The 72089-nt window shown below is 38.7% G+C and overlaps 2 protein-coding genes across 2 annotated transcripts; both read right to left on the reverse strand.

Annotated features, from left to right (window-relative positions):
• Positions 1–5051: 5051 nt before the first annotated feature.
• LOC124265384 lies at positions 5052–5690 on the reverse strand. Its single transcript, XM_046700155.1, has one exon. The coding sequence runs from the start codon at positions 5688–5690 to the stop codon at positions 5052–5054; it is 639 nt and encodes a 212-aa protein (XP_046556111.1).
• A 12201-nt stretch (positions 5691–17891) lies between these two features.
• On the reverse strand, positions 17892–51090 carry LOC124265382 (rho family-interacting cell polarization regulator 2-like). Its single transcript, XM_046700154.1, is given in 23 exon segments — positions 17892–20329; positions 20879–20972; positions 21639–21722; positions 22725–22771; positions 23759–23908; positions 24537–24683; positions 25450–25608; positions 26936–27065; positions 27599–27744; positions 27747–27814; positions 28448–28578; positions 29505–29936; positions 30601–30709; positions 31226–31371; positions 32680–32849; positions 33182–33245; positions 35014–35107; positions 35307–35356; positions 36779–36832; positions 39487–39510; positions 41265–41337; positions 46755–47079; positions 50532–51090. Coding segments are annotated over 22 exon segments (2760 nt in total). The 5' UTR covers positions 47066–47079; positions 50532–51090; the 3' UTR covers positions 17892–20252.
• Between the last annotated feature and the right edge of the window lie 20999 nt (positions 51091–72089).

The raw sequence follows: 72089 nt of genomic DNA on the forward strand, positions 1-72089 counted from the left end.
GCGTAAAATATTCATTGGCAGTAAGACTTGGCGCGGGAGCATTTCTGCTCAGTTGTCAGACAGGTCCTACTGTCAAAGCATTCAAAGACGTTATGTTTTAGGTTTTCAGACATGTGCCCCCGCACCCGCCCCCAACCACGTATACAACTGCAACACAGCACCATGGCTTCTATCTGACCACACACAGCACAACTTGAGTTGCAGACCAACACCAAGAGAGAATGCCCAATCATCTATTTCTTATGACGTTTTGATTTGTATATGTTTAGCAGACGAATAGAAAGGAATAAAAGTCAAATACGCATCCAGTTCTACCCAGTAAACATGGTATAATTCGCAGAAATCAACTGGAAATCACTATTTTGTTTGTTACAATCAAAACATGTGTCACAATTTAGTCATTCTTGGTGTCGCCAAAGCTGTAGTGTTTAAACAAATGGATACAATTAGTATGTTTACCATCATAAGCGTTCTTAAAATCACTTCCAATAGGTTGTACGTACATGAATGTAAAACCTGTAAAACAACGAAGGAATTATCATAATAAACAAAACAAATGTGACACTACGAAATATGTTGCCAAAATAGCCGTAATCTACGTTGCAGAACGTAAAATGCAGTGTAAAATGCATATATATTGACAAACATTTGTTTTGAAAGCTCGCAAGTTTTTACTGGATATAGTATATTTACAAAAAGTGTCATCTTGGAAGACATCATACCATATATATAACCGTACACAAAGACGAACCCGGTCTATAAAAAGTGTTGTCTTAAGCATGAATGCTACGTTACCATTACTGTACGGAAACATGAATAACAGCTACCTATAAAAGTGATTAGAAGGAAAGCTTTGTGTTTTCATTGTGTAATAAAACCGAAAAGGAGTGCAATATGCTTCCAGTCAAGATCATGGTAGTAACGGTGAAAGTAATCTACGTTATGAAATCAACGTTACCACCTGATATGGAATATTACACACAAAAAAGAACCCAGGCAAATAATTTAATAACGTACAACAGTTACCACCGGTTGCTGTCACATGATCGCAGCACTTCAGTGACATTTCACGAAATTCAAATTTGGAAGGGAAACTTCATCTTTATTCGGAAAATTCCCTATGAAACAGGTAAGAATATTTGTTAATTTACTTCATTATAGGGATAAAGTTTCAAAATATTTCAAAAACAATTGTTCTGCTGTCGAGAATTTCTTCGGTAAAAGCATTTGGAACTGATCACTGTATTTGGGTGCTGTTAGCCATCATTTCAAAAGATTGATAGAAGTTGTATTTCGTGAAGCTTGTACCAATTTTATTAACATGACATAGATTTTTTAGACATATTGATATTAACACTACACGAATGATATTTCGATCTCTTAAGAAAACTGCAACATATAATTCACCTCAATTTTGTACTCGCTCCTCAAAGCATGGTAACGAAGATTGCAATGAATGAAGTAATACCTTCATAACTATCACATGTTCCGGTAGCTGTTATGAATATTTTATTTATTGCTAATCAAGTAGCAATAATGACTTTCATATATGGTAAGTTGTTATAAAGTTATATAACATAAAGTTATATTTTCAAGAGCTTTGACCTGATCAAGTTTGTTGTTATAATGCTAATAAACTCAATTGAGTGGAGAGGATGTTACATGTAATGTTGTTTTCTTAACGAAACACAAATTTGGGATTAAAGACTGAAATTTGTGAATGATATTTCCCTTCAATGTGTTATGCAGCCATCATAAAGAACAGCCACGTAGATTACAACGACCGTGTAGGGTGGTGTTGCATGAGATGTGATGGAATTTTTACAAGCTCCCCTTGAATGCTACAATTTCTGATTTTCGTTCGTGACACTTTCTTCAATAAATTAGCAACAACAAATGACAGAAATATTGTCTTTGTTTTTTTACGATTTGTGTCTTTCAGATTGGGCATTATTTGTGAGAATTGGTGTAAATCGCTGACTTGGTTGACAGATGTCATTGTATCTTAATTACGTAGATCGATGCTCATGCTGTCAATCACTGGGTAGATCGCCGCCATATATGTCTGAAGGGACGGCGGAGAAAGGTTTACTTAAACGGAATTGCCACTTATTCGATTTTACTTATCCAACATGAAATAATGATAAATAATGAAGGCTATTGCCGGGACTGGAGAAAATAAGTTTACTGGTTGCCACTTATCAGTGGTTTACTTATCGGGGTTGCCACTTATCAGTGGTTTACTTATCGGGGTTGCCACTTATCAGTGGTTTACTTATCGGGGTTGCCACTTATCAGTGGTTTACTTATCGGGGTTGCCACTTATCAGTGGTTTACTTATCGGGGTTGCCACTTATCAGTGGTTTACTTATCGGGGTTTCACTGTAGATGGAATACTGCTGATGTTGAACAACAAACAAACAAACATTAAGTCGCCTGTTTTGACATTCACATTCATTGTCCGACGCTAAACAAAACTATTTTTAACAAGATTTTCATCAACATGTGATTAGTCCATAATATCTGCCAACCGATCTGGATATTGATAACCCTGTATTATGGAAGATCAATGTAATCAGAAATTGTTTCACGTTGCCATGTTACTTTGTCAGAGAATATGCAAAATGCAGAAACAATCAGATTCAAGTTACAAGACAGATCAATCAAAACGACTTTAATATTTGAACTGTATCGTGAAAATCCTGATGTGATCACCAAGCAGTCAGAAACACGCAGTTTTAATGAACAAAAGCTCAACACACGCTCAAAACAACAGGAATCAGAAAATGTCCACAATATATTAACATGGCTTATATTCTTTCATTCCGAATATCCCGATTTCGCCGATGATAATCGTTCGACATACAGAAATAAAACGATATCGTCTAAATAGGAGATAACTCAAATAGACACTGCTGTAGACCTATATAACTCAGTTTAGATTATAGTGTTTTGAGTTTAAATAGGGGTAAAAAGAATTTTGACATCGTTATCTAATCCCAGTAATTGCTGTCTGAGATTATCCTGAGCAATATTGATCCTTCCTGACCTTGGTGCACGTGCACGCATCACTGTTGCTAGATTAGTGTTAAAGTAGTGCCAAAGACAAACAATCAAATTTGCAAGAATTGTTAACATTCTTTTTCTACCCTGATAAAAAAAGCTTCATATGACTCAAATGTTGCATGATCAGGGTTACAACATTAAGTATCAGCACATGAATAACCTATTGAGTGTTGTTGTTGACATAAAACATCAACAAAGAGAGAGAGAAATTGTTTATTTCGTCTCACCAAATACATTTACAAAGTTACAAATACAATATATGATAAGATAATATGTAAAAGCCACCATAATGTTTATGAGACACATTAAAACATTTAAAATCTATAACGGACCTACCATGAAAAATAAATAAATATTTACATACATCCTCCTCAAAGTAAGGATTTCAGAGCTACATTTAGATTGAAATTTATATATTGAGGATACATATTGTTTGGATAAAATAGGACATTTCTGGGACAAAATATTAGTCTAATGAAAATAGATGCTTGACTCTCCAAGTAAGATATTTATTTGAGTGATTTATACCTAAACTTTCGCCAGAGTGTAGACCAATACACCAAATGGTATATTTTGGTGGAGCATAAAAGTCTACCGACTCGTAAGTACCGACATAAGAAATAGATGATTGGGCATTCTCTCTTGGTGTTGGTCTGCAACTCAACTTGTGTTGTGTGTGGTCAGATAGAAGCGATGGTGCTGTGGTATGTGGTTTTGTGGCTTGACAATGGTGTTGCAGTTGTAGACGTGGTTGGGGGCGGGTGCGGCGGCACATGTCTGAAAACCTAAAGCATAACGTCTTTGAATGCTTTGACATTAGTACCTGTCTGACAACTGAGCAGAAATGCTCCCGCGCCAACGCTTACTGCCAATGAATATTTTATGCTCGTTTCATTTACTTCTGTTCGGAAACGTAAAATGCTTACTACTGGAAGTGTTGTCAGCTGCCAAGAGCTTTGTCTTGACTGCTTCATTCATTGCCTCCTCAAAGTAAGGATTTCAGAGCTACATTTAGATTGAAGTTTATATATTGAGGATACACATTGTTTGGATAAAATAAGACATTTCTGGGACAAAATATTAGACTAATGAAAATAGACGCTTGACACCCCAAGTAAGATATATATTTGAGAGATTTATACCTAAACTTTCGCCAGAGTGTAGACCAATACACCAAATGTTATTTTTTGGTGGCGCATAAAAGTCTACCGACACGTAAGTTAGAGACCCCCAAACTCTGTCGGTGAACTACTTATCCAGATCTGAATGTACGCATGACACATATAGAATGAATACTAGTAGTTGTTGTTTTTTTCAGTAGGAGGTCACAGGCCCATACATACATACATACATACAATACATACATACATACATACATACATACATACATACACACACACACACACACACACACACACACACACACACACACACACACACACGTACGTACGTACGTACGTGTGTATAAAAATATTAAAATACATACATACATACATACATACATACATACATACATACATACATACATACATACATACATACATACATACATACATACATACATACGTGTGTATTAAAATATTAAAATATATTAAAATTGAGCATAATGGAAGACCTTTCACTCCGCAACAACTAACAAGATGGCCTGTTGTGTCCTTGTTGGATTCTAGGTTCCTATTTCACATTTCAAGAGCTGGCTCATAGGGTTCAATAATCATGCTTTGTGACTTGAATGGCTTCAATCAAGAGCATTAATAGGAAACAATGATATGACTAGGATATAGCTGACTGTAAAATAGATAAATACAAATGGTTTATGCTCAAAAACGTATTTCAGTATTTAATTATATAATATATCTGGAAAAATATTGTTTCCTCCTAAACATTGTCAGTGAGTGAGTGAGTTCAGACCTGAAATCGGCCATTATTGAAAGATCCTGGTACTGATGCCTACCCTCATCTGATGCATTTCATTGTATTTCTAATTAATGTAGTAAGGTGAGATGAAACCTCTCCGTGGACCTATCTACTGTCATCGGTTTCTCCTTGATGTCAGAGTGGTAATGATGAAGAAGACCATCAGCAACATCAACCGCCACATCGTGGAAGTCTGAGATGTGGAGGGCTCCATGGATTTGTAAGATGTCCACTGTTCTCGGAATCAGAAAGTACTTAGACCTGTCTAAATAGTCAAGTATTTTATGTCGGCTGTAATAAGAAAATAGTTTGATATCACTGTCCTTCATTGATTTAGATAAACCATTTTGATCTGTCTTAGTGAAGAAGGCATTCATCAAAGTAAAGGATCCACCCTTCGGATATCTGTCTTTCAGGCGTTCAATGAGTGTAAGCCAGTCAGAATCCTTATTCGGGACCAGGACTTCATCCATATCTTGAAACAAGATGTATTTTGACGTGTAGCTGTTTCGGTAAAGACAATCATGCACCACAACGACCTGGCCGTAATAGTGTAGTCCATCAAGCACAGCTTCTGGCACTGTAGCCTGGATGAGCTCCAGCTGCCCACACTGGATGAAGTAGTCCAATACAGGCTTCGTGCTGGGAGAGATGGAGTGGTTATACAAGAAGGCTTTCCCAGCCCCGAGTACACTGTTTATTGACATGGACCTGTGTTCGCATGGGTGCAATGTGTGAAGCCCCCGCCGTGATATTACTGGAATATTGCTACAAGCAGCATGAAGCTAACTCACTCACTCACTTCTCAGTAAAGTACAGATTCTAGTACTTTGTCAGGCTGAATCCCATCTAGGATTCGAACCCACAATGTCAGAATGCACCTTATCACCAGCACACAAAGTCAGCAATCTAACCCACTCAGCCACCACGGCTTACACAAAATGGAAGTTAGGCAACTGGACCTCTAGATCACAGTATTTGTGTACCCCTCTTACAAGTGAAAATTTGTCACTGCTCCTACAGTTGAAAGGTATGACTACACAATGCCATTTAGAAAGTGGTCAGATGTAACATATATCATATTACGGGTTACACTTCTGTCAAGATAATGAGAGTTACTATACATCTGACCACTGTCTAAATGGCATTGTGTATTCATACCTTTCAACTGTAGGAACAGTGACAATGTACACTTGTAAGAGGGGTACACAAAGACTCTGATCTAGAGGTCATTGTCACAGTAAATTTTCAGACAGCCATCAAAGGTGTGTTTAATCTGTCACATGTCAGCAATAAAGGACTAAGCATTGTCATGGTTCAAGCACTGGCGCCCGTGTCATATACCACAGGTACCATCGGTGTTAAAGGGTAAACAAAGTGGGCCAACACACCAATATACTGAAAAGGTCTGCCAGTCATGACAAGGCAAGCCTGCATATAAAAAAATCACATACCAAAGGCAGATCCAGAGGGTGTGTGTGCAGGGGTTACAGTATTTGTAAATTAAAAATTGCAATTGCCCTTTGATAAATTGTCAAAAGTTATTCAACATCATAATTTGTGTTTTCTATACATGAAAGCTTTGATATATGGTGTGATACACACAAGCTTATATGTTAGCATCAGATAGTTCTTCTTGTTTTACAGTATATGATAGATGGCGTTTTCAATCTGGTGACTTTGAAATATCATAAACATGATGAAGTATGATTATTTAGGTGAAATTTCACTATAAATTCATCTATATTGATAAAGATTTAACTTTCACTATGAAATCATCTATATTGACAAAGTTTTAAATTTCACTATAAATTCATCTATATTGACAAAGTTTTAAATTTCACTATGAATTCATCTATATTGACAAAGTTTTAACTTTCACTATGAATTCATCTATATTGACAAAGTTTTAAATTTCACTATAAATTCATCTATATTGATAAAGTTTTAAATTTCACAATAAATATTTTCCTCTATACTGATAAAGTTTTAACTTTCACATTTGAATTCATCTATATTGACAAAGTTTTAAATTTCACTATAAATTCATCTATATTGACAAAGTTTAAATTTCACTATAAATATTTTCCTCCATACTGATAAAGTTTTAAATTTCACTAGAAGTTCATCTATGTTGATAAAGTTTTAAATTTCAAGTGAGTGAGTAGATTTGGTGGGTGGGTGAGCAAGTGAATGAATGAGTGAGTTGAGTGGGTGGTGCGTGCATGCACGCGCTTCGAGTGAGTGAGTGCTGTAAATATGCAGCTTTCTTCGTTGACTATTGAGATGTTGACTTTGATTCTTTAATGTTTATAGCTGGGGACCATTTCTCCTCAAGGTACCATCTCCAGTTTCCATGGAAGGAATGTGTATGACACGGTGTAGCTGTGTTATTGACACTCTATTGTCTGAACATTGACATCTGGCATAAATATCTGACCATACCCACACAATTATATTACATTATACACAATAGTATGGTGATCATATTCTCTGAGATGAAATAACAAGAGACCCCTATAACACAACTTTGTCAAATTTCATTTTTTTCACTTCCTGCACCAAGGGCAACCATGTGACGCAATACGCTTGCACCAGGAAAACATTAACTGCACGATGTTATCACAATGGTATCGCTGTGACTGACAGCAGACGATTTCCTGTCAGACTGAGAGAGGTTTCACTCTCTCACGGGAACTGAAAGTCTGGAGGATGTTTTTGACCTGATGGTTACTTTACTACTAAACTTTTCATTCATGAATTTCATTAATTTCCAATGTAGAAAAATCAGCTTGTCCACCATTACAATAACATATTACACCGTGACCTCAGACCTTCCATGAAATGTGAAATGATTGTATACACTGTGTGTATTACAGTGTGTGTGTTACTCTGTAATGGATGAAGGTGAAAGGAAGTGTAACCTGACGAAGTGAAATCGATCCCTGTACAATATAGACATACTATTAGCATAGCACTTGTAAGAGCCAAGATAACAGTCATCTGTGAGTGTGGACTTACATAAGTCTCTAAGGTAATAATTAATACTTTAAATAAAAAAGTTCTGAAGAAATATAAATAACAGACTGGTATATTATGCACTTATCTAGACTTGCCTCTTCAAAGGACAGAATTTGAATACACCCATGGGCTTAACATTGAGCATAGACTAACGCTTAGTCTCTGAATATATAGTATGACCAGAAATTATTGAGAATTTTAGGAATATGTTTTGATTGGGATTTCTAGTATACACAACCTTGTCCAGCTATCAAGTGCTTGGGTTCATTCAAGAGAGACAACTCCGTTAATCCTTTTTCATTATTTTTTGAAGAGTTATCCCCCGTTGTTTACTTGCTAGCAGACGACATTTTCAGTGATCCTCAGTATGGATGATTTAGAGAAGAGGAAGTTGATTTTAGAGTATTATAACAAGGACATCAGATCAGCTAAAGTGATTCCAAGTAGAACAGGCATCCCTTTGTCCACAACTTATCGTGTTTAAAAAATATTGCAAATGGATATGGCATTGAGCACCAGGGAGGCGCAGGTAGGCCCAGAAAATTGACTGTCGGTGACAGGAGGCGGCTTGGTATTCTTGTTTCTAAAAACAAACGAAGGAGTTTAGAAAACTTAAGGCTGGATATGATTGATAGAGGAACTGGGGTTGTCTGTAAGGAGACAATTAGAACTGAGCTGCATGCAATGGGTTGGCAGAAAAGTCGAGGAATTCCATCACCGATCATGAAACCTGAACAAAAGGAGCGAAGGTTGAACTGGTGCTTACAGCATAGAAATTTTAACTGGGACAATGTGATTTTCTCAGATGAAAGTTCTGTGTGGCTGTTTCCTAATACACTGAAATTCTGGACCAAACAAACTGAAAAACCTTTGTATCAGCGCCCAAAGTACAGTCGGAAATTTAACGTGTGGGGTGGCATATCCGTGTTAGGGGCAACGCCCCCTCTTTGTATTTGAAGGGAATATGAACAGTGAGCGGTACACAGATATTCTCGAGGGACATTTACTTCCATCTGCTCACGTGTTCTATGGAAATTTTTGGATTTTCCAGCAGGACAACGACCCAAAACATCGTTCAAAGCATTCACAGGCCTGGTTTCGGACCCAAAATATGACATTATTAGATTGGACAAGCTATATCCTTGACCTAAATCCAATAGAAAATGTTTGGGGACTTATGAAGGAAAGTGTCAATAAGAAAAATCGGACAAATACTGCTGAAATGAAAGAAGAGGTGGTCCGATATTGGGACAGCATGGACCACGACTTTCTAACTTCTTTGATCAGTAGTATGCCCCGCCGCATTGAAGCCTGCATTGCTGCCCATGGTGACTTGACAAAATACTAACTGTTCACCTGTCTTTGAATCTGGAGTTATGTTCTGCTAATATTCACATTTAATACGTGAGTAATGAGTGAAAAAATAACAAAATTACAATCTTTAAATTCTCAATAATTTCTGGTTGTACTGTATATAATTTTGACTGTGACAGTGAGTTGAGTTTTATGTCGCATTTAGCAAAATGCCAGCAATATGATTGCAGGGGACACCAGAAATGGGCTTCACACATTAATATTGTACCCATACGGGGAATCAATACAAGGTATTCAGTGTGACAAGCGAACTCTTTAACCACTAGGCTACAGCACCGCCCGTAATTGAAAACAGATACCTATAGCTAAGGCCGAAAGAACTGTCCGTTCCTATTACATGCTTTTGAAAAAAATAGGGTAGGTGGGTCGATTTTTATCTTTTTTTACTTTGATTGATTTAAACATATTTTATTCACAAATGTGAAAGGGATTGGGGACAAGTTATCCAACTTAAAATACCAGCACCAGGTGGGCACCTGAGAATGTCTTCAAGGATACCATATCATGTTGCTACAATGCCTTGTGAGGAAACATTCAAAGATTTCTACATCAAATCATTATTTATGTTATTTATTTGTAAGTTTTGTCAGTGAGAACCCATTATACCAATTCGATCCATTTTAGCCCTACGTACACTGAAAAACATGAAAATATCATACTTGATTTGGATGAAAATGATCAGTTGAAATGCACTCCAGTCATTGACTTAGTTAAAAAAAGATTTAAGGTCAGGGGGGGTAGGATAGGATCGGTCGAGTAACTGGAAACTAGCATAATTTATTTATTTATTTATTTGGGGGTGCTAAGAAATACAACTGCTTGGATGCAGGACATATATATGCATGTTTAGGAATTTCATAATTAGCTACTCCTTAAAATATAATTTGTGTACAAATATCATATAAAAGACTGGTCTTCCAGTATTTCTAACATCATTGGTATTGGAACTCTGTATATATTTACAACTAATAGCCTCTGAGCATGCACAAGATTAAGTCACTTCTGGCAGGACCTTTAGCCCACTGCATTAATCCTTTCTGTTTCTGGAACCCTTTTCTTCATATTATGTTTCTTGGTACATGTATTTTATTTTGGAAAGTCACAATAACATATCATGATTAACTTTCACTGAGAAAACATCCCAAACCTTGAGTTAAAATTTAACGTCAGCTCATCAGTATCTCAGCCACATAGTCACGAGACCAGATTTGTTGATAACTATCTGTCACAAAGGACAATAAAACATGGATTGAAGTCTATCTTCCACATGCACTAGGCTGTTGTGTTTGGGCGTTTGAATCAAACACGGTGCTGGTGTGTTTCAGCACCCTCGTTTTTCGCTGTTTTTGACAATGTTTCATTTCACTCAAACTCAACGAATATTGAATCAGTTGCTTCACTGCATGTTCCAACTAAGTTTAAAGTGCCCATTAAGCACACAAAACGTTGCATTTACCTTAGAGTATAAATTACCTCACCACGTTTAAGTTTATATATGACTATCAAATTTTAGGGTGTTCTCATACTTTTTGTTTGTAGTATATATAAACTCACGTGAACGTCATGTAAAAAATGCATTTTTGACGAGGAGATAAAGCCCCTTACTCTCTGAAATGAAAGACTTTTGATAGAAACATATTACCCAGTTCAATTTGAAAAGGAGCCTTCTTTGAGAGGCATTTATAAGTTGGATGAACAACTTTTTTATTATACAATGAGAGCGACGTTTCGGTGTAGAGGATAGAGAAGCATATATCAACATGAGGAGATGTTTGTACAGTCAACTGGGGATTAAGACTGTAATGGTACAGAGAAGCATATATCAACATGAGGCGATGTTTGTACAGTCCACTGGGGATTAAGACTGTAATGGTACAGAGAAGCATATATCAACATGAGGCGATGTTTGTACAGTCAACTGGGGATTAAGACTGTAATGGTACAGAGAAGCATATATCAACATGAGGCGATGTTTGTACAGTCAACTGGGGATTAAGACTGTAATGGTACAGAGAAGCCAATAACAATAACACATTACCTTGGTAGACGGAAGCGTGAAGCCTGCAGTGTATAAAGGGATAACCTTGTGCAACCAATTTGGTTATAGGGCGCAAGTCTGGGGCTTCAAGAAGAGTACTATCTTAGAAAGGGTTCATTTAAAATTTCGTCAATATATACTAGGCACATAAAGAAACTGTGCATACAAAAATGTAAAATCTAAATTTATCAAACCTGTGTAGACACATAAGGATTTAAACCTGCCCTTGCGATCGTTCAAAAAATTAAACGGCTATTGAAACGCATAGCATGCCAAGGCTCACGTCTGCACAACGTCATGAGGCCATTGGGGTGGTCCGTGGGGGAATGTCTCAACGACAAGTGGCTGCACATGTCCACTGCCACCGGAACACCATTTCTGCACTGGTGAGACGCTACCAGAACACAAATGACGTCATCGATCATCCACGTTCTGGACGTCCACGTGCAACAACGTCAAGACAGGACAGATGGATAAGGGTGACCCATCTGCGCCACAAGTTTCAGACTGCAGTGATGACTGCCCGAACCATCCCAGGACTTCGCCGTATCCACTCCAACACAGTTCGACAACGTTTACGTCATCACGGTATCAGACCACGACATCCCGCCATACGGCCTATCCTGACACAACGTCATCGACAAGCTCGCCCAATGGTGCCGACATCATGTCCGCAGACCCTTGTTTTGGTGGAGAAATGTTTTTACAGATGAGTCCAGGTTTAACATTTCCCATAGTGATGGACGTCAACGTGCCTATAGACGCGTTGGAGAACGTTATGCACAGGCCTGTGTCTTCGAGAGGAATCGCTTTGATGGTGGTTCCGTGATGATTTGGGGTGGAATAACAGCACGCCAAAGAACTCCTTTGGTGATTGTTCAGGGCAACTTAACTGGTGTGGTCTACAGGGATCAGATTCTTCGACCTGTGGCAATTCCTTTTCTGCAACATTCAACAGGACAATGCCCTAATACAGCAAGGGTTGCTATGGATTTCTTGCAACACCACAACGTTGACTTACTGCCTTGGCCTGCACCACAGGATCTCTCCCCGATAGAGCATGTTTTGGACGAGATGATCGACGTCACCCCGTCTTCCTCATCCGCCAGATAACGTCCTTGACCTTGCAACAGAACTTGAGAGAATCTGGCGTGACATCCCACAAGCCTTCCTTGCACGTTTGATAGGCTCTATGCGTCGTCGATGCACTGCTGTTCTCAATGCCGATGGTGGACATACCCGTTATTGAGCTTGTGACATGGTCGTTTGACCCCTGTCCCGCTTGTGGACTCGTGACGTCATTGTGATTGACTTTCAATTGAAATTCTCCCAACTTGTTATGGTCTCATGATCCCTCCATTAAAGTTTATATGTACCTTTGACATTGTTATCGTAACTTATCAACTGGGATAATATTTTGGCAATGCACAGTTTCTTTATGTGGCTAGTATATATTAAAAAGTTAAGCAATCAACCCCAGATTATATGATATATTAATTGGAAATATATCCACTAGATATACTTATAAAGGTTAGAATCATTTCATACTGGGTGCAAACTAATCTCATCAACTGGCACATTGTCTAGTATTTTTTATATAGGATCATGTTTACAATGAAAACGAATAACCCAAATACATATTTACCTCTTATCAATGTAATTAAAACAATTTTGGAATGTTCTGGCTTAAACTATGTATGGATATCTCAAACTTGCACAAGTAAGATTTGGCTTAAAAAATAATCTTAAGTCTATATATTATGTAACACGTTTTATCAACACAGGAACGAATGTAAATCAAAAATCTACTAAAGGCCACTATTATCATATGTGTACATTATCTCAATACCTTGAACGTTATTTGAAAGTTCCATTAAATGCACGCATTTGGCTTACCTACGTTAGAACTTGTAACCATAAACTCCCAATAGAAACAGGTAGATGGTATAATGTTATTAAAGAAGAAAGATTATGTACATTGTGTAAGAATACAAAAGGAGATGAACTTGACTTTGTTATATCGTCCATATTTAAGAAAAGTAATAAATTCATTCCCACTAAATTATTATTTAGATAAATTTATATGCCTAATCTCTTGCATGCACAAACACTACTGTTAAAAATAAGCAACTATGTGAAAACCGGTCTTCGTATGCTCCCATAAACAAACCTGTACATTTGTAATTTTCTCTGTGTCACAATTGTGATGTTCATGAGAATAAACCATTCATTCGAAACTAGAAGCACACAAAAAGGGATTATCAATGATGGGGATCTTTGATGAGTTGGTAGTATGCAGGAGGTATGTAACAGTCTTGGTCACGGTTGATTGACGGTCGGAGTCTTGTGATGTAGATGTCTTCTTGAAGTTTCCTGAGTTTAAAGTCTTTGGGGTTGGTCGTTAGAGTTTGGCTCCGTCCCACTGGATGCTGTGGCTGGGATTGTCTTGTCTAGATTGTCTATTCTCTAAGTAGAGAGTTACAGTTGTGTCTCACAAGACATTGTAGAAATATAAATCAATCATGAGAAGGTTGTTGAGTAAATTTAATTATTTTCCTGAGAAAATTTAAAGCGTTGTGTCTTGGTTACATAATCGTGGACAGATTCAACTATTTTCTGGTTTATACAGGGAGTAAGTTCTTTGTTTCCCTTGAGAATGGTATCCAGGTTATAACCGGTAGTGTAAAAATGCATATTAAGTCTTATCCGAGTATAGTTACGGCAAGTGAGGAAATAGTGTAGGGCGTTTTCACTCTGATGTCCACAAGAACAACAAGGGCTGTCTATTAAATGTCTGTTATACTTATCGGCGTTTAGGACGCTACATCCGAGCCTGAGGCGGCAGTGAACGATTTGGCAAAAACGAGTGCCATAATTAAGGTCAAAGTAAATCTTATTTTCAGTTTTTGTAATTAGGTTTTTAAATTCTGTGAGATTACATGACGCCTTGGAATTTGGTAGGGCATTCCATAAATTGTTCTTAAATTTTGATAGTTCCGACATAATAGTAGATGTATTTACTATCTGCAATCCGATTATCTTATAACAAACTAGTTTCCCCATAAGATTTTAGTTGGTGCCGTTGTCGCCGTAAGATTTGTAGCCGTTTTCGCCAAGTCGAGGTTGCGTTATGTCCAAATGGTGCCGTTTTCGCCAGGTGCCGTTTTGCTGTGGTTCCGTTTTAGCCTGAACCCGTTTTATCTGTATCACACGTCAGCCGGTATGAAACCCTGAACCGAAGGTGGTCATGAAGATTTCCCTTTTCAATGTGACCATGGGTATGGTACTGACCACCTTACGAACATGATCTGGGATATGGGATTCGAACCCATGATCAGACTTCAGGTTGTATATTGGACAGAACTCTAGAGGGAACTGGAGTGCAGTAGAGGATTCGGCTAACCAGTGTTCAACTCTGAACAAACAGCCCTAAAGATCTGGAAAATATCTATCAATACCAGTTGACCCTTCACATGCCCTGCAAATCCCCACATTGAAGTAGTTGCCAGTTTATGAAACAAATGTGGAGCTCATTGTAGGGTTTTCATCTGATATGCCGACTTGTTAGTGCACCCAAAACATTACTCCAAAATTCCAGCCTATATCGGCAAGCTTGGAAACGTGTAATTCCCTTGCCTCGTGAAGATGGTGAAAAACAGATGGAGCTGTGACATCAAATCTATGGCAGTGAATGGAGCCAGGGTATATAGCATAATACAAGGGAGATAACACACACTGGATCATCGAAGATGTTTGACAATATGACACAATCAGTTTTTCCATTTCAAAGATTGACAGTTTATTTACACGAGAGTACAAATGCATGCCCATATAAGGGTATGTGACTAGCAGACTGTTGGCTGAGGAGGCTCATGGTACACAGCTGTCTACACATCAGCTGTGAAATATACATGTGTAATATACATGCACCAGGAAATATACACAGTAACACATGGCCAGACAGGAAATATACATGTCATAACACATCACTAGCTGATATACATGTACAATGGAATCAATGTGCAACAATATATTTCTTTATATGTTGGTAGGTTAACAAACATGTTTCCTTCCCAGAAATTCAAACACTGATGATTAGAAAGTTTTGATATTGCCCATAACTAAACACATACTTTTCTTATAAAATCTCTGAACACTCTCCTTTCAACATTCAGAATCTTTCACTTTCTTGTCAAAAACTTCGGATATTGTTTTTTAAATAACTCAGCAATAACATTCAACATACTTCAGTCAGTGTTAAAAATGAAGTCCTTCAGGTTAGTTGTTTATATTTGTAAAAACAACAATCTAAACCTTACAATTTTAATATGGGCATTTTCACATATAATTATAAACACTGATTCAAACCTGGTTCTTCAGGTGGGTCAAACACCTTGACCACCAGGCTACCCACTCAACCCCTTACCTTGTAAGGCAAAGAAACAGTAATGGTTAAAACTGACAGCTCTTCATACATGTAAAACATGCTCTGACATGTCTAGCGTTTGTGGTATAAGGATTTATCTCACAGAGGGAACTGTTGTGTAGTAATGTACATGAAACACCGAAACAATAACTGTGCTCATTCAAAAAAAAATAAACTCAACATGTCAAACACAAACTATTCACAATTGTTCAGTCATGCAATATCGCAGTACCTCCCTGTGTATGGATCAGTGAGTTTAGTTTTACGCTGCCTTCAGCAATATTCCAGCAATATCACAGCAGGGGACACCAGAAATGGGCTTCACACATTGTACCCGTGTGGGGAATCGAATCCGGGTCTTCGGCGTGCCCAGCGAAGTGTGTATCAGTGGACATCACCACCAAAGGATGTGACAAGTGAACAGGTCATGAATCATCACCATGGCTACCACATTCTCTGAACACTGAGCATTCAAACCAGAATATTTGTAACACAAATTAAAATGACAAATTCCCAAAAGTAGAAACAGTGGTGCAATTATCATAATATGGATATTTCATACGCCCTACTGTTTCCCATGCTATCTACAGCCAAGAAGGAATACAATCTAACAAAAATCTGTTGTGTGTGGGTACACATTCATACTTATCAAAATTTCTAAAAAGTGTGGTGAAAAGTGACTATTTAGGCTGGCAGTCAAAGCCCTTAACTGGTGTCCCAGTCGACCTTGACACACTGTGGAATCTGTCTGAACGAAACATGTGACTTTAATGATTGGCCATGCTATGGTTGTGGAGGACAGGACGCATGATATAGGCTGCAGACGACATTCCGCTCTGACAGAAATATATATCATAATCCTTGTTCCCTGGCTGCATCGTGGTGTTGGACATAAGTGAAGTGGAATTATGGCGTCATCGACAATAAATAGGGTTTTATAAAGGTTATAGGCAAATGGCAATGCATACTGGACTAGACCAAACAAACAAAAAATGATTTGAATAATTGACTATTTCTGTTCACGTGACGATGCAGGAAGCTGCAGACTAGCAACAATTGACAGATTTTGTTTAAGCGTGACTGAAACAAACCTGCAAGTGAGCTTCATTTTAACAAGTCTGCATCTAGTAACTGGGTTAGCGTTCAAACCTCACAAGGGCACTTTTCTGTAGACCCCAAATTGAAAAAAGTGACAAATCTTTTACTGCAACTTTAGCAGCCATGTTTGCAATTCGAGCACAGGAAACAGACGAAAATATGAACATTCTGATGAAACATACATACTGCATAACGGTAACAGATTTTTGATGACATTTTCTGGTATCAGTGTCATAATCCTAGATACGGCAGTGATCTAACATGAGATATCACACTTTATACACTGATATCACACAGTGTATACTGTGATATCACAGCAGACACAGACATCAGACACTGATTAGTCACTTCAACATGGACAGACTAGAAGGGAATGTTGATAAACAGAAGGAATAAGCAGCATAACCCAGGAATGATGTAAACATATAGAGAATCTCACCCTCGTGTCTTCTGATATCAATTATATCAACACGAGTTGATAAAGTTACAAATATCCGAGGCTTGCCGAGGATATTTTTACTTTTATCAACGAGTGTTGATATATTTGATATCAGAAGACACGAGGGTGAGATTCTATTTATCATCCAAAATCACTCTTCATTAATTTTCAATGACAAATGTACATCTCTGAACATAGGTACTGCCATTAGACTTGCAGTGCAGCGATGTCATAGCATTGTGACGTCATCAAGTACATGACGTCATAGAATTGTCAGGGCATTGTACAAAATCTACTGTCAAAACGATATCTCCTAGGAGATATCGTTTGATCTCAAACAAGCGATATCTCCTGTGGAACACAGTTTTGGATGATAAAATCATATTCTGGCCGTAAACCATATAGTGTATATTTCAAACTGATAACTCAGTTAAGAGATAATCAGATCCTAGTTGACAGAATTTAAAGTATTTGACTGTAAGTGAAGTCTGACCAAAAATCGTCAAAAAGACTGTGGTTTGAAGAAGTCCTTTATGAAGCAGACTTTGGGACAATACAAAGACATTAATGTGTGTCTCTTTATGTGCATTACTGTAAATATGAAAGTAATATAGATGCTATGAAATAAGGAAGGAATAACCAATAGACAGCGTGGAATGGAGGGATTAACAGTTGTTATACAACAGCAGCCGTTACACCCTGGACGAGATGACAGTTGGCCAACTGCCTGCTGTCGACATACTTCAACTGTCCAGTCTTATCAAGGTCGCTGTAACAATTACATGTCAATCCCAGCATTTTGCATCATGTCAAGTCTAATGAAATAATATTTATTGATAACAACCAACTGACATGGAAATGTAACCAAATTTATAATTTTACAGTTCTATTTTGGAGATAACTAATCTTTTCATACTATACAAGATAAAGTTAAAAAGTACAAAGGTATATCAAATGTAATTGTAATTTTAGCCCACAAAGCTAACAAATACTTATAATTAATGGTGAAAGTGAAGTTCGTCAACTCAGCCTCGTTGCAAGATTGTTAGATAATAAACAAAAGAAAACATTCAAACAGTCCTTGTGGATGACTATCATGAAAAATTAAAACAAATCTGTGACTTGGACTAGACTTGGCCTGAGGGTATGAACAACTCAAGATTCGAGAAACCAGTGAGGAATCAGACTAGACCAGTCGTATCATAAATGGTTAACAGAGATGTGAATACCATATTTCCTACATTAACAGCCCAGGGTCTACTGACGCACATGCTGGAGTCATGGCCCTTATATCTTTGAGTCCAACTCAGCATATAAAGTCAGTGTGAGAATGGCTTTATGCTGCTTTTAGTAATATTCCAGCAATATCACAGCAGGGACACATGTGAAAAAAGTGACATATTTCCAAAGAATGATGGGCTTCACACACTGTACCCATGTGGGGAATCGAACAGTTGTCTTTTCAGGGCAAGTGCGCCTTTAACCACAAACCATTCAACTGCCACTTTGATGGTTTTCATATACAACGGAGAGAACTCTTTAGCTGCATAGATAACATACATCTTAACAGAGGAAATACGGTATTCCTTATCGTCTCCGTTATTAGCACTGTCAACAAATAAACTAACAACATATTGTCACATGGATCAAAATGCTTATATTGTACAATATGAAATACAAAATCTGTACAAGTGTATATACATGATTACATCTGGCTAAGCCATGTTAGTGCAAATACCATATTTACATTCCAACGATATATATAAACAATGATTAGCATTCACATTCTCTTTAGATCAACATACATTTTCTGACTAGCAACAATTTTGATTGACTTAAAACAAATCACTGGAAGAATTTGGGTATGGGTGCTTTCAGAAATTATGCGTGTCTGTAAACTGTATCATTAGACTAGTAACTGCTAGCACCAGTACTTGTGGGAAGCTGTTCTACTGTGAACTATGCAAACTGTATCCTCAAGTACTCACACACGTAATTTCTGAAATCATCACATCACATTAACATACTGATACTGCAGTGAAAACTCAATTAAAACTAATATTAGCAACAAAAATGTGGTTGCAATATAACCTGACCATTCTTATAATACATAGAGCATCACTTCCAGTCTTCATTACCATACTGTGTGATAACTCCTATATCAAACACTGATATCCTACATCAAAGTCATAACCTACATAATGAAGTGATATCAGTCAATACAATGCCCTGTAAGGATATCTGACAATCAATATGGTTCTAACTGCAATGACACGATCTATGATCACAGGTGGAAAACAGATGCACATATGGATCTTTTGGCAACGACTAGCAAAGTCTTCTCATAGAAATATGATGCAACTACACTGCGACAGAATTCTAGCATGCTATGATATCGTTACACATCAAACAGTGTCATTGCATCGGGGTCTCTTCCTCGTATCATGCCAGAAGCTTCCATTCTGTTGTGTTCTCAAGATCACAGTTCCAGGTTCTGGGGCAACACTGATTCCTGAACAGCCCCTGTGGTGTAGCTGTACTATATGTTAGTACAATCCCAACTAGGACTTTGTGGTGTATGATGTAGATGCTGATAGCGTTACACATTATCATGGCACAGCTGGACATACAGACAATGTCACACACAGACCAATGGAATACTTTCTTCCCAACACGCTGAATCCGTATTCACCATGGTCGGACACACTTGCATAATCTCATCTCCTTGGTAACAAAATGTACAAAGAATGAAAATGACTTCAAATCCTTGTCAGGATTGTCTCTTCGAAAGTTAACTCTCTTTGGGGTGAGAATTGGCAGGAGATTTCCCATCTTCGACATTGCACAGATGGTGACACCACACGGGTGACGGTTCACTTCTTCATCTGAAGTCCCTGGAAGCCGTGGGAAGACAGCTGGGCTTCCTCAAACGCTCGTCTTCCCTCATCACCTGGAACAAAAGTCAAGTATTCAGAATTATATACTTTGAAAGTAGCGTAAACAACCAAAAGACCATATTCAAATTGGCATTAGCCCAAATCAGTCATATAATGGTGTCCAGAGGGCTACCAGAATCTGCTGACTTTAAGGAGTGTCCCTATACATCCTCACTAATCAGGGCCCCGTTTCACAAAGCTCTCGTAGCGCTACGACCATCGTAAGTCAACATTACAGTATAGGAGGTAGGAATGCTACAAGGAAAGTTCCAAGATCTTAGGCTTACAAGAGCTTTGTGAAACGGGGCCCAGACTATTAAATCTATCTAGATGAATCCCCAAATATTACCGGAGAACTTGAAGTAGACAAACAAGTTATCCGCAGAGATCAATCAAGAGAAGACATGGACTTTCTTTACTTTGATAGAAGCAAAACCATTGGGAAATGGTATTTCTGATGCTTGAGAGGAACTTCTTTGAGTGGCATATAGAAGCTGATATGATGAAGAGGAACACTTTTTTATGGATAGACAACTTCTGTATTGCTTGAGAGGAAAACTTACCCATTGAGAAGAGTGCATCCTTGGCCTTTCTCCGAACTGTGGAGGCGGCATCCGCCTGGCACACAAACACCAGCTGGTCTATACTCTCCACCGCCTACAATGTACAGAGTACAGAGGTGTCAGCTGGATGGTGGTCATGAAATGTCAGTGAGTGTTTACATCATGTATAGTGATACTGCAGAATTACAAGCGAGTCCAGAGATTCCACACGTCCGGTAATTCTGCGCAGCTGCAATAGCGTACTATCGTATCGAAGGTAAAATCGTCTGCTTCCACATTTACACTTGAAATCGGGACATTTCTACAAGGGACTGGCTTTTTATCACTAAAAGTAAGTAAATAACAGTAATTGACAGATTTATGAAAATTCGTTTTCTTCAGACTTCTAAACCTATTTCTTCATTTTTCATAATTGGGATTTAATATGAAACACTCTTCCTTACATTGATGAAGTGATTTTTGAAAATAATCTGGCTCTAATATGCTTCCATACTGGATCTCCAGCTGGATGTCGTGGCGTGGAGTAATGCCACATAATGTTGTGCTGCTTGTATGCGACACTAAGCATCATTCAAATAAAATGACATGCTTTGCAAGTGAATCAGTGTTTGATCTGAGAAATATCCTAAGCCACCAGGTTGGCAAGTGCTGACCACCTGATCTATTCAGTGGCCCTGTAAGACAAGGGTGGAGACCGATTCTAATTAAGGATCCCACCACAACATGTTAGGTGTGCAGCATGATCTGGACATGTCCTTACCTCCAGAACTGATAGTGCATAGCAAGATCCTCCTCGGACATCAGGGATCTGATCCTCCAGACCCTCTACGAAAATCACCATTGCCTGAAACAACCAGACCCAAATGTCAAACATTCACACTTCTCAGACCATCTGCTGACAGTTTATGTGCTTTATATAGCTAACAGAAAAGCGTGGTGTGGGATACCAGAAATGGGCTTTACACATTGTACCCACGCGGGGAATCGAACCCAGGTCTAAGGTGTGATGAGTGGACGCTTTAACCACTAGGCTACCCCACCGCCCCGACAGTTGAGGAAAGGACATCACTTGGTTCCTGCTGACTATATCTACAGATGTGGATTGCATGTTAACTGCTAATGTTCTACAGAGAGTAACATTTTTGTGCTCCCATTTTTAAAACAAATCATTTCAGGTGTATATGTGAGGTAACTCATCATTAACTGAGTTATAGTTACTTTACAAATTCTAAACAGAAACAGTTTATCTGGAGCTGCTGTAATCATGATGCAGCAAGCCGGAGCAAGCTGTTCAGATCAGTAGGACATTGTGTTGGTATTTTACAGCAGCTTCATTTACTCTCTGCCATGGAAAGTCAAAACTGTTATAGTCCGTTTGACTTCATTTGAGACCGATGAATTGCTCACTAACAAAATCTAATAAGTGCAACAAAATCAAACCTTGCACAGTCACATGAAATCGACCACTTGCTGGTAGAACAGCCAGGTAATGAACAAGCGTGTGCAGTGAAATTTCAATTTCACTGCGTTCACCTGCGCACACCTGGCTGTTCTGCTAAGCTGAAAGTAGTCCCCTAAAAGAAATAGCAAAAGTGACAACAAAATAATGATCGTTTATTAAACAACTTTTTTATTAGGTGTCCAAAATTATGGACAAATCATCAGAGTTGGTTTGTCGATTTCATATGACTGTGCAAAGTTTGATTTTTGTTGCATGTATTAGATTTTGTGTTAGTGAGCAATTCATCGATCTGAAGTCAAACGGACTGTAAACAAAGGTTTAGCGGCGTATTTTACAACAATAAAGGCTGACGTCATCCTTCCTCATGATTATATAATAACTCACCTTATCTCGAACTTCTTTGTTTCGTCCAACAGCCTTCAGATAGGTTGCTGCAAGAAACAGGGACATGTACAACATTATATACAACTTAACTCATTGAGATCATGCATATGATATAATCACAATGTTGATAATAAACGAACATATCAGCAAAATGCAAGCACAGAAAGTGAAGACATTATGTCAATCTTATCCTAATTTTCTAATCCTAGTTTGTTTTTAGCTCTGCAATCATTTGTTACAAAACCATATTACAGTGGAAGCTGTCAAGACCAGCATAAAATCTCAGTCCCATCCATGGCTAGTACATTTATCATCATATAAAAGCTCTGCAATCAGGCAGCTGTCAATTTCGGATCTCGGAATGCAATGAGCCGCCCGAATATGTGTTTATACAGTAATCAGAGCTGTCTAATCCGTTACGTGGCGAGGAGTCGGACATATGTTTTGTCACCAATTAATCCTGCGTTGAAACTACATGCTTGCCAACAAAGATAATTTAATCTTAGTTCAATATGGGTATACTTGTACATGTAATTAGTGAGTTGAGAGAGAAATTGAGAGAACCACCTTATACAACTATGTATATGAGATTGTTAAAACTGGTTTAGTTCTAGTAGTAGGTAACCGTGTCAGCTCTACAATCTGTTCGCTGTCTAAAGCGGATTGTTTCTTCAGTCCAGTTGTGTGTCGGTTTACACAGCTTCTACTGTATATTATATTTGGAAATCAAAGTGTCAGCCTGACAATGAGCAGAGTGAGAGAATTTGGTTCAACGGTGCAGTATTTCAGTAGTATATTGATCCAGTGAAGCCTGTACACATGGAATCATCTGATAGCACTATGAATGTTGTACATAAGACACAAATAATGTGCTTTCACCAAGGGACATAACTCCTAACAATAAAACAAAAGATATTTGCTTTGGCATGGGCCTAACATGAGAAAAGATCCTGCTTATAGGCTCATGGGCATAAGCTTGCAAGGGTTTAAATACAGTAAAACCCTACAGTTGGGATTCAAAAAGACTGACTTACTCGCTGTCTGGTTGACCTCTCTATTATTTGCAATCAGTAGTGTTCCAACGACCTTCAGACAAGTTGGGGAAGGAATGTCCTCCTTCAAGGTCAACACAGCTTTGATGACCATGTCTGTGTTTCCTGAACACAACCGATCCATCAGGCTGACTGTGAACACAAAAAACATGGGTCATGATGCACGCTCGTCCCAGGAACAATACTCCGATTTCCCAGATTATGTGGGTTATCTGACTTGAATAAATGCTGACACCAATATCCAACCGTGGAAACCTCTTCCAATGTAACAATGATACAATGTTTTGAAAACATGTTGAGAAAATCTTGTTGTATGACAAAGTACTGTAATTAAGTCCCTGATCATCTTGTGAGTGAGTGTGTTGGGTTTTATGCTGTACTTATGCAATATCTTGGTGGGTGATACCAGAAATGGGCTTAACACCAGTGTATGAAATAAGCCAAAAACCCAGCCAGACATCAGGGCTGGTAACTTCAAAATGTTACCAGCCCAAAATGGATTTAACCAGACCAGACACCAAGAATTAACTCAGATGTATGGAACATCTAATATTTGCACCAGACCGTCGGGCTGGCTAGCTGTATATTTAGACCGTCCGTCAGAAATCTGGCCTTATTTCATACACTGCTTAACACATTGTACTCAAATGGGGAAACGAATCCAGGTCATCCATCAGTTACCTAGAGTATCTCATTATTTTTGTCATTCTTGTTTAATTTTCGACATCTTGTCAAAACACAAGATTAAGGGGATACTCACTCTCCTGAGCGATGGAGTCGATGACAGCCAGACCATCCTTCTTGAAGAAGCTAACAAACTGTTGCAGGGTGACAACCAAGGACGGACGCAGCTTGTCGGGGTCGTACGACGGCAGGTCCAGCACCTTCGCCATGATGTAGGCAAACACTGGAAACACAGATATCATTTATAACTACCCTTTCAACATCCATTTGAAGGAATAGCATCCAAAAAGAAAAACTATGTGAGATAAAGTGTGTGAGTACTGTTTATGCTGATTTTTTAAGACATACTACAGCATTATAATCGGCTTGACAAAAGAAACAGAATCAATCCCATGTCTTCAGCAGGACTAGCAAACGCTTCAACCTCTGACCTAACACCACCACCCTTAAGTAATCTTAACGGAAAAAGCTGCAGTGTGATAAAACTAAATAAGTCACAAGACATCATTCCTGGCTTCACAAAGTGTTACCATGAATGGAATCAATCAGGTCTTCAGCAGCCCCTTCCCACTGCCCTTCCCCACGTCCCCTAAATGGCAGAATTAGCAGTTGAGTGAAAGAAAATCTAGATTTCCATTACAAAAAGCGGAAGGTTGCATAATACCTCGGCAAACATGTTTTTCCTGCATTAATTCATTTTCAGAAGCTGAATATGTATGGCTTCGTTCACATAATGTTTCACCTTTACCAATACCCCCAGTACCGCACTCAGCAATATTCCAGCTATATGGCGGCAGTCTGTAAATAATTGCGTCTGGACCAGACAAGCCAGTGATCAACATCATGACCATCGATCTACGCAGTTGGAACATGATGACATGTGTCTGGGAGCCTGACAACCCAATACCATTAGTTCCCTCTTATGACAAGCATGGGTTGCTGAAGATCAATTCTAACCCGGATCTTCAATGGGTCAATGAGCAACATACCTCTTGCAGGGGAAACATCAAAGGTCTCCTTGATATTGAGGCCAAACCTCTGCTCCATGGTGTAGGACAGCTTCTCTGGGTGGACGTACAGCACGTTCTGGTCCACACATAGAACCCAGAACTCCTTTAATGCCTTGTCGTCAGTCAGTTCCGACATCACTGGAGAAATACAGTATGATATTAGCAGTTTGTTATTGTTTCTCTAATCATGCACTCGATTATTTCAACTATTTGAGGGAAGCCTGGAAATACTTCAGTCAGGGCCAGACAATCCAGTGATTGGCAGTATTTGAAACAATCTACACCAGAAGTCAGCCAAGTCACTAAACCTGACAAACATTAAGTCAGATTTCTCTTTAGAAATTCTGGTTGTTTGCATTTATTCCTGAAGCATGGACAGTTGATACTCCAAATTATGTATAATCTTTTGAATCTTAAGTCACTGTTGTTTATTTCTTGACTAGATGGAAAGGGTCCCGTTTCACAAAGAGATTGTAGTGCTAAGACTGTCGTAAGTCTATGTTAAACAATGGGAGTTACGATCACCTTAGTGCTACAACTGTCGTAAGTCTATATTAAAGTATGGGAGTTACGATCACCTTAGCGCTACAACTGTCGTAAGTCTATATTAAAGTATGGGAGTTACGATCACCTTAAGCTACAACTGTCGTAGAAGTCACGATCACATTAGTGCTACAACTGTCGTAAGTCTATGTTAAAGAATGGGAGTTACAATCATCTTAGCACTACGACAGTCGTAAGTCTATGTTAAAGTATGGGAGTTACGATCATCTTAGTGCCACGACCGTCGTAAGTCTATGTTAAAGTATGGGAGTTACAATCATCTTAGAGCTACAACAGTCGGAAGTCTATGTTAAAGTATGGGAGTTACAATCATCTTAGCACTACAACAGTCGGAAGTCTATGTTAAAGTATGGGAGTGACGACCATCTTAGCACTACGACAGTCGTAAGTCTATGTTAAAGTATGGGAGTTACGATCACCTTAGCACTACGACAGTCGTAAGTCTATGTTAAAGTATGGGAGATACGAACATCTTAGCACTACGACAGTCGTAAGTCTATATTAAAGTATGGGAGTTACGATCACCTTAGTGCTCACTTTGTGAAAAGGGGCCAAGGGCTTTAGTGAACTTGTTACTGACTGTAACATCAATGTAACATTAAACCAGTGATATGTTCAATCTATTTGCTATGTACAATATGTTATCTCAAGAACGAACCTTACTCCCTATCAGACAAAAGACAGACAAAATAGTTTATTTTTGTGTCACGTGAATGTACATATCGATTAAAATGACAGCGGTAAAAGAACATAGAAGATACAAACACCAGGCCAGATGGCCATTGAGACACACTAGACAATGTGCATAAAATATATAAAATATATAATTAAAACATAAAAGGAGAACCACACATATGAGATATCCTCAAATGATGCTTGTTTTACAGGCAATTCAACATACCAGAATGCAGATCCACATCAGGGCCTTGTTTGGCAATCTTCATCAAACTTTCAATGATGAAGGCTTGCTTCTGGAGTTTATCCAGTGCGTAGAACTCTCGACACCTCAGAGGACCAAAGTTGCCCAAACTCTGGAAAATTCCGATATTATTAACACCCATATAACACTAAAACCAGCACAAAGATGTAAGTACTGTCACTGGTAGCATCTCTATGCCCAGCTCTTGTCCAAGTCAATCAAAATACCATGTTGATCCATGCCACAGCTATATTCCAGCTATATCTGTTTGCAACAATCCACACAGTCAGGCAAACTTACAAGATCACTGAGTAATTGCCCCATACAGATACATTAAACAGGTCACAAAACTTGTTTTGGATTCTAGGATCCTCTGTGCCTAGACTCTCTGTACAGTGGACAATTGAAACCAGTTGTTGCTAGATTGAACTAGATTGAACTAGATTGAACTAGATTTCTGCATTTATTACATACTTTTACTAAGGATACTTAGAGAAAACATTCGTAAAGTAATTATTCCGAAACATTTCCAGATTTTGCATTTCATTAAACATTTAGAAACCAATCAGATTGATTAGCACTTATTCGACGTTCCCATTTCTCTAGAATAATTGTCAAATGACGGAAGCAGCCCCATTATCTCACCTCCAGAAGTCTATCACAGTATCCAAGATGAAAGAGGAGGGCCTGGTCAACTTGTTCGTTCCCTGTGGAAGGGGGGATGGGGCTCGAACCCAGACTAGAGCCCAGTTGAGTGTCCTCGCTGAGCCGCTTGGCGAGGGATTCGATTCGGAGTCTGCAGTCTTGGCAGTGGACTCTGGGCTGGCAAGAATTTGATCAATGCTGGATGTCCGGCTCACTCTGCAAGGAAAATGACTTGTTCTGTGGGGTGTTCATGATGCATGCAGGGGTCAATGACAAGCCAGAAGAAAAAACTGAAGGCTTCCTTTTTCCTGTTAAGTTTGCACAATAACTACTACTGAGTGAGGGAGTAAGTTGAGTTTTCACTGCACTGAGCAATATTCCAGCTATATGGCGGTGGTTTGTAAATAACTGAGTCTGGAGCAGACATTTATAGTGATCAATAGCATGAGCATCGATCTGTGCAATTGGGATACGATGACATGTATGTCAACCAAGTTTAGCGAGCCTGGCCACCCGATCCCTTTAGTTGCCTCTTATGACAAGCATGGCTTACTGATGAGATAAATTCTAACCCAGATCTTCATGGGTCATTTTGTTGTAGAAATTCAATTAAATGTGGGGACGTTCTAACTTATAAAATGGTATCTAAATCCTACTTAGATGTTGCCAGTAGATGTTGTCTTAAATCTAGTAACAGGATGGTGATCTTATTTCCTAAAACGTTTTTCTAATATATCACTAAAAACAAAACAATTTCATTAGTATTTGCATATGTCAAAATAATTCTCAGTGTGCAAATGTTGTGAAATTGCATCAGTATTATTTCAGGTGATGATTATTAATACTTACTCAGGACTAGGGTCAAGGTCATCTGTGGCATCGTCTGTCGTATCCTCTGTGTTGAGGAAGTCGAAAGCTTCAAGCGCGCTCTCTATGGAAACACTGATGCTGGAAGAACGAGAGCTGCGTGGCGACTGTTTCTGGAACATGATGCACAGTGTTTATGTCACAGTTTAATTCAGGTGATACTGTTATGATTAATTACCTACCAAGATATCTGCATCAGGACACATACCATTTTAAAAGCCAAAGTTATCTGACACTTGGAGTGAGTGACTGAGTTTAGTCTTACGCCGCACTCAGCAATATTCCAGCTATATGGCGGCGGTCTGTAAATAATCGAGTCTGTACCAGAAAACCAGTGATCAGCAGCATGAGCATCGATCTGCGCAATTGGGAACTGATGACATGTGTCAACCAAGCCAGCGAGTCTGACCACCTGGTCCCGTTAGTCCCCTCTTACGACAAGCATGGGTTACTGAAGGCTCATTCTAACCCGGACCTTCACAGGTTTTAACTTGGAACTGAACACACAATATTTACTCAAGGGTGGTTACATCATTTTGAAACCTCTGACCAGCCTGAAATAAGCACTTTCCATTTTGAAAGTAGAATTTTGGTTACCAATGGTACCATGACAACAGGAAGGTAGTGTGATTATTTACACCACTGCCTATAAAGCAATAAATGCAAGGTGAGAGAATATACTGCTCTATTCTCAGTCTTTTCCAATACTTGCAGCTATTATCTGTCAAGTTTTCCGATTAGTTTTGCAGAAGCAAGAAGGTAGCAAATGTAATGGGGTGAAAACGGAGTAAATGAGATGCAGACAGTTGAATGTAAGTCATCCAAACCCTTGAGCATGGACTTATCTGGGATTAAAGACTTAGTTCCCTTCCCAAGCACTGCGGGAAAAATCTGTGACAATATGAGAAAGTGCTTTTTCAAATTTCATTTTTTATAATTTTGAGGATTTAGAAGATTGCAGAGGTCAAATATTAGCAGGAGCAGGAGGCGACACCAACTGATCCTAAAACTCAAACTCAACAAAATGGCTTCAACTCACTCTGATGAACTGCTCCAGGAATACCACCACCTCTTCCAGCTTCTGCAGCTCATTATATTGTCCGAGGAAATCCTCTAACGAGGTCGTCAGCACATTTAGCCCCTCCTCAATACTAGTGGGTTCATCCCGATTGGTCATAACAGTCTGCGAAAGAACACCGGGCAGAAGCGTCTGAGGGAGAGGCTGCACTGGCAGGGCACTAGATAATACTGTCTGTGATAGTCGTGATCCCTGAGTGTGGCTGCTCACAAACACGGTGTTGTCCTTGCTGCGGAGAAGAGGCGACGCCTGGTACGAGTGGGACTCGAAAGCCCGGGTAGGCAGGGAGGTAGAGGAGCCAAACATGTAGTAGTCGTCCTTGGAGTGATGGACATGAAGAGGGCTGGAGTAGCGCCGTTCCGGACCGGTTGGCAGGTAGCCATAACTACCAGACTGAAGTGGAGGAAAGTAGTGAGTGAGTGAGTGAGTGAGTTAAACTTTAGCGTCACTTCGGCAATATTTCAGCCATATAGTGACGAGAAATGTTTTACATAAACAATAAAGTTAAGTTGCTAAATAATCAGTCATCGAAGAACTGTAAAATAACTAGAATATCACAGATGGAGTCTAAAACTAGCATGAACATGTAAAACTATTTTATTTACGAAGACAAGGAAATTAGTGTTATTTACATGTGAGTGACAGTGGCTGACAGTATGAATGATTGTCAGTCTTCAGGGTAACATGCCTCACAGTCAGTTAAGCCACACAGCATAATCACCACAACATCCCTAATTTGGCCCATTTCACTAAGTGATTGTAGGGCCAAGATGGTTGTTACTCCCATAGCTATGACTGCCGTAGCTCTACAATCGCTTTGTGGGCCCTGGGTCGTATCATTACTTCAATAACCACTGGCTACTGTGGACATTATTTTATTCTGACCCACCCCACTTCAGAATTCCTATGTAGGTCTCATTTGGGTTACACTTTCCCTCAATGGACTTCACATTGCTTCTCGTGATATTTTGTCTTCCAGGACAGCCCTTCTGTACCTTCATGGCTTTCTAACAGACATTTAAACATAATTTAAAAAAACAGATGATCCTTAACTTACCAGCTGGCCATTGAGTGCTAGAACCGACACAGGTCGCCTTCGGGGAGTTCCCTGGGGTCGACTTGGGGCCTCGAAGAACGTCACAGTTTCATCCATGCCATCAAGAGGGCTACAATAACAACAGAAGAATGAACAAACTGCAACAGTCTACAGCTGAGTCAAGACTAGTTAATTGGTCCACATATCCATTGTAGCTCAACAGCAAATGTAAGTCTATGATAATGTATGAGAGTTTTGATCAAAATCACTTTGTGGAAAGGACCCCAGAGAAAAGGTGTAAACCAGTCTCCGCTCCAACATAATGATCTCAGCACCAGGGTTATTGTTATAACTATAAATATATGTACTATAGACCTAGCTCTAATGTCACTTTGTGTTTAAAATGATACAAAGCACAATATGTACAGATGTTAAAACTTGATATTTGTTTGAAATTAATTGTGTTGTAGTGAGTGAGTTTTTTGCTGCTTTTAGCAATATTCCAGCAATATCACAGCGGGGGACACCAGAAATGGGCTTCACACATTGTACCCATGTTAGGAATCAACCCCGTGTCTTCAGTGTGACGAGCAAACGCTAACCCACCGCCCCTAATTATATTGTAGTGATTTACAAGAGCACATACTTCCATGTGATTACGATGCTGAGTTTGAGAGAGCCATTGAAGTTGATGCTGACTGTCATGAGTTGGGGGTTGGCAGAAAACAGATCCTTGATCTCACAGTTCTTCTGCCCCAGCAGGACACTTTTAAAGCTGCGCACCTCCACTGCCTGAATCAAGAAGAACTCATCAAACACAGACCTACTTCAGTAATGCAATACCAAACTTCTCTGGTAATGTAAGGCTAAAACAGTAATAACATATAATGCCCAAAAAATACATAGAGAGCAAAAAAATAAACATGAACAAATTTATATCTGACCTAAAAACGTCTAATTTGTTACTGCAATATACACTGGTAATAAAATCATCAAATTTTATGCAACTGCTGTGATTTTTTTTCTCCATTTTCACAGTTAAGCGCAACTTTTTTACAAAATAAAAACAGACGGTTTAAATCAATGCTATATTTCAAGGATCAAAATGTTTCATAATACCAGATTAAATTTTACCACACATCTTCAGAATAAGGTCATTATGTGAACAAGATTGAAAGAAAGCCTGCTACAAGTTTATTTAGATTTTACTGGAGATTGGTTTACTTGAGAGTTGTCTCCCTTGAAATGCCTCCTTTGTTTTGTTTATGACATTTTACATAGTTATGAATTAGTTGCAAATTAAAAGTAGTACAAAGACACTTTCACATTCTCACAAGTAAGTATTCCGTCGATACATTCTTATATGACAAGATTAGAGGACCTCTTCACAATCTTGAACAATTCTTAGATATTTTGCATATAAATGTACATATATTTGACGTAACTTCCAGAACAATAATCAGCTTAATAATTTGTGGCTTTCAGACAAAAATCATCTGCATGAAGCAATCGTGCGATTCCTATTTTGGCCATTTTTTTCCAAAATAGTTTCCTTAACAAAGGAAACATACAACTTTATGGATGACACATACTGTTTTGCGTTGAGCGATTTCTGTTTCGATGTAGATTCTTACATCGTTATCAATGCTATTCTTACATCGTTATCAACCTAAAAGTGACTTTTAGCTTGATAACGATGTAAGAATCTACATCGAAACGTCGCTCAACGCAAAAAAAACAGAAGTTGTCATCCATAAAGTTGTATGTTTCCTTTGTTGACTCACCAACTTCTAGAATGCCGATCAAACAATTAGTTTCCTTAGGAGTGAGTGAGTGAGTGAGTATGGTTTTACGCCACTTTTAGCAATATTCAAGCAATATCACGGCTGGGGACACCAGAAATGGGCTTCACATATTGTACCCATGTGGGATTTGAACCCGGGTCTTCGGGGTGACGAGCCAACGCTTTAACCACTAGGCTACCCCACCGCCCCAGTTTCCTTAAGAAAGGATTTTTTCAAAAACTGCCTTGCACCCCTCTAAAAGCTCTCATAGACTGTCCCTCAGTTGGGCCCTATCTCAATGTCCAGATGATCATACCTTTAGACTGAGGACTTCTCCTACCAAAGCTTTAAACATGAACTCAGGCTGATCCCACTTCTGTGTGTTGTTCTTCTCGATGCGGCCTTTTGTCTTCCATTTCTGTGGCCCATGGCGGATGGAAACCTCGAATACATCACCAGGACAGAGTCGAGCAAACCCTGCCATACCTGTAACACACAGCAGGGCCCTTAAAACAGTCAGTGAGTGTACGAGTTGGGGCTTCACACATTGTACCCATGTGGGGAATAGAACCCAGGCCTTCGGCATGATGAGCGAACACTTTAACCACAAGGCTACTCCACCACCCTTATTCATGAAGTAAAGAGAGATGGTGACACACCCATGTACATTGTTTGAATGTATGGAGACACAGTATGCGAGTCAGATATTAAGTAATTTGTACAAGCAGTGGTGAAAATCTAGTTAACATCCTGTGATCTAACAGGTCACCTTTATCAGTTAAGAAGTGATATTGTAATTAAAAATACGGAAATCTTACCCTTCAGTTTACAGTGGAACGTCCCGAGCATGTTTTCCAACTGGGCTTCTATTGCACATAATGTCTGTGAACGAAAGGAGTCAGGTTAGCTTCATTTCTACACTCAAATCAACTTTATACTGAATGATGGGTTGCTTAAAACAGGAAAATTACCAACATGTATATCCGAAAATGCACGGACAAGGATAGGTGCACATAACAAGAACATGGTCAACCAATTAATGAAACTATCTGTGTTGGTAGTATTTTCGTTGAAATGACCAACTGATGAGGGGAACCCCCTCACTGTGAATCTGTGTTAGTGCATGGCCAAATATAATTCACTTATTTTGTCAAGATGAAAGTTATAACTAAAGTCATCATAAAAGTTTTGTTGTTGAAAGTTTATGATGTATGAAAAAGTTTAAAAACAGCTAACTTTAAAATGGACATAACATAGATAAACTATATCTTTCATGTCCTTATTAATATGATGTTATCCCAACGAGAGCTTCCTGTGGAGGACGGGTTAAAAAAATATCTAGTGATAGATCCTCATGTCAGTCAATTCTAGCAAACCCATATATATAATGATTATAACCTTTTGAACACTCCTTATGGAGGACCTAGTATTTCACATTAGTGAGGGACTGATGTTATATGAGAGCTTCCTAATCTGTTACCTGTGAACACTCCTTATACCCGTATTTCACATTAGTGAGGGACTGATGTTATATGAGAGCTTCCTAGTCTGTTACCTGTGAACACTCCTTATACCCGTATTTCACATTAGTGAGGGACTGATGTTATATGAGAGCTTCCTAGTCTGTTACCTGTGAACACTCCTTATACCCGTATTTCACATTAGTGAGGGACTGATGTTATATGAGAGCTTCCTACAGTCTGTTACCTGTGAACACTCCTTATACCCGTATTTCACATTAGTGAGGGACTGATGTTATATGAGAGCTTCCTACAGTCTGTTACCTGTGAACACTCCTTATACCCGTATTTCACATTAGTGAGGGACTGATGTTATATGAGAGCTTCCTACAGTCTGTTACCTGTGAACACTCCTTATACCCGTATTTCACATTAGTGAGGGACTGATGTTATATGAGAGCTTCCTAGTCTGTTACCTGTGAACACTCCTTATACCCGTATTTCACATTAGTGAGGGACTGATGTTATATGAGAGCTTCCTAGTCTGTTACCTGTGAACTGATGTTATATGAGCTTCCTACAGTCTGTTCCTTATACCCGTATTTCACATTAGTGAGGGACTGATGTTATATGAGAGCTTCCTACAGTCTGTTACCTGTGAACACTCCTTATACCCGTATTTCACATTAGTGAGGGACTGATGTTATATGAGAGCTTCCTACAGTCTGTTACCTGTGAACACTCCTTATACCCGTATTTCACATTAGTGAGGGACTGATGTTATATGAGAGCTTCCTAGTCTGTTACCTGTGAACACTCCTTATACCCGAATTTCACATTAGTGAGGGACTGATGTTATATGAGAGCTTCCTACAGTCTGTTACCTGTGAACACTCCTTATACCCGTATTTCACATTAGTGAGGGACTGACGTTATATGAGAGCTTCCTAGTCTGTTACCTGTGAACACTCCTTATACCCGTATTTCACATTAGTGAGGGACTGACGTTATATGAGAGCTTCCTACAGTCTGTTACCTGTGAACACTCCTTATACCCGTATTTCACATTAGTGAGGGACTGATGTTATATGAGAGCTTCCTACAGTCTGTTACCTGTGAACACTCCTTATACCCGTATTTCACATTAGTGAGGGACTGATGTTATATGAGAGCTTCCTACAGTCTGTTACCTGTGAACACTCCTTATACCCGTATTTCACATTAGTGAGGGACTGCTTTCGGTTGCCAGGCGACGTTGTGTATGCTCTTGCCATTGTCCGCCCCTACAGATCAAACAAACATTCTCTTATTTATCTGAGATAATTATCAAAAATAATTAATTCAAACATTCAGTCAAAGGTGTTGATACATACTAGAGATTATGATGCATACTAGGTGATGTGATAGTAGATGTTCAAGGAACTCTGCCTCATGTTACCATAACACTGACAATTTACTGAAGATGGAGGTACACTTTTCCCTACCTTCTCGCAGTTGCTGATGAACCAGGTAGCACTCATGGAGCTCATCAATCTGAAAATATCAGGTCAGAAAAGTTACCATTATACCTATTTTGTGAGTGATTGAGTGAGTTCACTTTTACTCCACACTTAGCAATAATCCCGCTATATGGCGGCGGTCTGTAAATAATCGAGTCTGGACCAGACAATCCAGTGATCAACAGCATGAGCATCGATCTACGCAATTGGGATACGATGTCAGCGACCCAGACCACCCGATCCCATCCTATTTTGTCAGTTTGTAGTTGATGCACTTCAGTTTCCAAGCTACGTATTTTCAAACCCTTAATGACAAGACTCCAAGAATTGATTCACTTTTTTCTCCAGGGGATTTGATGCTTGATAACTACCCAATGGCTATTAATTGTATCAGTGTACATCAGTGTACATGTTGATCAAGTGACAGTAAGTATACACTGGAATACTGCAGTGAACTTAAACTAACCTCAAACTCGTTTTGTTTTATATCATAAATCACCTTTTTAACTGAAAAAGTAAGCTTTTTCGCTGAATGTGAAGAGAATTTATCACATTTCTATACACACATTTACAGAAAACAAGTTTTACACATTTGTTAATATTTACATGTGGGTGTGGATATTTAATTATTTATAAAATTCAGTACTCAAAACATAAGTTGGCATTGTTCTCACCACTAAAAAATTCATGACCAACGAGAATATTTTCAAGTTATGTAACAAACATGGAAACCATGCACAGATGGAATCAATTCTAGAAGAATGAGTCACATTCACGGCATACGTCCTGCCATGGACCCGTGCTTCCTCACCCAATAAATCTGTACATAACACTCACCTAGCCTACGTAAGCCACATTCTCACACATGTTCTGGCATTGTTTTAAAATCTACAGGGTGAAAATTTCCATCAATTTACCTTGGCATTTTTCCACTGTTTAAGGTTACAGACTCAATTGATTTTTGACAATACAGGTTCAAGTTTGTATTCCCATAAAATAAACTGTCATTTTTATTTCTGAGGATGTAAATATCAGAAGCCCTCTTCATTTAGGCTTCATCTAGATTTATCTTACACAAACTCATGCCATGTAACTTCAAGGTCAGATCAATATGAACTTCTGTTGACTCCAGGTTTATTGTTTATTGTCAGATGTAATTTTGGCTTTTTGTCATTTTTAGATTTCTCTTTAAAATCATGGTTGAACAACCAAAATGAAATGAATGAAATCTCTTCATGGTTATGTTGGGAACTGAACCTAGGCTTTCAGCATGAGTGAAAGCTTTACCCACTGTGCCACCCTAATGTCGTGGACACATAATGGTTGGCAACATAAAATATTCAATCAAGGAACATGATGGATAGAGAGCTTCTTGGAAAGACAAGAGTTATGTCCCTTCCCAGACTGATCAGGTATGGGTAACTTTGTGAATTACAGAAACATCAAAACAACCAACCTTTGACAAGTGAAATTCCAGTTTCTTCAAATATCTTTCAGCAGCTTTGATTTGCTGGAATTAAAAACATAAAATTATTCATAATTTTCCAGACGAATATAGACACAGTATGTAATTGATCAAAGTCAAGGTGGAGTTTGCTGGATCGTCTGTACACGATGTATACCTATGATACACAGACATAATAACACCACATGCTAGTGTCTCAACAACTGGCTTTAGATTAGTTAAAGGTTAACTTACCATCTGTCCTAACAGTGAGTGAGTGAGTATTGTTTTGCACCGCTTTTAGCAATATTCCAGCAATATCACAGCAGACAACAGAAATGGGCTTCACAAATTGTACCCATGAGGGGAATCGAACCCAGGCCTTCGGGGTGACGAGCGAATGCTTTAACCACTAGTCTACCCCAATGCCATCTCTCTTACAGATGCCAAAAGAAGAATGGGTGCTTTCTCTCTGAATGTTGCATTTGCTATATCTCGGTGATTTTGTGACTGAGATATTGATATCAACATCAACTTTCACAGTATGCAATCAAGCAATGCAGCTATACTACCTTCAAACCAACTGCTCTAGGGGGTCTACATGCTTCCATAAAAAACTAGCATGATCTCAAGCACTATGCGCAAGTCCTTTGAGAGCTACTTCTCTTTATTCACATCTTGGCACCGTTATGAATCTTTCTTTCTATTATTCAGTTTGAGACAAACAGAATAATTCTTCTTTTTTTTGACGATTGTTTTTTTTAACTGCCAGTGCATTGGCGGACAGGATTCTTCAGTATCACTCTATAATTAATCAGTTAAATCAATTATTAAATCTTCACCCAAACCTGAAAATCCCTACCAAACATCTATGCACATTATTTCCCCCAAATACTTACAGATAGAGACCAACAGTGTTCACCATTGCATTCAGCTCTATTTAAACTATATGATGGTGGCCTGTCAGTACTGACATCCGAACCCGACTATCCAGTGATTGACAAGTGATTATCAATCCACATCATCGGCGTGATGACACACAACGACATCGCTGAGCATGAGCAACCGATCAACTTATTAGCTGCATCATGTATCAGCGGAACTTTCAGAACAGTTGTTGACAAAGGCTCAGTCTGAACATTGCTTTGTTTGTTGTTTATGCCGCACTCAGCAATATTCCAGCTACATGGTGGCGGTCTATAATAATTGAGTCTGGACCAGACAATCCAGTGATCCAACAACATGATCAATTGGGATACACTTAAGAGCTTAACTTCCCTTTCTGAACATGTCACTTATACAATCAACAAATGTTACTCAAAGACAGGGTGGTACATGGTGAGGTACAGAGAGAGAACAGGGTGGTACATTAGTGGTACACAAGACATTTAACTGATACGTGTACTTTTTATACCCAAATATATAACCCAAACCATTACCCTGATCATTTCCTATTCTTATAGAAGATCAGATATTCAGGTTAGGAAGGATCCTGTTAGTAAGAAAGAGTTTCAACCAACATGACAACTCTGTTATAAGACTATACAATCTGGAGATGAGGTGTATAATGATTTTTATAACATGGTATACAGAGAAGTGTTATGATGCATTGTCTCAAGGTCGACAGAACAGGGAAGATAATGGCTGCACGCAGAGGAATCAATTGTTTAGCGTTGCCAACTTAAGAAAGTTTAAAATTTGTGCAACACACTCAAAAATAAACTGAAATCAAACTCGTGTTCACATAAGCTAAAAACATGTGCCTGGCAGAACAACATTAGTTTCCTCAAACGAGCACAAAAATCAAAGAATGTTACACAATGTTAAGATTGGAATCAATAGGCATGTTTGGTCAACACAGCACATCGTTGATAATCATTTTAAAGCAGCAAATATGACAATCTCATTAAAGTCAGATCATTTACTCTTACTTAATACCATTCCGCATGAAGATATTAGGCCAGCTCCACGGGCAATCACTTCAGGTGAACCCCAGTCTTTCACCAATCAACACAAAGAATGGATTAGCCAATCAAATGTTAGCTTTCTAAAACGAATCAGCTTTTTTCTTCACAACCTCATTTGTGAAATTTTGACTTTAACAGAACACATAAACCAAATATTCCTTCAATTGAACTCAAGCTTGGGTACAGATGTCTTGGTGCTCAGAACGACTGACTGACTGAGTTTTGGTTTTACGCCGCTTTTAGCAATATTCCAGCAACATCACGGCGGGGGACACCAGAAATGGGCTTCACACATTGTACCCATGTGGGGATTCGAAACCGGGTCTTTGGCGTGACGAGCCAACGCTTTAACCATTAGGCTACCCCGCCGCCCCTGCTCAGAACGAGCATTAAACACGAGCATGAAATATTCACAACTCAACTATAGAATGGTGCGACTATTATTATTACATGATTGGATATTAAATTTGTTTTTGAGATACAGAAATGAGATATGATGCTTTGATAGCATTGGTCGATTGTACCAAGAATTCTGAGGCCTTTGTGCTGATTTTCTGTGTAGAATGTTCATCCGACATGACCTTCAATGAAGGAGACTTCAGATCTTGACACAGAGTATCGTAAGAGTCACAGATTTGATTTGAATGAGATTGTTGGTACAAGGGAGCAGCGTCTGCTGCCGGGCTGTATTGTCTAAACATGCACTGACACTACAATCACTGAATCACTACAACATGCTTCAACCACAGTTACCTTGTCTGTTTCATGGAGCCTACCCTAAAATAGGAAGATACCACACCAGCTTTAATCTACAGGACCATAAATACACAAACACTATCAACCACAGGATCTCAACAATTTCACATTAAAGTCAGCATTATAAATGGTTAAAACACATTTTTTGTCATTTTTATACGATTATTTGGGGTTGAATGTCCTTAAAAACACTATTTCCTATTATTGCCTTTGATTCTTCAATGGTTTCCTGCATAGAAAAGTAATATTTCTTTGCTTAAGAATTATATTTAAGTTTGTTCATGTGCATTTAATTGGGGTGTTTTTTCAGGAGAAGTATATGTCTTAAATACGTTATTCTGTTCTACCCAAGTATTTTATAACTTCATAAATATTTTGTTTAATGCGTGACAGTTCCTATTTTACTGTATTATTTACTGACATAGGTACCATATTTCACAGATGATACTTCACTTTGTGTTGTTTTATATCGGTCTATTGCCACTTCTGACAACAGCTTGGCCTTAAACAAGACGTTGATATGCACCCGTAATCAATATATGTCCAAATATTGACCATAATACACGGCTGTGTGACAGAAAACAAAGCCATCACACTTTCAGGAAATACTTCAAGGAGGGGAAGAGCTTCTAAATTCCTAAAAATACCCCCAAATTGGGTTTTGTTTTTAGATCAAGCAAGCAAGGAGAGACGAAAAGCTTTACTGACATTTTTCAAATAGACAACCTGTTGGCCTTCCTATGCAAGTCCAGTAGCGCTATAATATCATGTTTGCTCCATGTCCAACTGAACTACATTCACAATCGACCTGTCAAACTCCTCACTGGCGTTTTGCTGCCTCTTTAAACACAAAAGCGAATTTTTTGACAAAACAGAGAGGTGTGAGATTTTACAGAAGGGCGTTGAAGAAAGATGTCTTCGCATGTCACCTGACAGATTAGCAACTCATCTCCAGCCAATCAGGAAATGGCTGGTTTGTTTATCTTAGTAGGAAGCTAAAAACATATATGAACTTTTGGCTAGAATAGGAAAACATATCTTCAAATAAAGTAAAAACATTTATCCTGAAGGTGTGAAGCATCTGTTAATGTCACACACTGCTGATGGATTTATTCAGGTTCTTGTTCGCCAGAAAACCTTCAGTTCATGAATGGACTTCACCATTTCCTCTTTGCTATGCATTCAGTTAAGCTGTTGCCACGGAACAGGATTGTGTTGATGAAACACTTAAAGCTGGATGAATGTCAAAAGAAATGCTCTGGGACTGAGAATATGCCTGAAAGAGACATGTGACTTGTACACACTGCACGTGATACAGTGAGATGCATTGGTGTCGTTGACTAAAAATGTTAACTATTAATATGAGGACAAGGAGGCATTCTGGGCCAGTTATTGATTTGGTAATAATAATTAGTTTACTGCATAACGGAACAGACAGATCCTGACTATTCCAAGCAAAAGTTGAGTAACATATCTGAACGAAAATGTCCTCTATTCTTACTCAAGTTTGGAAGTTCATAGCTTGCCATTTGCATAACACTGGTCACAGAAATGATGAACACAATGTCATGTGCCCTAAAATAGTCAGGCGGGTAATTGCCTTATTGACCACCATGTATAAACCTCTGTCTACATAGCATGTCATTTTTCATAAAGCAAGGGCAATATGTGGTTACTTTAGATTCATATTACTGCATGTTGTGTACACATATGTACATCAATATAGATGCATAAAGAAGTGCACAAGCTTCTGCATTGAAGGTCAGTTTTCTCACCTGTGCCGTGGATGTGTTGGAGTCCCCAGCCTGCAGCTGTATCACATCCTCCTGGGTAGCTCGGATGAACTCCCTGCAAACAAAGGGAATACAGTAAGGACCCCAAATAGTAACATCAACCTGCTTTCCTCACAACAAAAGTAAAAATTCACAGTCTTTCGAGTCTGTACAGGTTGTGTTAGTCTGTCGTACAGACCCTGAAGCAAATATATCCAAGAAAGCCGACGCAAGTCTAGAAAATGTGGCAAGTCTAGATTTCCTCAGCTTCAGCTTCTGAAATGAAGAAAGTCTCAGGGCTCCTTTTCATTATATTTTATTTTTGTTTTACTATGAACCTTTTTCAGTAAAATATGTTCATTCCAGAGACTAGTTGTTAGTCTAAGGTTGTGTGTTTGCGTGTGTATAGAGGGTGGTGGGAGTTAGGGGTTGGATGAGCCTGTGAGTATGGTTTTACGCCACTTTTAGAATATTCCATCTCACCTCAGAACACAACCAGATTTAGCTGTTTTTAAATCAAATCTAAAGACTTGTCTCTTCACTGAAGCATCTGAACTCTATGTGATATCAGTACCATCTTAGAGCCAAAGCACCTTAGAGTGGTTTATGGATATTGGTGCTGTACAAGTATTTAAATGCATGTATGTATGTATTCCAGCAACATCACAGCGGGGACACCAGAAATGGGCTTCACACACTGTACCCATGTGGGGAATCGAACATGGGTCTTTGGCATGACGGGTGTATGCTTTAATCACCAGGCTACTTCACCCCCCCATTGGATGAACGAGATTACAATGACTATTGCATGATTTGGGCTTGTTGTGTACAATTCAACAGTTCAGATGCCACTCTACTGAACATTCATGAATTGGTGTAGAAAGGGCCCTTTAGATTGATACACATGTTCCCCTCCAGACTGCCCCCCTATCAACAGAACGCACAATCACATCATTTTCGGGCAACCAATAGGCCAGAAACTAAATAGGGAGTGAGGGAGTTTAGTTTTATGCTGCGTTTAGCAATATTCCTGCAATATCACTGTGGGGGACACCAGAAATGGGTTTCACACATTGTACCCATGTGGAGAAACTAAATAGGTTTGGGGGTTTTGTAGGGGATTTTTAGTTTGGGAGGGTGGGGACATTGCTGGGTCAGAGGTCCCAGGGTCAATGTTGACGAAGTTGGTCACCACCCTGTGTCAAGTCCTTGTTAGCCTATCTGTACATGTTTGTGTGGACATTCCACATCGGCCATGACTTGGCGAAGACTGCAGAGCCGTGGCAACACCTATCTGATGTTTGATGAAGAATGGGGCTATCAAGATCCTCGCTATTTCTATTGAGAAACAAACAAAGCGATTCACAGCTCATCATCAGGGATTTAAAGAAATTAAGCCCTGGGATCAACTTGATGAGATCCACTTGCAAAGCTAACAAAGAAAATTGCAAATGACACAACGCGTTCACTACTTTTCATTTGTATTCACAATGTCTTTTTCAGACCCTAAAACGCGTCTCCATAAGTAGAGTAACCATTAGAAAGAGGAGTGGATCTCTTTACCTTTGTCAGCCATATACCAGCTACACCACTGAGCCCTGTACATGGACACTGAGTGTGTTTTGTTTAATGCCACTTGGAAAAAGATTTCAGTTAATTTGTGTCAGCTTAATGTGAAATGAATGCCTGAAGTAAGGAAGGCCTTGATGTAGCGTGGGTCTGGCAGCCCTTTGTGGTTGATAGAGTGTGCTGTGATCAACAGATGCTGCAAAACTGGATCAATGTGAGGGATTTGTTAGCCCAATTAAAGCATTTGTAATTCAGGTAGCATACCTGTGATAAATATCACAACATTAACAAATAATTATAACATTTTGAGGGGTCTTCTTGACAAGTTATAGGTGTGACAATCAATTCAGGTCAAGAAGAGATACCTGTGTTGGCTTGGTTACCAGAAACAGTGCTTTACATTGTGACTGAGTGGGTATGGTTTTTCACCGCTTTTAGCAATATTCCAGCAATATCACGGCAGGGGACACCAAAAATAGGCTTCATACATTGTACCAACGTTGGGAATCGAACCCGGGTCTTCAGCGTGACAAGCGGACACTTAACCCCTAGGCTAACCCATCACCCTTACATTTGAATCTATTTTGAGACAACTTCCTGTACAACTTATAATAGATAGTTAATGGGCGTCTGCTGAACTTCTGACGATATTACAGTGTGATGAAAGCCAAAGAACAGAATTTATGGCAGTGATGTACTGGAGGTAGAATATTTGCAAAAATAACACAAAAGATTTCGGAGAGGGAAAAACGTGACCCTGAATTTCAGAATGTCAAACAGGAAACAATGCACTATTTTCAAATCCCACTGGTGTAATTATTCATCTGTAAACACAAATATCAAAGAAAAACATGAAACTGATCCAATCTTCATGGACATACAGTTTAGTCCTTGTTTGTACCATGTGACAAGACCTGATCCCAAGACATGGCAACAGTTCCGTTTGACTTAAAATAAGCTTCAAAGCAAGCCCTCGCGTGTACCAAACACGTTTTTCACAAGATATTGTTACTAGATTTAGTTCTATCCACTTCTTACCATTCCTTCATCTTGTCTGAAGGAGAAAAATTCACTAAATCTTCTCTTAAACAATACCACAGCCTTCCTCTACCTAACAGGAAACCGGTCCTGGATCTCCCAGCAAATGCTGCCATTGTTTACAAGCCTTGCACTGTTGACACTATAATATCAATCTTGAAGCTCCTGTTAATATTTACATATCCACTTTTTCATCTCGGGATATAAATAGATGGGGTCAGCGAGAAAATAATCTTGTTTTTCAACACTTTTCACATAAGGGCATCATTAATTTTTAATGTGTTTCATTAATTCTGAACATTGGGCAGTCGGAAAACAAAATTGTCGTGAAAAAAACCCACTTAATAATTTATTGTAATTCTTATTACAATTTTTCGCGTTCTTTGGACTTGTGGCAGCGACTGATTAAAAGATAAACATTTTATATGATGAGGCGGAACGTTTTAGGTTTGAGTTGCCAGTGTTGGAATGAAAAAAGTTTGGGGAGGTGGCAATAAAATTAGAAGGGTCGGTCCGGCGATGAGAAACACAGAAAATAAAAATGCTGCACTAACTGACTGGTCAGGAAGGTCGGCTTTCGTTACAATTCATCAGTAAATTACAATTCCAGTAAGGTTATGACCTGAGTGGTTACATGTCATGTGACCTTTCAGGCCATGTCAGCCTGAAGAGTTGGCCCTGAAGCCATATTGACCACAACATTTCCAGCATGGAGTGCACACAAAGTAGAATCTTTAACATAGAAAAATATTAGGGGCAGGAGCAATTTTTACAGGAAGTTGGATCAAGAAAAAGACATTTTTTACCAAACAGAAATGTATTTGTCTCTTAATTGTGATCTTTCGAAAGGACCAAACCTTAATATTACACTTAATTCTGACTGACTGAGTTTTGGTTTTACGCCACTTTTAGCAATATTCCAGCAACATCATGGCGGGAGACACCAGAAATGGGCTTCACACATTGTACCCATGTGGGGATTCGAACCCGGGTCTTCGGCGTGATGAGCCAACGCTTTAACCACTAGGCTACCCCACCGCCCCTAATTCACTTAATTCAATATCATTATGTAAAGTATGTGCAGCCAAGGTAACAATAATCACCATCCTAAAACTTGAAATATCATTTGGTATCTATTCAGTGAAGACTGGTAGTTGTTGGTTCATGTAAGTATGTAAGTGCCTTTTGAAAACATTTTAACTTATATGTGTTGAAGAATATCACAATTACCTCCCGCTGATACGAATCAGTATTTTATTAAACATTCCTATATTTCTTTGATGTGTAGCAATGTTTTGTGTGTTTGTTTCCAACTGAAGTAACTTGTAACCCAAAAAGATAATGAGGAACACCATTTGTGATACAATAAATGTTATCTGATATTACAGCTTGGAGTATTACAAAAGTTAACAGCAATACAAATGTCAGCGGTTTATTAAACATTCCTATATTTCTTTGATGTGAAGCAATGTTCTGTGTATTTGTTTCCAACTGAAGTAACTTGTAACCCAAAAAGATAATGAGGAACACCATTTGTGATACAATAAATGTTATCTGATATTACAGCTTGGAGTATTACAAAAGTTAACAGCAATACAAATGTCAGCTAAAACTGAACAAACCACCGAGATAAACTTTAAAGAAAAACAACAAATGTAAAGTTGTTATCTATGACACATAATTACCTAATTTCAAATACTTCAGTTGACCAGTCATAGTTATTCACAAACTACAATTTACAAGAACCACACCCAACCCAGATTCCATAATCCACTCCCAGGCCGGTCACTGCGGCATGACAATACAATTCCTAAGTCATAGAAGCACACAAACAAATAAACAATAGTGACCGTCAACAACAGAGTTCAGTAATGAGGTATCAGTGGGGTTTTACAAGAGCTAGATATAATCTGTCACGTGTGGGATTAGTGAGCCTCGAAGGCCCGCGGTCACGACTAGCCTCACTAATGCGGACATCATGAATCATGCACTAAATCCAGCTCTGGCTTTAGGGAGTCTCCCTGAAAATATCCTGTCTTCCTTGTAGTATATACACCTGTGATTTGGGATGAATACTTACATATCTGTAAAACCTTGAGGCCCATATATAGATAATGATTAGAAACGCCCCTCTGCTGATGGTTTCGCTAACTGAATCAATAATTAAGTCATAACCAGGATTTGAAATCTAAATTGTCAAAGCGACATTTTGATATAGATTGTTTAAACTGTTTCCGAATATTTCAATATCATTCATTTTTGTTGTGAAAATCAAATTCTGTCCTGTTTATTAACTGCGACTTTACAATTATTTAGTTAAATAGACTGTACTGGAGAAAGAAGACCAATTTGCCAGATATCTTTCTGTAACAGGGCTGAATCAAACTTTTTGACACTTTCAAGGGAAACTTTTGAGTTTCTTTCACAAACATAATTTCAAATGATTCAACATTGTGCATTATGATATTTTCAACAAAATGCTTGAGAGACTGAAAATATGTCACCAGCCATTTCTTAAAACTGTGGCTTAAAAAAGACAACATTTGATTGTCTTGTTCCAAAATTAACAGGTCTGCTTTGAAAAACTTCAAAGCACGCACAGACGGACTGATTCCTCGTCTCTAAATTCCAAAAATGCAATTTTTTCGTCACCGGGATGCCACATCTTTTTCTTCTGTTTGCGTGAGGGGAACTTGCGACATTTCATACGCTATCCCCATTGGGAGGTTCAAGGTTGCTGTAATGATTCTCTTAAGTTGTGAAATCACTGCTCTTAACATGGTTTAACTTCCATTGCCCCCCAAACTTAGGGATGGTAGGGCAAATAACACTGTCACATAGAGGGCAAAGACCTGTGCTCTTCATAAATAATAACATAGGGCCTACCTGATACCCTTTTTCATGCTCTCAAACATCAGGAGAGCTCTGTTTGGCCTTGGAATTTTGGGGATTTTCGGTGATTTACGAAAACTGAATCCTAATCCTCGGCTCGTCTGCTGGGGCCGTGTATACAGCCTGGGACTACGACGTATCGTGTCACCCAGCACAGACGTGGACGAGGATGAGGAAGATTGGGAGCGTACAGACATCCCGCCGAACGACTGGCTCCTGGCAACTGGTAGCGTGGCTCGTGCAGGACGCTCCTGCTTCAGCGACATCTTGTCTTCATGCCGGGACGGCTGTGTCTTGCGAGTCATTGAGGATGTTGGATCTGAAAATAATAATACACGCTTAAATTTCAGGTAGACTGATATTGACTAAACATGGACAATAATAAACGATTGTGAAATTCGACATGGAGGACAGCCATATTGAGCCTCATTGAACTGTCTTCCTCATGCAGTACAATGAAGATTTAAACATTAGAAACATTCTTCTGCCTGCTTAAGGCGATCGATGTAAAGACTGGAGCTTCACGATAGCATCATTATCATCATTATCAACACACTCATCATCAGCAGCATTATCAACACATATACTTCATGAACAAATATCCAAAAGGCATACCTGCCACATTCACCGATAACAAGAAGCTTAAAATGTCAAAGTGAGTGAGTGAGTGAGTGAGTGAGTGAGTGAGGAGTGAGTGAGTGAGTGAGTGAGTGAGTGAGTGAGTGAGTGAGTGAGTGAGTGAGTGAGTGAGTGAGTGAGTGAGTGGGTGTTCTGTTCGACAATCAAACACTTTAACCACTAGATTAACAGACTGACCCTAATAAAACATAGGGAATATTGGGATGTATCTTGACTTGATATCCTCTCTGATATGATATCAAATGATATAACATATCACTGAGTGAGTGAGTAAAATGGAAGAGGGCTTCACACATACCTTTAAAGTAACCATTCCCCTTAGGAAATCACCATGATTTATTTTTATCTTTGAAACACACAGATAAAAGGTCAAGGTAAGATATCCAATTTCAAACAAACAGTTATTGTATTGCTTGAATCTAAAACTCTCGCCAATGCAGTCCCATCTTGTTTGTCATGAGGAATGCTATTTGTGCAACAGGCAGTTTGCACATGGCTACAACTGGTGGTCATGACAAATCTGGCCTTCTCTCTAACATATTTCTAACAAAAATGTTTGCCTGACATGACACTGCACTTGCACTTTTAATCTTGCTTACTGAGTGCAGGCGCACTCCGTCAACCTGCCATGACGTGAAGAAACTTAACTCAACTTCCAGTTCATGTTTCTGAAGTTTGTGGAATTTATGGATGCTAAGATGATGCAGCTGTTGATGCAGAAAGGACACCAACAACAGAAAACAGCCGTAGAAATAATTAGTTCCTCAAAAGGTCATATTTGATTAAAGCAAAAATAGTATGACAGATTATAAGATTCAAAGAAAGTCATGATGGAGTTGGGTTAAATCTGACACATGATTGGCTGGTTGGTTGGTTGGTTGGTTAACGCCGCACTCAGCAATATTCCAGCTATAAGGAAGCGGTCTGTAAATAATCGAGTCTGGACCAGACAATCCAGTAATCAGCAGCATGAGCATCAATCTACGCAACTGGGATACGATGACATGTGTCAACCAAGTCAGCCAACCTGGGATCCAATCCCGTTGGGTCAGCTGTGACATGAAGGTCAACATGGCACAGTTTATCATGAACTACTAACTGGACCAACGACTTGAACCAGAATATTGGGTCAACACCTGTCGTCCATGAAGGTCAAGGTGACATGACTGAGTTTAGTTTATAACGCTTTTAGAATATTCTACTATACTGGCACCAACGACTTGAACCAGAATATACCGGTCGCTTATCAACGCTTTAACCACTGCTACCCCCAGCTCATCAGGTGTGAAACTAAGTGAACGTCAAACTCATCAAGAGCAACTAAAGTGAAAGTGTGACCCACCAACAAAATACATGTTTCTACCTGATTCAGCCAAACCTTTTTAGACACAATGTTTTCATTATATCTAATAGCAGCAACAATTGAGTAAGTGAGTGAGTTTAGTTTTACGCCACATATGGGACGGTCTGTAAATAATCAAGTCTGGACCAGACAATCCAGTGATCAACAGCATGAGCATCGATCTGCACAATTTGGGAACCGATGACATGTGTCAACCAAGCCAGTGAGCCTGACCACCCGATCCCGTTAGTCGCCTATTACGACAAGCATGGGTTACTTAAGGTACATTCTAACCCGGACCTTCACAGGAAAATAGCAGAAACAAATGCCATGTGTTTAACAAACATTTGTAAGAGTAACAGCCCTGTTTACTTTGTCCGAGTTACAAAACACCGATACGACACAAAGTTCATTCTGATAATTGCAGTGAATAAACATCCTAAGGTCTCTGACCCTTGATTATAATATATTCTTGAACATATTGACAGTTGATTAGAACCTATGGGCAGGTGCTTGTACAGTCTAATTCAAGATACATAGGCTGGCTGGTAGTGTGTGCGCCCCATTCTCTATCAATATTGAAAATATGGCCAATCAACATAGTTTCAGCAGAGTCGACATGGGTAACAGTTTCCCTTGCTTCTCCCATAGTCAGATACCTCTCATCATTCTGGGATTAATTCTAAAACTAATTATTATCATTGTTCAGCTAATTAATCTCTGACTTTCAAAATAAATTTTGAAGGTAGCAATGGTGCAAACATGTAGTGTCAAATTAAAGTAACATTCAATCTGTACTATTAATTTATTTTATATTTCATATTTAATATTTTAATTTATATATTAGTTATTTTTAATTTGTTTAGGCAGGAGAGGAGAGGTGAGGGTTATTTTCAAATTACAAACCCACCTGGCATGAAAAAAAATTATCGACAAGGTAGGGTATAACACACATGCCACACATGTCTGTCAGCAATAAGTAATAAATACAAAGCAACACATGCTGTGTTCAACACATGAACACGTTGGCCGTCTCATTTGTCCTATGAATAACTCTAAGAGACTTTAAATGGCCATTCTGCTAAAGGGAATTGCAAAGACCACGTGTTGAAAACTTCTGACAAATATTCAGCTATGACACTTTGACTAATGCTTCTTTTCACAGTATTGATGTAGTACTGAGAGCCCCTCCCTGCACAAACTGCTGTCACTCCTTAACTTCAATGTACAAACAAGGTGCACCACCCACTTGCACACAGGCTAGTCACGGACATTCCTTCGGCTCTCTAATGTCCAGGGTTATGTCCTCCACTCATTTGGTTCACAATAACCTTCCCGTGAGTTGGAATATGCTACCCAGAATCATTACAACATCCCAACAAATATTATAAAAAAGCCATGACACAACAGGCTCAAATAACTGTTAACTATTTGAAAATCATTTTAAAATTTATATGCTTAACAAAACATACCGAAAAACATAATAGTTAATTATAAATCAATATTGCTAGAAATAATAAATTCACATAAAGGATATATAGAAGTATGAACATGATAACCATTATGTCAAAAAAGAGGTGTATATAGAATTATAAATATGAACAAGTTAAAATGTAATATCACATCAAAATTATTTCAGCTGTATTGTGGCAAAACGATACAAATCAGGTTTAAAGAATACTTGAAAATGTTAAACATGTTTTTAATAATGATAGATTTAATTCACTTTGAATGTTGAATACATTATGTTCAAAATTGTCAACCAGAATATTATGTAAAAATATATCTACCTGTAGTCAGTTGTGAATGATCACACCTCCAATTGAAATCTACCTGTCCAAAATTCCGTGGTAGTGTATATACCAAGCGCGCCTCCTAAATGACTCAAATACCGAGCCCATTCAAGTCAATTACAGAGGCTGAATGGCGGGTGCCTTTGTTTACCATTATCTCCTGGGCTTTTCAAGGCCCCCAGTCACGATTGTTTACATAAACACATTCAGTTACGTACATCGATACACTCCAGTATGAAGCAATACATCCACAAGAATCCACAGTATGACTAATCAACACAATCACGACTCGTACTACACGGGGTGGTTATCACACGCGTGATACGATGGGTATACAACAGGGTGTATAAGGAACCAGGAAATAGCAACTCGTAACCGCAGAATGCTGTCCGTGAAAGCTTGCATGACCCAGTTTATGGTCCATGAAGGATCTCCGCCCACATGCTAAACACCTTAGTCAGCCTGCAGCGTTGTTCATACTGGGGTCTTCGTTCATCCAAGATCACAGGTCAGTACTTGACCAGGGACAGAGCTGTGTTGACCAGTGGCTGTCAGGCTTATGGCAAAGCAACAAATCTGGTTTGACTGACAAGATCCTCTCTTGACAGAGTTCACCATGTATTGATCAGAAAATCAATTTGCACTTATTATTAATCCTGTGATACAGAGAGAGAACTTGATATTCTATTGTTGACTGTTTGTATGGAATATGTGTATGCAATATCAAACTTCAAATTGATGTGAACTCATTGCATTGATCAATTTGTCCTATGGCAGTATCAGTATGTTGCAGGCTGGAACTGTTACGGCAATTATACACTATAGTAAACTCTGGGTAGGGAGAGTGTTTGGTTTCCCTGTCATCTGCCTTCAGGACAATGATATGCACATACAAAATGTATGTGTATCTAATATTAAACATTATTGATGACAGACCTGAAAACAATCCTACAAGATTTTAATGAAATTTGGATTGGTTTGTGCTACAGTGATTGTATTTTGTTAATTTCCAGGAAATGAAATAAACAAGTGATACAAGTGAATATCATACACTTTCCTTACATTCAAATAATTTGCTTACATTATTCACAAATACTCCAGAATGTGCTTGTGAATAATCTATCAGACAATCCAGTGAATGATATTGTGAGCAATGTCCACACATTGTCAGGATCCGACGACTCCAAGCCTGACCTTCCATTCCTGAGGTTTCCTCTGATGAACAGGCAGTACGAGTCTGACTGATCTATTCCAACCACAGGGAAAATAATTCTACCACCATGAGAAACAACTACACAGAACCTGCACAAATAATGACATACAGAACCTACCCTCCTTCTCCAAGACACAGAGTCCACCAATCAACACTTGGGTCTGGTACTATGAGGAATCAAGCCTGGAGTAACCACAGACTAAAACTGAACACAGATTTAATCATGTCTGGGACAATGTCCTCGGTTGATTTACAAATTCAAACTGACATCCCTCTTCCCATTCTGGAGTCACACTTAAAAACTCATCCCCTAATTAAACTGTTCCTAATTACACACAAAATAACAAACATGCCATGTAAACTACAGGCTGCTGCTGCTGTAATGTTGGAAGTACTTCATGTGTTTTGTCATGCAAATTCTTTTCGCTCCCAAATGAATTAAGGACAAATTCCTGCACACAAACAACAAAGGATGGCCATGGGAGCCCACAAAGAGACAAAATAGTTCCGACAAAGTTACAGATTGTCCTCGTCAGATCTGGGGCTCATTGCTATTCTTGCAGGGAAGGTGCTGCGAAGTGACACTGCGGATGTGAACTGTCTGTCTATAATAGCACAGCCTCCACGTGTACTGTTTGTGTAGTAAGCAGACAGGTAAATACCATCTCAGTACGGCAATTGACCCATCTTGCAGTTACTCGCTCTATCCAATATAGCCAGAACGCTAAATTCCACAAAGTAAACCTTGGTGTCCCATCTGCTTCCTTCATATATGAGGGGGGTGGCGTGGTATAGTCCAGTGGTTAAAGTGTTCCCTTGTCACCTTGGTGGGTCAGGTTTGATTCCCTACATGGAAACAATGTGTGAAGACCATTCCTGTCATGACTTTGCACAATTTTGCACAATGGGACATAACAGGCAAACCACTCACTGTCTTTGACAGATATCAGAAATAGCGATGTTGGTTTACGAGGTCACAAACATCAATGTCCAGGAACATACTGTCCTAGTTGAACTGAGAAATGGTAACAGCTGCCACCAGGTCACTGACACTCCCCATCTCATGTCATACAAACAGTATATCCTTCAGCATTTTATATATATTTTTATACTGAATACTATTTGAGGAAACACAATCCCATTCAAGAGACAAGATAATAAGCATAAATACATATAAGGAAATACTAACTTGCTCAGAATGTAAAAATAGGTTTCTCAGAATAGATCGGACTAGGAATCTGTCATCATAAATGACAAAATGACACGTACAACTGTGAACCAGTCTTGTGTAGTAGGCGCCATTACATCAAGAAACAATATTAGGGCGTATTTTATATGCAGAGAATCTACTCGTAGAAGTAAACCAGATTATGTATAAAAGTTACTTTCTTTTGGTGCAGCAAATATAACACTGCACGTTAGCCTCAATCCACCGATAACAACCAAAAGCAATTCAAATTCACTAAACGCAATATTTCAACATCGACAATCGTGGCGTCTATTTATGATACTGATGACAGCACGAAGTCGTTGACGTGAACATCAAACAGCTGGATGTCACTCAGTGATACGACTAATCAATGTATGTGTCTCCTGCTGATACTGACTGACAGGGATTACGGTCTAGCAGATTGCCCCCATAATGCACTTGCGGCAGGTATCACCACGTTTGACAGAAAAAGAAGACAGGTCGGAATCCCTAGGATCTTCCAAATTCTACCATGACTTCAGTAAATAGGCATATAATCACGTTATATACCTCTGATTTTCCAACACAGTATGTTTATCTCTTAATCATACATCGGTCAATTTGGTTGTAAAATGATAAATGACTATTGATTTGTAATACTATTGTTGAAAGACATAACAAAGTATGAGCATGATCAGGCGATACATGAAGGAATTTTCAGATGGATAAATGAATAAGGTGAATGAATGAATGAATGAATGAATATAAAATGAAAGATGAATGACAAGAGAATCAAATGATGAATAAAAAAACACCTGATAAATGAACCAACACCTGATGAATGATTGAATGAATGAATAATCAGACAAATAATGTAAGAAGGAAGAAATAAATTAATAGAATTTGTCTCTCTACTAAAATCTTGAGTTTCAGGCAAAATATAATATCCAATAAACTTACTTCAACTTATGAGTATTTCCAATCTCTCAGGTTCGTGTTGGGAAACTTCTATAATGTCAAAGGCCCATTTTGAGCATGACTTGATATTATCTCATCAAATCTCAGACACATAAACAGCTTCTCTTCATTGGTTATTTCACTCAAACATCTTACAACACAGGGCTGGGCCTTGCATGGTGTAATCGGTCACATGATCACCTGCGTAATGCTTTCATTCACAACAAGGTAACCTATCCTGCAGCCTGACTCAGAAAGTCTAAATATAATTGTCTACACACTATATCACGACGACATACATTCCAGAGCTATGCTATCAATCTCTTCACACTTTCTCTCAAGAAGATTCACGAACATACTGCCATACATGACAAACAGGGGCTATTGTGAATGGGATGGGACAAAGTCTTGAATTACATCTGGTATTATGACAGAACAGATAAGTGTAGCCTGGGCATGACTGGCCACTGTGTGTTCTCCTTCATGATAATGTTCTGCTTAGCACCACATTGGGAGGGAGACATATCTTAATAGAACTTGGGTCCTCAAGGCCAACTTAATAGGGGAAGTAACTCCTTATTATTTCCAAGGTGAATTTTTCAGTTTGTGAGATGACGCATAATGAGAGTTCAAGTCATGATTTTCATAAAAAAACAAATACAATGAAAATATCTTTTTGCACATATCTTTAATATCCTTATTGTTTATTGGCAGACTTTCAAATTCTAAAGAAAAATTGTTATCGCCTTGTCAAAAAATGAATTTTCAAAAACTTCAAAACTACTATAATGTGATGAAAATATCGAATAATTTCTTCTAGATCTACTAAGTCCATCAAAAGCTGAATTTCCTTATATTAGCCGGTATGTGTTTTTTAGTGAATGAATCATGGGTAATATTTAGGGGAATCCCCAACTTAATGAATGTTTTTCTATCTCACCTACTGAAGAGCTCGCTATCCCAGCTAGGATAGGTAGCACAAGTCAGGACAGGGATGGGATTGTTTCGAGAATGGGTCTTATCCTAACGATGTCCTAACTCCTGTCTTAACTAGTTAAGATCTGTCTTAGCTGCGACACTTTCGAGAATAGGGGCCCAGGTTCTTGAATCTCCCAACTCACTGAGCCTCCTTTTTAATTTAAAAGGGCTTATTTGTAACGATAAAACTTCTATATATTCAGGGACTAAGCGTTAGTCTACAACTCCTGAAGTGACAACATATACTGTGAGGCTCTATTTACGACAAAGTCATAAAGTGAAATGTAATCATAACCTGTACAGACTTCTCAATCTGAAAATCAAATACATGGGGCATTTTTCTCTCCAAAATTAAATATTTAAATTATCTATCAAAACTAATAAAACACTGTCACAGTGTGTGATCAAGTGCTGTCTAACACAGCCATATCTGAACACTGACACCAAACAACGGGTATGAAGCAATGACAGATGCTTCACATTCCACCTGTAATCAGTGGGGCCAGGTGAGATATGGGGTGGGAGAGATAGGGGATGGGTAGGTAGACATCTCAGCTATCTAAATCCTGTTATTGTTTGCTTGATATATGTACCTTACTGACAAATACAGACAGTGAAGGACACACTTGGATCACGACATCCTTCTATGGAGATAGGCAGGAATGTTAATGTTCATATTCACAGGCTATCGGAAGTACCTGATATATCTATAAATTTTGTGACGAATACTTCCTCAGTGAGAAAACTGATATGACTGACAAGTTCGACACATTCTCCGTGGAATACACAGAGCGACAGAGCACTGGAAATATACATTTATGACGACCACATACTTTTTCAGCTTTCAAATAGTTAATGATCATTATTGTCCAAATATTTGCAATAAATCTTCTAAGGCGTAAGCCCTTCCCTGTGGAGTGTGTATAGAGGTTGCCATACACATATTTTCATCTTCAAAGTACTTCAACATTCAAAGTTGAAAGGTCAAATTCTGACAAATTTCAGTGCTCCAAGTACTTATAAATTTCCAAGAATAACACTACAGCAAATGATGAGTGGTTTACAGCGGGACATAATTTATGTTACTCTAAGTTTTATAGGAATATTCTCATAGATTGCTTGAAGATGTCACATAAATCAATAAGTATATCATAAGATGAGAGGAAATTTTGAATATCGCACAAATCAATAAATATGTGATAATATGACAGAGATTTTACATATTTTCTGTCTAAGTTAATTAAGGGGATAAGTACACTTTTCCTAAAAACAAAAGCTGATTGTCACAACAGTATTCCTATGTAAACTTGAGTAGCATGGACAGGATAAACCTCAGTTCATCTTCCCCGCACCAAACTGTCTCTTCCGGAAACCTTGTTTTACCTGTTGACCACTGCCACATGGCGGTAACTGCCTTGATTAGTTGCACCTTTACCTGGCGTCAAGAAGCTCGTTAGCATTGGCAGAACACCTGGCTGGCTGGCCATTTCAAGACACAGTTTGTGTGATGTTATCAGAGCATCTATTATCACTTATATACCTGTGGGTGGAGGAGTGTGTGTGTGTTACAATGGGTGGGGGGTGGCATGTTGGGTAGGGGGAAGGAATTGAAGAGTGTCATTACAGGGTCTATCTCAACAGCTATATACACAAACACTATCAGAAATGTAGATTCAGGAAAAGTTCCTTTAGTTTAAAAAGATAACAATGTCACAAGTTCGAACAGCCAGGCTTATGGCCTGAAATATTTCAATCTGAACATCAGGAATACAAATTATCAGTATCCCACGACTCTGAGCAAATTTCACTATTGTTAAAGTATCCTTAGGGCTAGCAGTATTTCAAACATAAACATTTTGGGGATGTTCCTCTATGTTATCACTATTTGGAAACTGTCTTGGTTTAATTCTATCCCTGCAATATGAATGCAATGGCTGACCTAGATAAAAGGAGCTCACAAATAAGTCATCATTCTCTCTGCCAAAGGTAACAAAGCATTAAGCATGGCACACTTTCAAAACCTGATCCACCTCTTTAAAACTCAAATGTTCCTAATTCCTAGTCAATAACAGACGACACCCCTGGAACACTTTGTCCAGCAAAACTGTGTTCCTAACATTAGCCAGACAATTTCGACATTGCCCACACCATCAGAACAAATCCACAGGAATGACAGGAGTTCTTTGAACATTTCTGCCACACCAGGTGTCAAGAGAACAGTGGCTGGTGACCAACTAATGGATACCTTGGACATTGGTCAGTTTGAACATGCTCAGCACCTTGATAGATGACAGACTTGCAGTGTGTCATGACCACACAACCTTCCATTCCAAGGATTTCACACATGTACACATAATGGTGCTTTATCCACCAAGGTCTAGCACACATTTACATTAGCATCAAAACGAACAGCTCGAGTTCCTCAACTAGAGGTGTTGGAATCCTAATTTTGTATACCACCTCTTTTCCTGGCATTAAGGCTGCCGAAGGATTACCATCTTTCCGATCTGAATCGTGCAGAAGTAAATAAACCAAGTTTACAAATCTAAAAGTGGAAAAGACACATTTTTCTGAACCTTGTACTGGAAAATCTTTGGACCAAGATGATGTATTTCACTGAGCAGGTAGTATTAAGTAAACACTTTTATGGGCCTATAAAAGGTTCTGTTTCGATAAAAGGTTCTGTTTCGGCCAGATATATCATGACTGATTCCAAGTGGTCAGTCATGAAACTTTCGGCAGGATGATCTAAGTACCATGCTGAGTTCAACATGTCTCAGAGATATTGCCATACAAATAATATTTGACACTACCATGGAACTTCTACATTCATATCACTATTTCATTTCATACAAGCAAAAATCATTAGTAGACATTTAGGTCAGTCCTGCAAGTTTCATAACAGTACAAATTATCTCAGTCCCAAATCAAACATTAAGTGGTGGAGAAAGGTAAAGCAACGACCCTGGTTCGAGACTACAACTACAATCAGGAAACATGGCTAGAAGCAAAGGAAGCATGTCGTAATGATGACCTACAAACAAACACGGGTATATCCAACAATTAAACGGTTATCCCTGTCCACTAAGCAACCGAACCCTACATTCTGTAACACACTGCTCAGGTAAACACATTACCGACTCCCATAATCCAACATACAAACCCTAACCTGACCTCCTCACGTACTTCCTGTATAAGCAGCAAACAGCCTGCTTCTTTCATCTTTCACACAAACAAGACCTGTGTTTACCAACGTTATTACATAAATCTTGATCATTATCAAAGGGGGGCTCTAAGACCACAGCTGATAGTACACACTTAGTAACACGTCCTTATCACCTCAAATAATTGAAGTCAGTCTTTCACTACCCACGAAACTTTTGGAGCGATTATGTATTAGACCAAGTGTTATTTATGCATGTTAACTTACCAAGATCTAGGCCTATATCCTCATGTTAATTTACTAGGATCTTAGACCTATGTATGCATGTTAACTCACTAAGGTCTAGACCTATGTATGCATGTTAACTCACTAAGGTCTAGACCTATGTATGCATGCTAACTCACTAAGGTCTAGACCTATGTATGCATGTTAACTCACTAAGGTCTAGACCTATGTATGCATGTTAACTCACTAAGATCAAGACCTATATATGCATGTTAACTTACTAAGATCAAGACCTATATATGCATGTTGACAAGATTAATGGAGCTATCATTATTTAAGTATGTTCTTGATTTAGTGTTATTTAATCATGTTAACTTGATCTTGGGCTATTTATGCATGTGCTTTAAGGCTATCTATGCATGTGCCCGCTTTAAGACTATCTATGCATGTGCCCGCTTTAAGACTATCTATGCATGTGCCCGCTTTAAGACTATCTATGCATGTGCCCGCTTTAAGACTATCTATGCATGTGCCCGCTTTAAAACTATCTATGCATGTGCCCGCTTTAAGACTATCTATGCATGTGCCTGCTTTAAGACTATCTATGCATGTGCCTGCTTTAAGACTATCTATGCATGTGCCTGCTTTAAGACTATCTATGCATGTGCCCGCTTTAAGGCTATCTATGCATGTGCCCGCTTTAAGGCTATCTATGCATGTGCCTGCTTTAAGGCTATCTATGCATGTGCCTGCTTTAAGGCTATCTATGCATGTGCCTGCTTTAAGGCTATCTATGCATGTGCCTGCTTTAAGGCTATCTATGCATGTGCCTGCTTTAAGGCTATCTATGCATGTGCCTGCTTTAAGGCTATCTATGCATGTGCCTGCTTTAAGGCTATCTATGCATGTGCCCGCTTTAAGGCTATCTATGCATGTGCCCGCTTTAAGGCTATCTATGCATGTGCCTGCTTTAAGGCTATCTATGCATGTGCCTGCTTTAAGGCTATCTATGCATGTGCCCGCTTTAAGACTATCTATGCATGTGCCTGCTTTAAGACTATCTATGCATGTGCCCGCTTTAAGACTATCTATGCATGTGCCTGCTTTAAGACTATCTATGCATGTGCCTGCTTTAAGGCTATCTATGTATCTCCATCCAGAGCTACTTCTGCATTTCTGAAGTGAAGTGCTTTTTATGCATGTCCCAGTCCAGCTGTTTTCATGCATGTACTTGAGAGCTAATTTTACATGTTCTAGATGAGAGCTAATTTTACAGATTCTAGATGAGCGCTAACTTTACATTTTCTGGATCTGCTGTTATTTGTGCTTTTATCAGATGAGCAGCTGACAAAACGTCTCCCAAATCACATACATATATACTGCATGAAGAGCTAAGCAACTCCAGATTGTAAACACATATCAGAATTTGTTGGCAACTGATATAGTTGTCTTGTTTCTTGTGGTTTTGAAACATTAGAACTGGGATGACAACGTGTCAATGAGAAGATGAAGGTGCTGCAGAGTCTCAGTACCTATAAAAGAATAATTTTAAAGATTTTTTATATGACAAATAGAAAAGGCCGATTTGTTTTACCCCAATTGCTACAGACCAACGTTTGCATTCCCGTTTTTCATATTCTGACCACCAAGTTTAAACACAGGGAGTAACCAGCCATTGTGTGAAGCCTCAATTAATTTTATATTAAGCAATCAGAACAACATCAGACAACTTGAATGAAGACCCCCTAAATATAACCCTTACACTAAAGAAAGTATTCACTTTTTACAGAAAGTATCTTAGGATAATCTCAAAGGCAAAGGAACCATTATTCATTTTGACATCTGCTTCCAAAAATCTGATCAAACTGGAGTGTAGAAGGTTCATTTCTTAACCACAGAGAGACAATGTCTCCTTTTTGTAATTTTTACACCAGAACCTCTCTCAAGATTGAGGAAATTGACGTTTCTTCCAATCGAAAAAAGTTTAACAGTTTGTGAAGCATGTGCCATGAAATAAAATTCTCCAAAGTGTCAAGAGAACATACCAGCAAAAATACAAGCACCTATACATTGTTCTTTGTCCGGAAGGTCTGGGAGTTCACAGGGTTAAAACGTGCTTATCAGTTGACGAGGATGACAAGTTTTTTCATTCTTGATAAATATTAGCCCATTTGCCATTGTGGAGCTTCACTAGACGTTACTTACATAATCGCATTATCAAACATTTGCCGACTCTCATCCCACATGTCCAGTAAACTACAGTCGGCCATGTTTGCTGGATAGAATAACATTTTGCATAAGCTGAACCATTGTCAACAAATTTGTTTAAAACAAACACAACTTTTAACATGTCTTGCTGCTCACACGGAATATGTGTTTGCCGATCGGATTAAGTCCGCCCTGGCTAAATGGTCGAGCTGATGACGTAGACTCCATGATTCCGTTGTTAGTCCTTGGATAACTGTGATAATCTTATGTGTGCCAGTGTGCACGGCCAGGTTGTGTCATCAGTGTGTTGTGTCATAGCCCTCATTAAGAATATTTACCAATCATTTTGATATTTATTTCTTTATTCTGAAAAGTTGAAAGACTGTTGGTTTTGACAGACACAGCATCGCATCTAATATTGTTCTCAAATTTAGCATGAAGATCAATGATGGGTTGGTTGGTTGTAAGATTCATTTTAATTGTTCACTTCAATAGAAAACAGTACAGAAGACCTCAAGGACCGCATGACCCCTATTTATTATACATATAACCTGGATATTCGAGCAGTATCACAGTGGGAGACACCAGAAATGGGCTTCACATATTGTACCCATGTAGGGAATCAAACCCCGGTCTTCAGCATGACGAGTGAACGCTTTAACCACTATGCTACCCCACCACCCCTAGTCAAGAAAGTCTATCGGTTTGTTGCTACCAGTCTGGATAAACAGGTGTTGTACATTATACAACATGGATGGCAGAGGTCACACAATCCTATCTACATAGATCCAATCACAACAGATTATACTGGGATCTGGGATCACATAAACACTACACCTTCAATCATGATCAACATAATATTCTTACAGTATTTCTTACTGTAATCCACATTGGATGATGACCGAATGGATGTATTGTTTGAAGCACTCCAAATACAGTACTGGGTGCCGTTGTACAAAACAACCTTAGCGCTAAGGCTACCTTAAGCCTATGTTAAGGTATGGGAGTACGGTCACCTTAGCGCTAAGATCGTTTTGTACAACGGCACCCTGGCAATAAGACTACACCCAAACTCAGGGATTTGTCATGACCTGCTAACACTCTGATATTATTTACAAGCACACAGCAATTTCAAAATTAAAAAAACCCATATATATATAAATTCATAATTCATGTTAATGTAGTTATAAGGGATTGAACTGGAATTGATTTGTAATTCACCATTAACCAGATCAAAAGAGAATACTCAGAGCTTTCACAAAGTACAAAGCACAATCCCAATCATGCACAAAATACGAAGCTTTTTCTGAAATTCCCTGTCAAGGTTACTTAGTTTTGGAATCAGATACAAGTCAACACTTAACCAAATTGTGACATTGTATGTTTCCCTTCAGCTGTTTCAGTATAAAAGAAAAATTTATATAATGTACTTTTGTCTGTCCTCCTTTATAAACGCTTACTAATTAACCTTTACCACAAACCTTGCACCTAGAGTAATTCTTCCATTCTAAACCGGCTGACCTTACACTAATATCCCTCCTTGCCCTTTAAAAAGTAAATGACACGACTTCAGAATAATCTATTAATTAAAGCGGGTCTAACCTTACCTGAATACAGAACAACTTTCTTCTTTGGAAAGGTCATACCAGATTTACTACGAAACGACATTTGTCGTACTCTCAAAATCTGCACATTGCTTGGGCCCTTGTAATGGCCAAGCCTTCTTCTCCCTCGTTCCAGCAACATTGTAAGGGCTCTTCAAACCACACAAACAATCTCAAAATACAAAGCACCAGTAGTTTCAAAACAAGTCCAAACAATAATCCAATGTTGGTAGTCCACAACTGTTATTCCATTGGGAGCAGTACGATACAGATATTATCACATCCCAGCCTCCCTGCTTCAGCTGTGAGGGATTTGTGGCTGGACAATCAATGTGTTAACAGTTAGGTGCGACTCATACCAGCCAACAATGCCACAAATTTCCACCAATGCCAGACAAGCCTGGCCCCACCACAAATCAAGGGCTGTACCTATGTAAGTGTGGGATTGGGTGACCAGTAAATATTGACTCCCTTGAAGACGTAGATATTTCTGGTGTATAAGGTATGAGTTCGAAAAGAAGGAGAGATGATTTCTACATTTCATGCCATCGGATGTTTAGCAAGAATAATCACTAGCCACTTACAAACAAAGGGCATCAACAAAAACAATGAAAATCGATGCTGGGTTGTGACATCCGTTGTTTCTGTCACAGACTTGTTGACGGAATCACTTTACCCAGCATCCCCTTTTCCTGGTTCCACACATTTCTTGAATAGCCCCCACGTCAAGGAATGGACCAGTCTCAACATATATTGTCCGATGACTTCAGCGTATCAACAGCGACAAACAGCGTCCATTTCTCAAACAGAAAATCACAAGATTCTACTGAAGGGCGTTTCTTGTGCATATTGGAACATGACGTCAATGTTCTTTTTAATAGGAAACACATTTTCACTAGATATAAAGAAAGTACCTGAACAGAATGTCTGATACCATCAACTTGGTATGACAGAACCAAAACCAGTGTAACCTATAAATTCAACATGAGGAGAAAACCGGGGATTTACAAAAGAACGATTGCAATGACAACAGTGAGGGTTTCTCATCATTACAGATTAAACCAACCTTAAGAAATGAAAAGATTATAAATATATTGAAAAGCACTACTTTTTTTATCCAGGTAAAGGCAAAAATCAAATCTTTATTTCAAAATAAATAAGATAATAGCAAATGCGTGACTGACTTCGAAAAATCTAATAAAGTCATATACTGATCACATTTAAAAAAACAAACAAATAAAGTATTACTTATCTTAAAATTAGTATTAATATTTTTAATACCAACAAGGATTTTTTCCAGAAAATTAGCATGTACACATGTACAGTAAAGCACTTTTACTCAACAGCCACATTTCTGAAGTTAGAACATTACTAAAAGTGAGTGAATCACACCACGTTTCGAAATGCATATACGACCCAATAACTATCTTATCAAAGACAATCAGAGAGATACCTTGAAATGCCATCATGGATCCACTACTTTACATGAGTGTTCAAAATATTGAGCTAGCATTAAACACAATCCATTATCTCACAGTCTCCTTTTAGTAAAATACCAAATCACTTTATTTGATTATTGTTTACACTGCAGTTAGCAGTACTTACACTGATGATGGTGGTCTGTAAGTGATCAAGTCTCGACAATCCAGTGACTGACATCATGAGCATCGTTCAACACAACTAACACATATATATTGATGACATCAACCAAACCATAGATCTGGACCATCAGATTAATATAGTCGCATCTTACAATAGGCTATTTGTGCAGGGTTTTACATAGCTGTTCGAAAGTGGGTGTCCTGGGGACTCAGGGCACATGTATTCTGAGAGTCCATTTCTAAAATTGGCAGTCCATCAATCTGCATGAAATCAATGATCATGCTTCCTATTTCATAATGACTATGTTATAATGTGTTACGTTCAATGTCATTAGAATGATGCAAACAGAATGTTTATATTTTAATATGGGATATCATTACAAACTCAGAAAGTTTTTTCCCAGAAAAAAACTATATTGCAATTTTTGTTCAGCTGAAATATGCTGAAATCATGCGTCCCCTAAAACCCTGCTTTTGGTGTATCGACCATGTCACCAAGCTTGTCTTCTCATCAATTAAGTGGACACTGACACAACCATATTGAACCCTGGGAACCAATTCTCACCCAAAACCCCAACGTGGTAACCAACTTACCTTATGATTATTTTCCTGTATATAATATCCCGACGTAATGTCTTTGAAATAACACAAACACGGAAATATTCCATCTGTTTCAACTCACTAAAAGAGAACAAGAATGTCTTCAAATATACAGAAAGATAATCTCACTTCGACACTGTCATTAAACAATTTCAGCTTCTAAAAACCCATTCTCATCAAATTGTCTGCTTTCCCATTAAAATGTCAACAATAGGACAGCCATGAGATTTGTTTTCAGTTTATTGGTACAATGAGTGAGACAGGGAGATGTTCTACCTGAGGCACTGTTAAATCATTCATGATGTCAACATAAATGTCCCCTCACGATTCTCATTAAGTAAACCCAAACACTAGGGAAAATAATTAAATGATGTACCTGCAAAGTACAGTTCCTGACTAAATGGGGAAGTAATGTGTTTGAACAAGATGTTGTACTAACACCAATAAATTGGAAGATAACATGCCTGCGTGACATCACTACTGCTATTCACCCATGGGTAAGACTAAGATTCCAGGATTCCACTATATTTTTCAGTTGATTAGATCACACGATTGAAATAAATTAGTACTACTTACTATCAACTAAATGTGAAAGTGTATCATCACTGTTCATTGCAAAATGATCACTCAAAGTTACAAAATGAAGAAATAATTACAAAATACAAAATTATATCCAGAAATGACAAATTATTTCTTATGAGTTTTAAATTTGGACTCAGTTTAACTTTCATGCTTAATTTTGTATCCAGCAATATTCCAAATATTTTATGGCAGCCTATAATTAAACATGTCTGGACCAGACAATCCAGTGATTGATATCACGAGAAATGATCCCGGGTTTCAGGATCCACTGACACCTTGTGGACCAAGACACCACGTTGTTGAACTTAGACAAGCTATGGGGACCTTTTCTACCCTCAGTTCCCCAGGTGAAAAGTGGTCTTTAAGTGAGTGAGTGAGTGAGTTTGGTTTTACGCCGCTTTTAGCAATATTCCAGCAATATCACGGCGGGGGACACCAGAAATGAGCTTCACACAATGTACCCATGTGGGGATTCGAACCCGGGTCTTCGGCGTGACGAGCGAACGCTTTAACCACTAGGCTACCCCGCCACCCCAGTGGTCTTTAAACTCACTTTGACAATAAACTGTGTTAAAAGTCCAGTTGTGATGAATGTAACAAAAAGATTAAGACTGACATAAAGGCACATACCATTATGAGCTTCACAGACATGCTAATGAAAACATTGTGTCTCCTAAATATTTTTGACTGCATCCATAAAGAACCTGAACTTAAACCATTAGTTTATGATTGAGTTTTGTATGAGGAATTCCTGCAGCAAATGTCACACGACCATATATCACATCTGATAGCATGTAGTCAGTTCCAAACCATTCACATGATCAAGAATAAACTAAGTGGATTATCTCTGAGGGTAATGGAAATAACAAACACATGAAATCAGACCCTCCCTTCACAAACCAATGGCTCCCTAATTAAATAAGTCTACGTCACAATCACCAGGACCATCAGTTGTAACACATGCTGTCCTTTCCCACAATACCAAGGCAAACATGACCTTGTTCTCTAAGGCACAGGAATTCCCTGGTCAGAATTGAGAAGAAAGACATTTCAGAAACCCATGCTTGTGGGTTTGGATCCCAGTTTTCTCTGATCCCTTGTCTGCAATTATTAAATATTTTAATGTCGTTAGACCCGTTAGTTTTATCCTCCACTGTTAACAACTTGTTTAGACGACTTATTTTGGTAAAAAAATGTTTATTATTTCTCACTTTAACAATACATTATATTAAAACGAAATGTACATAAAGTTACTAACGATATCATAGTGTCTCATAAGCTTTATTGGCTAGGTGAATGAATATCTTATTGCTTTTGTTATTTTGTATTTTATTTCATGTTTTCATCATTCACATGACACTTTTAATGAACTTTATCTGTCTGTCTGACATAAATTCCCTTTGGTATCAAAAGGTGAGCTCATAATACCTGATTTATTTACCAAAAACCCAACTGAAAATGATGCTCAAAGACACTTTCATGTACAAGCAAAAGTGTATTTCACACAAACTGTCATAATAATTATTATATATGCTGTCACAAGTCAAAAGTAAGTGGTCAAAAAGTGTCCAAATCCTCACTGCCGACACTGGAAGCAGCCATGGTGTGACTGAATGAACTCACTGTAACTATTCCAGAGTTGTCTTCCCTTGTCCCCTTGTCAGACCAACAACAAGTCAGGTTACGATAAATACCCAGAAACATGGTGGACATGTGCACAATCCAGCAGTATCAAACTGACAGGTTGGGAAGCAGCCCGAACAGATTTGCAGAAGTTTATTATCAATATGAACAAAATGACAAGTAGATCAAAACCATACATTGCCCACATGTATCTTGTATAGTGATGATGTGGTATACACCTTTGCTCTCCATAACCTGAGTCACAAAAACAGAAATATCATTTCAACCTCTGTGTGAGTGGAAACATGTATGTTAGTGAGAGTAAGAGTGTGTGTGTGTGTGTGTGTGTGTGTGTGTGTGTGTGTGTGTGTGTGTGTGTGTGTGTGTGTGTGTGTGTGTGTGTGTGTGTGTGTGTGTGAGAGTAATGTTGACCCCAAATTTCACGAACATATCAACATATCAATAACACGTAAAAAACATTGTTTCTTTCTCACCCTGATTTTAGTAACATAAGATATCCCATCAAGTGCTGTGAAGATCAACCAAGAGAGAAAAACAACCTATTAACCATGCTGAAGTGTATACAATGTTTCATTTTTCTCTCAAAATGGTATCGTAAGCCATTCAAAATTTCATGAGTCATTACTCACTTTTCTTGAAGCGTCCATCTCTGGAGTGGTCCAGGTACCCATGTTTTTGTATGAAACCTGAAAAACAAGAAAAATGGTTGAGAGTTGTGTCACAAAACCCACAGAACTGCACCCAGACACAGTGAGACAGACACCTCCTGAAGAGTCCTGCAATTTGCAAGGCGATCACCCGGAAGACACTTCAGGCCGACCTATAGTTCCTGATTGTAATACTCTCCAAGTACATATTTCCTTATTAACCAATTGTTCTTTATAATATCCCAGTCAGTAATAATGATACACATTGCATGCACCCAGTATCACACAGCCAGTGTATAACCACAAACACCTGAACATACAGCCCACTGTAAAACACATCCAATAATATTAATATGCTACATAACTTACCAGTATCTGTCAACAAGTTAATTTCAAGGGGATGTTGTCAGAGAAAGTGGATCATAGAACAAACATGACCAGTGGAGACAAGATTAATTGTCGACTACCAGTTGTACACAATAGCTGCTCTTCATGGAGTTCACAACATGAATATCTACAACCACCAGTACAGGTCAAGGGGGGCATATACTATTATTTACATGTCAAAAAAGTAAAATAAGTTCATATGTTAAGTTTACAATTTCACCATCAGTATCATGAACTCTCTGGAACAATTGTTTGTAAAATAATTATCTTCCTATCCTTTTTCCGAACTACACATGTTTATCATTGTTCCAGTATAATCATAAATTATGAATAGAGATTTTGATATGTCCCTTTTTGTAGAACAGCGTTATCTGTTGACGTCATTACCTATCTAAAGCTATGCAAGTCTAAAGTTTTCCAGAGCTACCAGATATATGCATTTGCTGTACAGTAGTCATGACTTTGTACATAAGGGGAATAGCTCCAAGTTCAAAACAAACATATGGTATTCACAATATATAAGAACAAACATATCACCATCATGTCTGTTTACCTTGCACTGTGTTTTCTGTACGTGATATCAAACACTTAATGTTATCCAAGCTGGGTAAGAACAACCTCTTGGTACTGTTTAGTCATAGTAAGTGAGTAAGTTTAGCTTTACGCTGTTTTTAGCAATATTCCAGCAATATCATGGCTGGGGACACCAGAAATGGGCTTCACACATTGTGCCCACGTGGGGAATCGGCGTGACGAGCGAATGCTTAAACCACTAGACTACCCCACTGTTCATCTAATTACAGACAAACCCACCAAGATTAGGTGACAGTACAGTGCTGTTGCCTCAGCCCGGGTCTGTTGGACGACCGAAACATCAACCAGCTTCCCACCCATCCACTAGCATCAGAGAAACAGTTTCCAAAGTTAGTGAGTTTGGTTAAAAAGCTGATTTGAATGGTATTTCTATCTTATCACCGTTTGTCCTCTTGAAGTGAGAAGAAAGCCCTAGTGATAACACTGACCACAAAGGCGAAACCCAAGAGCATTGTGAGTGCTGACAAAGTGAGTGAGTGAGTGAGTGAGTGAGTGAGCGAGTGAGTGAGTGAGCGAGTTGGGTTTCACATCGGTTTGAACTGAATTCCAGTTACATCATAAGAGTGAGTCTTATGCTAAAGCCACTACTGAAACCTAAAAATAGTTTACAAAGAATGAAAGTGGACACGATGAAGTGTCTTAGGTTACCCTGACAGCAAGCTCCAGTGTGAACAACTAGTTAGTCAGACATTGTCATGTCCAAGCAAAATTATAAGTTCTGGTATTACGATCACAAAACAAACAAAACCAATGTCACCAGTAAAGACAAAGGAAAGTCTTATAATGAAATAGAATAAAAAATCACTATCTGATAAATGTGTTATGCATGATATGACCCACTTAACACGTACTGATCATATCACACCCCTGATACAACCATTATAACTACATACCAGGTAAAACAGGACTGTATCACACCCCTGACAGAACATACAGTAAAGCAAGGTCACATGCTGGTTACTTCCTACCCGTTTAGATATAAAGATAATAATACACAAGCAGGAAGCTCACAGGTCTGATATCCAAGAGCAACTTCCTCATACTTGGACGGGGCAAGGTAGTCTGAGCTTCCAAAATAAAACACCTCCCTCATGTTGTTCAGGGTTCACTGCACAGTACGGGCAAACACTCCACCCTCCACTTGTTGCAGTTTGTACGTATGTTCCTAAGCTCACCACACTGACGTCATCTTCTTTACAATACTGCTTTTTTATAAACAATTGACAAGCACAGAATTCCAACTGTTTTCCCACTATTTTGAAGCAGATACAGAAGTGTCTGGATTAATCCTTGTCCAGAATTATAAAGGAAACAAAATTTATATTTCCAAATCCAAACCAGTATCCAGTCACTAGTTCTGTTATAATGTTTCATTAATGACAGCTGATCCTGGCCTTGTTAAAGCAAAAAAAAGTCAACAAAAGGCGTAATTCATATTGTCCATCCTCACTGTTTCCAATTTGATTCTCGGAGTTCCTCAAGCACAAACAGCTGCTGAGAAAGCTTCTAAGTCTTGATGCATTAAACAGTTGTTTCATCCCACCAGGAACCACCATCCACCATAAAGCTGTCAGTGTCTGCTTAACCAAGACGCAATTAATCCAGATATAATGAATGCAGCTGATCTCAATCCAAGTAAGACTTAAACACCATCAATACTCCTTCGTGAAAACCCTGACCACAAGTGTTATTCCTTAAAGCCTTCTCGGCTAATAAAGCAACTGTTGGAATCACTTTCAACCTGAACTTAACGAGTCCAAGGGAAAGCTCCTGTACAGGTGGTTTAGCACACAGAATTAGCATGCACCGCATGCCTCCAGAGCTATTAACCCCTTCTTAGCATGCCCGTAACACATTCACCAGACTAATGAAAAAACAAGGCGACAGCAGACACCCCTGTCACAACCCCAACACTGGCCACAGACTCGCCAAGGCCAGTAGGTCTGAGTGAGGCCACACAAAAATTTGTCGGTGTTTAACACGTTTTAAACTTGACCGATGAGCTTTTCTGTCAGAAGGTTTGTGGCATTGCACACACAACTAAAGATACTGACCAAAAGTGTCAGCCATATTACTCAATGTCGGTCATACTAAAATATTAACGCTTTAATGAGCAAAGGAGAAAGCAGTCATATCAAATAACAAAATGAACATCCCTATCAAATGTTTGAGTATAATCCTCACACTCAAACTGTAATAGGGTAGACGAAAATGCATAGAAGTGAGGAGTTGATTTTAATGCAGCTTCTTCGACTTGTCATGACATTACAGTTACTGTAGGGGAGGAAGCCCTAGGTGATGCTGGTCTCATATGTTTACCACTGTGGTGAGTGAGTGAGTCAGTGAGTTTGATTTTACGCAGCTTTTAGCAATATTCCAGCAATATCACGGCAGGGGACACCAGAAATGGGCTTCACACATTGTACCCATGAGGGGAATTAAACCCAGGCCTTCAGCGTGATGAGTGAACGCCTTAACCACTAGGCTACCCCACCGTCCAGCAATGATAAGGTGCTGACAAATAAAGAAACATAAATGAGGTGAATCAAAGGTCTCCAGCATGCTCAAGGGATGCAACTCTGCACCAAAATGCATAGTTTGTTCAATATGCTGTTGGCTGTTGGGAAACACTGCAAAATAAATTTCATATTATCTTTTCATGAACTGATTTAGATGTAGTTTCAATGTATGATCAATAACAGAAAAGCTTTGAAGTCCTTCTAAAAAGACCAGCATGACCAGTTTAATTTTGTGAGTGATGACCATGAAACAAATATATATCTGGATCGGCCTTAATGACCAATGTTTAGGCGATGGTCACTTCTGTCAGCACGTCCGTAATCGCTGAGACAATATTTGTCTTTCAGTCATGTGGAATCTCTCCTCTCCTCAGCATAACCATTAGTGTCAATGTGGGCATCACAAAACTGCGACCTGCCGCCACAATGGCTCAGTAGATCATGTACAGCATACAGAAGCACTTCGCATTAGTACTTTAACGGTTCAACCTATTTCAACATCTTTTGATACAGAAATTTGTTAAAACATAAAGAAGTATGATAAAACTACCACAAAAATATTTGAAAACTAATTCTAATCCCAAAGCTTTAAAACTAGAAAATCAAAATGTTTGTCAGTAATAACATGTATTGGTCTATCTCCCAGAAAGCTGCACTGGAGACCTTGAAACTGACCCACACATCAGCTTTCCGATAGAGAAATGACATGTATATCAAAACCATATATGCCTTCCAAATCAATGAGTATTTTTTTCAACTTTAAAGACGTTTGTGATTTAAAGGAAATGTCTCAAGAACTTCACTTTTCTGACAGTACAGTATGGTTTTATGACACTATTAGCAATATTCCAGCAATATCACAGGGGGGCTTCAACTACTACATGATCACATGGGCTATGCCCTACTAATATAACACGCTCCTCGTTCTGTACTACATTCTGATACATCCTGTTATAGGTAATAACCACTGACCCTCTTGAATTCAAGTGACCTTTCATGCCAAGTACAATTACAATCCTATGAGAAGGATCAGCAAGGAGAAAGCCTATCAAAAACATAATCTAAAAACTGAATAAAATGTATAAATACTTTAAGTAAAAATAGTGAGAGGCATTGTCAACTTTAAAAATCAGGCTCAGAACTAGAATGTCACAAACAATTAAACAATACCCCTCCAAAAAACACTATACACGGTATATAAATCTGACAACATACCCACTGGTGCTTCTCCAGTGGAAGCCTTCAGCAAATGTGCAGAAAAACACATTGAAAAACAGCAAACCCCTTTATTTATTTGAAAGTAAGTGTCTAATTCATCTCGAGGACAAAGAAATGTTTCAACAAGCTAACAAAACATTTCATTTCATTTGCAATCACACCTTCTAGCGTAGCTAGAGTGAAAACTTCAAAAACTTCAACCATCTTCACAGGGCCTCCTCAAGAG

This window comes from Haliotis rubra, unplaced genomic scaffold (genome assembly GCF_003918875.1).
Source record: "Haliotis rubra isolate DU_JTF1 unplaced genomic scaffold, ASM391887v1 Scf977, whole genome shotgun sequence".
Classification (NCBI taxonomy): Eukaryota; Metazoa; Mollusca; class Gastropoda; order Lepetellida; family Haliotidae; genus Haliotis; species Haliotis rubra.

Coding starts and splice junctions, on each gene's coding strand:
- LOC124265384 (XM_046700155.1), bottom strand. CDS start 5,690: ATGTCAATAAACAGTGTACTCGGGGCTGGGAAAGCCTTCTTGTATAAC.